This window comes from Lithobates pipiens, unplaced genomic scaffold (genome assembly GCF_037356315.1).
Source record: "Lithobates pipiens isolate NorthernLeopardFrog02 unplaced genomic scaffold, aLitPip1_a1.2 Scaffold_19, whole genome shotgun sequence".
Taxonomy (NCBI): domain Eukaryota; kingdom Metazoa; phylum Chordata; class Amphibia; order Anura; family Ranidae; genus Lithobates; species Lithobates pipiens.
Window position 1 is genome coordinate 482,562,037 of NW_027507764.1, and position 72,089 is coordinate 482,634,125.

At 45.3% G+C, this 72,089-nt stretch overlaps 1 protein-coding gene across 1 annotated transcript; it reads left to right on the forward strand.

Annotated features, from left to right (window-relative positions):
• The first annotated feature begins 33,973 nt into the window (after positions 1-33,973).
• Positions 33,974-46,837, forward strand: MRPL53 (mitochondrial ribosomal protein L53). Its single transcript, XM_077492931.1, has 3 exons — positions 33,974-34,136; positions 36,979-37,091; positions 46,436-46,837. The coding sequence occupies exons 1-3, from the start codon at positions 34,042-34,044 to the stop codon at positions 46,552-46,554; spliced, it is 327 nt and encodes a 108-aa protein (XP_077349057.1). The 5' UTR covers positions 33,974-34,041; the 3' UTR covers positions 46,555-46,837.
• The last annotated feature ends 25,252 nt before the right edge of the window (positions 46,838-72,089 follow it).

The following is a 72,089-nucleotide window of genomic DNA, read 5'->3' on the forward strand; positions in this document are numbered from 1 at the left end:
GTACCACCAAGTACCCGGCCACCTAGTGGTAGAAAAGAACAGTGCAACAAGGCCAAGCTTGGGGAGAAATAAATAGATCCCTATCAATTGACCAAGATAACTACTCTTGGCAAGTACATTTGTGAGGAGCTCCCTGACTAAACTCCAGGGTGCTACACTTGGGTCACTTTTGGTAGGTCCTGACCACCGCAGACCAGGAACATCCCACAAGAGCTGCAGTTTTGGAGTTGCTCTGACTCAGTTGTCTAGCCATTACAATTTAACCATTATCAAAATTGTGTAAATAATTACACTTGTCCATTTTTCCATATTTAAGCCAGGGACAACATGTCCACTTGCCTAATATGTCTCACCCACTTTCAAATGCCATTGTAAAGAGATAGTTCATGTTATGCACTTTACTTGTCAGTGGTCATAATGTTATGGGCACCTCCTGCTGTGCCAAACAATTCCTTGCTTGCCAGCCAAAAATGCACATGTACTGGCAATTGTCCTCCCCTGCAAAAACAGTCCATCATAAAGCACAAACAACATCCATTCACAATCTTCTGTTGGTTGCGAAGAGCAATGACAGCATGAACCAGGCTAGGAAATCACCTATTTTTGAGCTCCCATGTGTAGCCCTCCCCCCTGATGGGGTTACTTGTTCAGATGCTGTCAGTCCTGTTTCCAGTCCCAGAAGTACACTGACAAACAGATTTTAAACAAATGAGTGTCATACAATACGCAAGACACAACATTTTGGAGGACAGCTTCCCTGAAAAAATCTTTGTTCCAGCAGTTTTAGGCCCTATAATAGCAGTCTAAAAAATAATGCTGTAGAAAGAGGGGTCAGCCTGTAAATCTGTAACCCTATGCAAGCAGTCAGAGTCCTTAACCACTTCAGCCCCGGACCAATTGTCAGCCTAAGGACCAGAGGTCTTTTTACAATTTCGCACTGCACTTCTTTAACTGGTAATTGCGCGGTCATGCAATGTTGTACCCAAACGAAATTTGCGTCCTTTTCTTCCCACAAATAGAGATTTCTTTTGATGGTATTTGATTGCCTCTGCGATTTTTATTTTTTGCGATATAAATGGAAAAAGACCGAAAATTTTGAGAAAAAAATATATTTTCTACTTTTTGTTATAAGAAAAATCGAATAAACTCAATTTTAGTCATACATTTAGGGCAAAATTTATTCAGCCACATGTCTTTAGTAAAAAAAATGTCAATAAGCGTATATTTATTGGTTTGCACAAAAGTTATAGCGTCTACAAACTAGAGTACATTTTCTGGAATTTACACAGCTTTTAATTTATGACTGCCTATCTCATTTCTTGAGGTGCTAAAATGGCAGGGCAGTACAACCCCCCCCCCCAAATGACCCCATTTTGGAAAGTAGACACCCCAAGGAAACTGCTGAGGGGCATATTGAGCCCATTGAATAATTTTTTGTCCCAAGTGATTGAATAATGACAAAAAAAAAAAAAAGTTTACAAAAAGTTGTCACTAAATGATATATTGCTCACACATGCTAAGGGCATAAGTGAAATTACACCCCAAAATATATTCTGCTGCTTCTCCCGAGTACGGTGATACCACATGTGGGGGACTTTTTGGGAGCCTAACCACGTACGGGACCCCGAAATCCAAGCACTACTTTTCGGATTTAAATATAAAACGCTACCAAAAAAAACTGTTAGCGATCGCAGGGATCAGGCCTGACTCTGCGATCGCTGCAGTTATGTGTTTAGTGTTTTGTAAGTGATAGTGATCGATCGATACTGCACTTGGGTGAGCTGGGCAAAGGGGCAAAACGCAGGTGCCAGCAGGTATCTGGGCTGATCCCGCTAACAATGCGTTTTTTTGGAACCCTAAACTGCTGGGGACGCTAGTATAGATCTGATCAGTCAGATATTGATCTGTTCAGATTCTATACCACTACGGGAGGTGTATGCTTTGCGCGTGGGTGTTAGCGGTACTGGCACTAACCTAGTGCTGCCTGGGGCGACGCAGACCCTGACCCTAAAACCTAATTGATTTTACCTGCCGGGTGATCAGGGGGTTAAACCTTTATTGAGTAATAAATGGTGGGTGCCCTGATGCTATAAAAAGCAAACTAACTAACCAGAGTCACCCGTAACACTTATACGGTGATCACTGGTGAAAGGGTTAACTAGGGGCAATCAGGGGGTTAAAATCTTTATTAGGTAGTATATGGGGGTCCCTGGCGCTATATAAAAACCTGACGGGGAACCTAAATAACTAACTGGCTAACCAGCGTCACCAGTGACACTTATACAGTGATCGCTGGTGAAAGGGTTAACTAGGGGCAATCAGGGGGTTAAAACCATTATTGGGTAGTATATGGGGGTACCTAGCGCTATAAAAACCTGGCGGTGAACCTAAAAAAAATAACTAGCTACCTAGCGACACTAGTGACACTAATGCTGTGATCAGAAAAATGATCGCTTAGTGACACTGGCAAAGGGGGGTGAAAGGGTTAACTAGGGGCAATCAGGGGGTTAAAACCATTATTGGGTAGTATATCGGGGTACCTAGCGCTATAAAAACCTGGCGGTGAACCTAAAAAAATAACTAGCTACCTAACGGCACCAGTGACACTAATGCAGCAATCAGAAAAACGATCGCTTAGTGACACTGGCAAAAGGGGGTGAAAGGGTTAACTAGGGGCAATCAGGGGGTTAAAACCATTATTGGGCAGTATATCGGGGTACCTAGCGCTATAAAAACCTGGAGGTGAACCTAAAAAAATAACTAGCTACCTAGCGACACCAGTGACACTAATGCAGCGATCAGAAAAATGATCGCTTAGTACCACTGGCAAAAGGGGGTGAAAGGGTTAACTAGGGGCAATCAGGGGGTTAAAACCATTATTGGGTAGTATATTGGGGTACCTAGCGCTATAAAAACCTGGTGGTGAACCTAAAAAAAAACTAGCTACTTAGCGGCACCAGTGACACTAATGCAGCGATCAGAAAAATGATTGCTTAGTGATACTGGCAAAAGGGGGTGAAAGGGTTAACTAGGGGCAATCAGGGGGTTAAAACCATTATTGGGTAGTATATCGGGGTACCTAGCGCTATAAAAACCTGGTGGTGAACCTAAAAAAATAACTAGCTACTTAGCGGCACCAGTGACACTAATGCAGCGATCAGAAAAACGATCGCTTAGTGACACTGGCAAAAGGGGGTGAAAGGGTTAACTCTAGGGGCAATCAGGGGGTTAAACCTTTATGGGGGGGTAGGGGGCTACCCTGGTCCTAACATTACTGCCCTGACAGTTTTTACTGTCACAACTGACACTAAATGTAGTGATCAGTAAATAAATGATCACTGCAATCAGTGACACTGTGACTGGGAGGGGGAGGGGGGGAGGGGTTTGTGTGCCTATGTGTGCCTACATGTTAGTGTAGTGTTGGTGCTCACTTACTTTCACTGTTCTCCTCGTAGTCCGGTCAAAAAGACCGCCCCGAGGAGAATGACATCACTTCCTCCCTGCCTGTGTTTACTATACACATCGGAGGAAGCTTCTCATTCGCCAGGAGCGATTGAGAGGGGATGGCCAGGTCCGATCGGACCCCCCCCCCACCCGCTGGAAGGCGAGCACGTACATGTACGTGCTTGTGCCTGTCGGTGCCATTGCGCCGACGTACATTGCCATGTGGCGGTCCTTAAGTGGTTAATCAATGCAATACTAGGCACCTTCAATCCCTTCCTGCCCAGGCCAATTTTCAGCTTTCAATGCTGTTGCACTTTGAATGACAATTGCTTGGTCATGCAACATTGTACTCATATTTTTTTCACACAAACAGAGATTTCTTTTGGTGGTATTTAATCACCACAGTTTTTTTTGAAAAAAAAAATTATTTTCTTTGTTTGTGTTATAAAATAAATATTTACAATTTAATATTTATCATAATAAATTATAACACATAATCTTTCTTTATAAATTTAGGCCAAACTGTATTATGTTACATTTCTTTGGTGAAAATAATCCAAATCAGTATATATTGTTTACTCTGTAGGAAAGTTATTGAGTCCACAAACTATGGTGTATATATATACAGGCATACCCCACTTTTAAGTACACAATGGGGTTTATTTACTAAAGTTGGAAAGTGCAAAATCAGACTCACTTCTGCATAGAAACCAATGAGCTTCCAGGTTTTATTACCAAAGCTTAATTGAACAAGCCGAGGTTAGAAGCTCATTGGTTTCTTTGCAGAAGTCAGCCTGATTTTGCACTTTCCAGCTTTAGTAAATAAACACCATTGTGTACTTAAAAGTGGGGTATGCCTGTATATGAAAATTGATCAATCTTATTTCTTGAGATGCAAAAATTCCAGGACAGTACAAATGACCCCTTTTTGGAAAGTAGACATCTCAAGAGATTTAGTAAGAGGCATTTCAAGTTTTTTGAAGTTGTAATTTTTTGAAACATTAACCACTTGCCGACCGGGCCATGGCTGAAAGACGGCTACAGCGTGGTCAGGTTATTCTGGGAGGGCATCCAAGGACGTCCTCCCAGAATCTTGCTCTTCTGCAAACATCCCGGCGCAGCTCGTAGCGGACATTTACCACGTGATCGCTCTGTCAAATGACGGAGCGATCACTTGATTCATTGTGTGTATTGTTGTGATTCATTCAGTATGTATTGTTGTGATTAGCTATGATTAGCCATAGTGAATCACATGGTAAGGATGGGCTGTGATTGGCATTCAATTATTCAATGGGCTCAATATGCCCCTCAGCAGTTTCCTTGGGGTGTCTACTTTCCAAAATGGGGTCATTTGGGGGGGGGGGGGTTGTACTGCCCTGCCATTTTAGCACCTCAAGAAATGAGATAGGCAGTCATAAATTAAAAGCTGTGTAAATTCCAGAAAATGTACTCTAGTTTGTAGACGCTATAACTTTTGTGCAAACCAATAAATATACGCTTATTGACATTTTTTTTACTAAAGACATGTGGCTGAATAAATTTTGCCCTAAATGTATGACTAAAATTGAGTTTATTCGATTTTTCTTATAACAAAAAGTAGAAAATATATTTTTTTCTCAAAATTTTCGGTCTTTTTCCATTTATATCGCAAAAAATAAAAATCGCAGAGGCAATCAAATACCATCAAAAGAAATCTCTATTTGTGGGAAGAAAAGGACGCAAATTGGCCCTGCCTTTACTATGTGATCATTGTGACCAATTACAGCTAGCCACACAGTTTTACACAATTAATTGCATGAATCAAAGCCATTCATTTTTTTACAATTATCATGTGATCTGCTTTGATTGGTTACAGTGATCACATGGTACCGGCAGCTGGCCAGTACACTAATCGGTCATCGGCTGTGGACACAGGTGGTGACAGATCGCAGCGCATATGACGTCCACCTGGAACAACAAAGGTCCCACCCATATGTCATTTGACAGGTGGAAAGTGGTTAAGCAGCAACTTTATCAGTGAGCAGTTCTGTACCTGGAGCTTCGGAGCTTCAGGTGAAAGGCACCCACCTCTCCGGGTGAGCTTCCACAGACAAATTTAAGTCCAGTTTTCTTCAAGCGCTCAGCCATAACACCTGCTGAGGCCCAGCAGCAGTAACATCTCTGGAACACACACAGACTCCCCCTCCCACGGTGAAGGGCCCCAGGGGAAGACAGCTCTGATCAGGTCCTCCCAAATATTTATTGTACCCTCAGCCTCCTAGGGATTGGCTAGGGTCATATACTGTAACTATTCATAACCTGGTGATTGATCCCCCTACGCTATTTCTGAATCAGTCTTACAAAGTCATGCAGAAGAAAATAGTCCCTAGGTATATGGATAAACCTTATCAGACCAAAACAATAAGTTGCAGCTCAGCTGGCTACAGCAGAGCTATATACTAAATGAAGCCAGCCTGGGGTGGGGGACTGCATAGTGACATTTCAAAAACTAGATGGTTGGAAAGATTTTCTTTTGCTGCAAATGGACTGTAGTGTTTATATTGTATATGTACTGAGTATGGTATGTGTTCCCTTTTAAAGCGGGAGTCCGCCGGGACTCCGCGTTTTTTTTTTTTTTTTAAAAAGCCAGCAGCTACAAATACTGCAGCTGCTGACTTTTAAAATAGTGACACTTACCTGTCCAGCGTGCCCGCGATGTCGGGACCCGAAGCCGATCTCTCGATCGTCTCTCGGGTGCTGCCGCCGCCATCTTGGGTATGGGAATCAGCAAGTGGAGCCTTTCGGCTTCATTTCCTGGTTCCCTACTGCGCATGCGCGAGTCGCGCTGCGCAATAAGGATGGACCCGCTGTCTCTGGGATCTGTGTGTTTCCCAGCAGGCAGCGGGGGACTTTCGGAAAGGGGCGTAATCTACGCCCCTTTCCGCAGAGAGCTATCCCGGAAGTGGGTGCAGATACCTGTACTGTACTGTACCCCTCCCCCCTGAAAGGTGCCAATTGTGGCGCCGGAGGGGGGGAGGGTTCCGATGAGCGGAAGGTCCACTTTAGGGTGGACCTCCGCTTTAAAGTCTCAAGCCTGGTGTGTTTTTCTGGTCAGAGCTGTTTTGTCAGTCTGGTCTGGTCTGAACTGTGTCTAGTCTAGTGTGTTTGTAGCTATGTGTCTGTCTGCTGAAGGTGTCAAGCTATGCAATCCTGAGGGTCTATATGGGAGGTGTATTGTTACTCAACTTCATGTGTACCTTTAACATATCTGGTGCAGACCAGGCGCTTCAGGTCCCTGTGCCCTGCTGGGAGCCATCTACCAACCGCTGGCAACATACTATACTGTAGTATATTCATGATAATCAGTTCCAACCCTGTATCTGCTCACCGTTCACAATGTGCTCAGATTTTCATTCTCCCTCTGACCTGGATTTCTGTTATGTTCTTGTCATCAAGTTCCTTTGCCTTAAGAGCTGAACTGGATTAAGACCAATCGGTGCCCTAGGCAAACAGTTAGCTTTGCCACCCACCCCACCAGGTCATTCTCCATATGTTGCTTATATAATAATGTAAGAAAAAAGAACATTACAGACTTGCAAATTTACTAAAAATGTACTAAAGCTTTTTTTTTTTTAATATTCTGAAAGCAGAGAACCTATAGAATTAAAAGATGGCTGTCCAAGTTGTATATTGCTTGTTACTTACACTAATAATAATGAAATCTATATTTTCAGGACAAACTACTATTTTTTTTTTTTTTATGCAAAAACCACAACATAAGCTCTAAAGTTACCATTCACCATTAAACCTAAAAGACGATACTGCGCCATGTTACAAGTGTCTTACAAAATAATATAAAACTACAAGACCAAAATTGTAAAAAGGTGACACATTTAAAGCCTTCACAGCTTATTCGTTTGGACCAGATATCTCCAAACATCTGGGGAAATTTAATGGGGGCACACTGATGAGGACCCTGATGTAAGGGGCACTATGATGGTTTTGCTGATGTAAGGGGTACTATGGTGGTGTTGCTGATGTAAGGGGCACTATGGTGGGGATGCTGATGTAAGGGGCACTATGGTGGGGATGCTGATGTAAGGGGCACTATGGTGGGGATGCTGATGTAAGGGGCACTATAATGAGGATGCTGCTGTAAGGGGCACTATGACAAGGATGCTGATGTAAGGGGGAATCTGATGGGGACTTAGATGTGAGGCGAGTCTCTGATGGAGACCCAGACATAGGGGAGTACTCCAATGGAGACTTTGACTCTAATGGTGACGGTGGAGGTATTTGCAGCACCAGGGGTGGAAACATATTAAAAATATAGCACTGGTGGATCACATTCCCAGATGGGAATGTGCACTGACAATTTTAATATCTGTATGGACTTATCAATTATGTCATTTATTTTAATGTTATTATGAAAATACAATAATGCAACACACTAGAGAGAAGTTTTTTAACCACTTGCCTACCAGGTACACCTCCTTTCTGCCCAGGCCATTTTTCATCTTTCAGCGCTGTCGCACTTTGAATGACAATTGCGCATTCGTGCTATACTGTACCCAAACTATTTTTTTTATCATTTTCTTCACACAAGAAGAGCTTTCTTTTGGTAGTATTTATTTAATCATTGCTTTTTTTTATTTTAAAAGACATTTTGAAAAAAAAAATTTTTTTTTACTTTTTTTATGTCAGTAAATTTTGTAACTAAGCAATTTTTCGCCTTCACAGATGTATGCTGATGAGGCGGCACTGATAGGATGAGGTGGCACTTATGGGCACTGAAGAGGCGGCACTTATGGGCACTGATTAGGTGGCACTGACGAGGAGGCACTAAAATGCCACACTTATGGGAACTGATAGGTGGCACTGATATGTGGCACTGATAGGCAGCACTGATGAGCACTGTTGGGTGGACTGGTGGGCACTAATAGGCGGCACTGGTGGGCTCTGATAGGCAGCACTGGTAGGCACTGATAGGCGTACGGATAGGTGGTACTGATGGGCACTAATGGGCATTGATGGGTGACACTGATGGGCATTACTGATGGGCATTGATTGACAGCAGTGATGGGCATCGCTAATGGCCACTGATTGGTGGCACTTGTGGGCAGTGGTGGGTACTGATTGGAGACACTGTGTTGCACTAATGTAATCAGGGCACTGATGATCAGTGCCCTGATTACATTTCTACATGTCCCGCTGTAAGGAGATGCCGCTGATCAGCTCTTCTCTCCTCACACTCTGTCCTTGTTTACATGTGACCGGCTGTGATTGAACACAGCCGATCACATGGTTAAAGAGCCGCGGATGCGGCTCTTTACAGAGATTGGGGTCGCGCCGTGTCCTAGCAACACAGCACAGCCACGATCGTCATTGCTGCGTATCCCCGCGGGTACGTGATAGCAGCCGTTCTGGGACGCTGTCATATGATAGCATCCCAGAACGAGAGCCGCACCGCCTGCTGTCATTTGGGGCAGGCGGTAAGCAGTAAAAAAATATATACCGATGTATTGGGGTATTTGTGAGTGCAGATGTTTTCTTTTTGTTTGTTTTTTTTGCGCAACAGGTAACACATAATTTTAGCACCTAGCGCAATTTTTATATATAATTTACTGATATAAGGGTGACCCTGATAGGGACTCTGATGAGGACTGTGATGTAAGGCTGGTTTCATATCTCTGTGCGGAGCGGCTCACAGCAGGGGTCCGGTGTGTCCCTGTTCACCATTTCTGTCTGAATTTTTGGCTTAATTTGGACCTGAAATGGACCACCAGACGCACAGGACTACTGTGCAATTCGCTCCACAGCAGTCCTGGAGCTGCGTGAATCAGCTCCACTGAGAGCCAGTCACAGACTCCTGACATGCGAAATGCCAATTCCTAATAGTGTGAACCCAGCCTAAAAGGAATCTAATGGGAATTCTGATGTAAGTAAGACGCTGACAGGGACTTGAATGTAAGCGGGACTCTGATGGGGACTCTGATGTAAGAGAGGTCTTTATTGGGAACCATGACGTAAGGGGGGACTCTAAAGTGGACCTTGATGTAAAGGCAACTCTGATGGTGAGTTTGATGTAAAGGGGATATTGATATAAAGGGGACTCTAATGGAGATGCTGTAAGGGGGTGAGGGTGCCACACCCCTCAATTATTTTTAAAATATACAATTGGACCCTCATACTTAAATGTTTGAAGAACTCTGGTTTAGACTAAAAAAAATCAGCTGCCGTAAAATTATTATTTTAATTCTGGACTCCGTAGAGATTGGGCAACTAGTCATAGTTGTCCATACTCACTTTTACCAGATTTAGGAAAGCAGTCTCAGTCACAATTTCTTTGATTTCTGGCTAAGACACCTATACCTACCCTAGACACTAATGCCATGTACACACGGGCGGACTTTCCGGCAGAAAAGGTCTGACAGAATCATTCCGTTGGATATTATGATTGTGTGGGGGCTTCATTGGACTTCTTTCTTCAAAAATTCAGATGGACCTAGAAATAGAACATGTTTCAAATCTGTCCAACAGAATCAATTTCTAACGGGAAAACCATTCGTCTGTATGCTGGTCCAAATAACCAAATACGATGCAAGGGCAGCTACTGGCTACTGGCTATTGAACTTCCTTTTTCTAGTCCCGTCGTAAGTCATCACATTCAAAACTAACGGACTTTGGTCCGTTCGTGTGTAGGCAAGTCCGTTCGTTCGGAAGTCTGTCGCACCTTTTCTGCTGGAAAGTCCGGTCATGTGTATGCAGCATTAATGTACCTTAGGCACCTGCCAAGGTCACCTTATGGATGATCTGGCCCTGCTCAGGAGTTCCCAAATCCCTGGATACAACCAGCAGTGCCCTGCTACCCATGACACTTTCATTTTCCTGGATGCTCTAGGCCACCCTGCGAGTTTGTGGAGGAGAATATATGGTTTGTATAGACTGATGTAAGGAGCCTGGGGCTCCAAAGGACATAATGGCTCAACAGATAACTTACTGGTTGAGTTTTGCAAAAAGGTATAATGGTGTACTGCTCTGTAAAAAAAAAAAAAAAAAAAACAATAATGCCAAAGGAAAACAATTGGCATGCAAAGTTTGTTCATAACCTTCAATACTTTTGCATAGTTTGCTTTTGTTATAACGGAAAACTGATTTTTCAATTCCCTGGAGGTATTAGTGCACAGATCAGATGCCTTTTGTGCAGTGTAATAAGAGCACGCTTGCTTTCACTGTCTCTTGCGGTAGACAGTCCTAAATACATATATTTTTTTATTTACTAGTAGCAAGAGTGCTCACAGCAGTTCAGCTTTATTGTGTTTCCAGCTGGAGGAAAACATGATCAAAAGTTCTAGCTAAATAACTTTGACGATTTGTCCTCAGAAATGACACATAGTACATAAAAATAGATCCTGCATTGTCCGGCTCTCACAATTAAATCTTTTTCCAGCAGTGAATGTAGCAAAATGTACCTTGTATCCTGAGCCAGCAGTGGCCTAATTGTCCTTGATCTTAATTTCTCTGGTCCGAAAGACACCCTTTTCTAACCAAACTGTCCTTCTCAGTGCTTTTGCCACAGCATGAGCATTATATTCATTGCATTCACACATCTTTTTTTATTTATTTTTTATTAACAATAAGATTTTTAAATGGATCACTGTTGATTGTCAGAAACCATGAATCAGACTGGGACAGAAATACAGTTATATCTCACTTGTTTAACAATAATACAAAAAGGTAAACAGAGTAAATATAGTCAAAACATAGCCAGAGTTCAGGAACCGGAATGGATAGTCAGACAAGCCAAAATGTCAGGGAACCAGAGATGAGAGTAGTAGAACAGCAAGCAGGACCCGGAGTCAGAAGGAATGTCAGCCAAGCAAGTCTTTAACAGGAACACAGGTGAGCGTCTCGAGAGATGTGACCAAGGTGAAGGCAGAGATCATCTGGGCTGGACGGCCTAAGCATGCAGCACTGACAAGCAGGATATCATCAACAGGTGAGTCATTGTGGAGAGATAAGAGCTGGCAATTGGTCGACAGCTGAGTGGCCAGCTCAGAGAAGGAAGGGCTGAGCCCAGCCCTGAGTACCCCCTCCTCAATGACCCCTCCCCCTCAGAGGACCACCAGGCTTGAGGGGAAAACATCTATGGAAATCATGGAGGAGGACAGGGGCATGTACGTCCGAGGATGAGACCCAAGAGCGTTCCTACAGGCCAAACCCTTTCCAATGCACCAGGTACCGTATGCGCCCACGCAACCTACGAGAGTCAACAATGGACTTTACTTTATACTCTTCATGGTTCTACACCTGTACAGGGTGAGAACGAGGCACCGAGGTGGTAAAGCGGTTGCAGACCAAAGGTTTTAATAAGTAGACATGAAATACATTTGGGATACGCATATTAGAAGGAAAGTCTAATGCGTAAGCCACTGGGTTAATCCTGTGAAGAATACGTAAAGGACCAATAAACTGAGGTGCGAACCTCAGAGATGGAACACGAAGTCGAAGGTTGCGAGATGATAGCCAGACCCTGTCCCCAACCTGGTAGGAAGACGCAGGCAGGCATCTGCAGTCAGCATGGAGTCTGTACCTATCATTAGCATGTCGCAAAGCCTCCTGGACTTGTGCCCAAGTGGAATGAAGACCACAGAGATGCTCCGCTAACGCAGGAATACTCTGCGGAACAAATGAGTCAGGCAACATGGAAGGTTGGAAACCATAGTTCGTCATAAGCGGGGACAATCGGGAATCAGAATTAAAGGCACCATTGTGAGCAAACTCCACCCACAGTAAGCGGTCTGACGAGTTGTTATGATGGTCAGAAATATAGCAACGTAGGAATTTCTCCAAGGACTGATTGGCCGTTCTGTGGCCCCATTAGACTGACAAAAGTAAGAAGGTCCTGCGCAAATATGCCAAAAAATAGTCCTTGGAACAGCTAAGTGCAAAATTAATAAACAAATAAATATATATAGATAAAACAAAAAACTATATTAAAAGTCCTTATAATATAGATCACGAGCACCAATGGTGAAAATAAGTGGATGAAAACAGTGGTGTTAAATCCCAGGATTCAGGGCTCTCAGAACTCTCACCTCAAAAAGAAGAAAAACGAGCACATCAGAAAAAAGCTATCCCACTCCACTCCTCGTCTCCAACCACCAGGGGGGTCCTTTACTGTGGCAGACTACACGGCGATGATCTCCATACCGGGCCACTAGGGGGCCATATAATGCATGTACACACTACTGTGGTAACCAGGAAGATATTCTCCGTAATATGCGGCAACGTTCCACTCTGATGCAGAGTGGAACGTTGCCGCATATTACGGAGAATATCTTCCTGGTTACCACAGTAGTGTGTACATGCATTATATGGCCCCCTAGTGGTCCGGTATGGAGATCATCGCCGTGTAGTCTGCCACAGTAAAGGACCCCCCTGGTGGTTGGAGACGAGGAGTGGAGTGGGATAGCTTTTTTCTGATGTGCTCGTTTTTCTTCTTTTTGAGGTGAGAGTTCTGAGAGCCCTGAATCCTGGGATTTAACACCACTGTTTTCATCCACTTATTTTCATCATTGGTGCTCGTGATCTATATTATATGGACTTTTAATATAGTTTTTTGTTTTATCTATATATATTTATTCGTTTATTAATTTTGCACTTAGCTGTTCCAAGGACTATTTTTTGGCATATTTGCGCAGGACCTTCTAAAGCCTCATACACAGGATAGGACTTTGTACAAACTTTCCCTTGGATTTTTGTACAAAGGGCGTCGGCCCTGAACTTGTATTGCATACACACAGCAGGACTTTTTCAGCCAACTTTCACCAAATCATGTGGTTTTTCTGCTCTTTACCGCCACCTTTGGTCAACTTCTGTATTGTTGTCTGATCTTTTGCATTGGTTCTGAGCATGCCTGTTTGTACTTTGTACAAAAGTCCTATGGTTTTCTGTACACACGATCAGACTTTGCTCCATCAGACTTTTGTTCCCAGAAAGTTTGTCCATTCGCACAGCAACAAAAGTCCGATGAAAACCAAAAAAGTTTGTCCGATGGAGCGTACACACGGTCGGATGTTGCTCCAAAACAGCTAATTTGCATGTTTGTTGTCAAAAAGTCTGATCGTGTGTATGGGCCTTTACTTTTGTCACTTTATTGGGTAGTTTGTGTATACTATCAAGTTTTGCTGCAATTTTTGCACCTTATATTTGCACGTGCACTTTTTGATTATTTATTCATATTTTCTACATTTACTCACACTGATTAGCTGGAGAGGTATTTTTACTCAGTTTTTATCTATATTTTTTATATAGTAGCGCAAAGGCCCTTTTTCATTATTTCACTGCCCATTAGACTGAGGGTGATAAGCAGAGGAGAAAGCAAGCTGAATTCCCAACTGTGCACAAACGGTTTGCCAGAACCGAGACACAAACTGACTACCTCTGTCCGAGACAATCACCTTGGGTAGCCTATGTAAGCAAAAGATCTCCCAGCAAAAATGGAAGCCAGTTCCTTTGAAGTGGGCAACTTCTTAAGTGGAATACAATGAGACATTTTTGAGAACCGGTAGACCACCATAAGGATAACTGTGTTGCCCTGGGAGTTGGGTAACTCCACAATGAAATCCATAGACAGGTGGGTCCAGGCCCTCTCTCCATTCAAGCTTCATGAAAACCGTTGCTCCCGTGAGGCGGTTAAATAACTCCATAATCAACGGAATCGGATGGGCATTCTTATAACAAATGAGACCCCTATAATCAATACAAGGTCTCAGTTCACCACTCTTCTAATCCACAAAGAAGAAACCAGCACCAGCAGGAGACGAGGATTTGCGGATGAAACCTCGAGAAAGTGCGTCTGCAACATACTCCTGCATGGCCTTATCCTCCAAGACCGACAAAGGGTAAACCCAGCCACAAAGGGGCATGGCACCAGGTCGAAGGTCAATTGTGCAATCATACAACTGGTGCAGAGGCAAACTACCGGCTTGACCTTTGTCGCAAAAAACATGGTACTCCTTCGGCAGGGAGGAGAGAGAAGTGCACAGGACCTTTGGCTACCTTCAATCAAAAGAGGGGTTGTGCCTCTGTAACCAAGGATAACCAATAACCAGCGGAAACATATATGAGGAAATAATTTGGAATTGGATTATCTCATGGTGAAAAGTGTATCGATTACTTTCTCTCCCTACTGGTTGGGGCTAACCCTGAGTGCATTACATGTCCCATGAAGCCAACTGCTGCTTTGCTTTGCCCTATGATGACAGTGAGTCTTCATGGAGTATCCACTGCAAATTACTAGGTGTTCCTACTTGTGATGTGCCCTGGTCCCATACTTTATGGGACAGAGAATAAGAGCATGCTCACTCTGCTACTGTCAACCTTTCCAAGATGGTATTCCTGCCAGTGATATGAGCAGCTTGTAAGGCACAGAGTACACCATACTCTTTGGGAAAGAATGGGAACATTGCCACTGGTAATAAGGAAATTAAACCAACTGGCTGGATCACTAGGTATTTTCTTTGGACTGGAATACTTTTACAAAAACACAAACAGCACACATAAAAAGACTTATTCTTATGAAGCCTTTAAAGAAGAAATAACTTTTAGGTTTAGTAATGGTTTGACGGTTCAGCATTTGGATGAACAGCTGAACAAGATAAGTTTGGTCCAAACCTGTTTTCGGACCCAACCGGGAGCTCTTCCCTAGTTAGGACTAGTCCAGGCTGGAGACTTCATTTTAGATTTACCCTATGCCTGTGAAAAGGGTTGGGAAAATAAGGATTATACAAGATTTTGGTTCTAGCAGAATCAGCGCTTAAAAAAGTTGGATGTGTTTCTCAATAAGAAAACATACTGGGATACTAACATGAAATGCATTCTGGAGTGTTGACCCTGTTTAGAGTCAGGAAGGAGAAGGTATTGGACCTGGCCTTTTTAAGTTTTTCTTCTCTTCCTCTGGAAATTGCAGCAGTGAGATATGTTAAGGGTGCCAGGGTGTTTTTGGTCTTTATTGTAAAAAAGATAAAATGTCAAGATCATGTCTTATTATTAGCATAACTACAAACCAAGTGACTATTTATGGTGGTTCTACTTGATGTGGAAGGAGCAGTGAATTGTTTCCCCCCCCCCCCTGCTATTATAAATGTATAGCAAAGCTTGCTTTTCTATCCTCTTTAAGGCCGGTGATGTTTTTTTGTATCTGTGCATTGACTACACACTGCTTGATGTAGTTTATTCAGCGCCAAGTCATTCCTTCCATGTGGTATGTGACCTACAAATATAATTGATCATAAGCCCTGGCTAATTGAAATCATGAGAAGATGAAAATTACATGTGACATCCGAGATGTCTCGTCCATTACCGCTGTTTACATAAGGAATCTGCAACTCTCCCATCTGCAGTCCCCACTGTGGGATATTTTCTTTGTACTCCGATAATGACTCACGTTGCACGCTTTCTGGCAGCATAGGCCACTTCTGTGCACATTAAAGCCACTCATTCAAGAAGGGGAGCCCATTGCTTCTTGTGGTCTACTGCCCATTACTGCTAGGCCATTACAGCTGTATATTAGCTTGATGAGTACAGTTTATGTATTTTTAATAGGATGTTTGCTCATTCTAGTGAATCCGAAAAATTTGTGTTCAATGTATTTTGTGGAGATAAAGCAGTAACAATAGTAGAATGTGATCCAACACCTTCTACAACATTACACATAAGTGATTCTCAACCACCTGTCTCTGGACTGTTGTTCTTGGACCTACTGTTGTTGGCAGAACCATATTAAAACCAACATAGACAGGATAATAGTTTTGGCTCCCTCTCACCCCAAGCCCCTTCCATATGCATACCCTCTTCACATACTCCAATAATTTAAAAAAGCAGGCTTTTGTAACCGGGGTGCCTTGAGGTTTCTTCAGGGGTGCCTTGGAAAAATGCCTAAATATTGATCAAATATTGTAAACAAGCCAGCAGGTTGCTCAAGCCTGCCTTTTAGTTACACAAAGCCACGGGTTTTCATTATGCACCATGACGACTTTTTAGACACTGGCATCCTAACAACCAATGACATCATCAGTTCATAATGAGGATGTCTGTCGCCTCCACAGCATCCTTGTTTGACCCTCCTCTGCCCCTCTCCCTCAACACTGGGGTCACATTAGCTGACTGATGGAGAGAAATTGAGGGAGAAGAGAAACATTGGAATACTAGTCAGTACCAGCGCGCAAAAGTGTATTTGCTTTTGAAGAATAAATCATCTCTAACGTTGGGTGTCCTACGTGTGGATGTTGCTGCATTATGTAAAACTAGTAGAATGATTTTTTACATTTTAGAATGGGGTGCATAAGACTGTCTATAATTGTAAGGGGTGCCTTGATATTGTCTATAATTTTAAATGGTGCCATGACTTAAAAAAGGTTGAGAAACACTGGTCTAGTAGACTGTAAGCTCTTCCACTTTCTAGATCCCTTCCCTATACTTTAAGCCCTTGTACACACGGTCGGAGATTCCGATCTTGTCCGAAACCGTTGCATACACACGGTCGGACAAAGTTGTCGGAAAATCCGATCTTTCAGAACGTGATGAAGTAATTTCGTTACGATGGGACTACGTTCAGGCTAGTAGCCAATAGCTTTGATGTAGGAATTTGATCCGAGCATGCGTGGCACTTTGTCCGATCGGAATTCTTTACACATGATTGGAGTATGTCCGATCGGAGCAGTTTGTCAGAAAATATTTCCAGCAAGTTGGAAAATTTGGTCCGACGGATATTCAGACGGAAACAGTCCGATGCATACCACACACAGTCGGAATATCCGACAAAACGGTCCGATAGGACACATTCCGACGGAATCTCCGACCGTGTGTACAAGGGCTAATAGATTGTGAGCTCTTCCACCCACTTTATCCCTCACCTATACGTTATTAGATTGTGAGCTCTTCCACCCCCTTTATCCCTCACCTATACATTATGAGATTGTGAGCTCTTCCACCTTCTTTATCCCTCAATGATATGCTAATACATAGTGCTCTTCTGTAACCCTCTCTTACACCCAAATAGACTGTACCACCTACTGCTTTCTGTATCCTCCCTTATACCCTAACAGATGCCAAATCTACCAGCTTCTGTATCCTCCTGAATACCCTAATATATTGTGAGCATTTCCACTTTTTGCATCTCTCTCATAAACTAATAAACCACTTTCTGCATTCTTTCTTATATGCTAGTTTGTAATAACTTCTGTATTCTTCCCTTATACCCTGATAAGCTGTAACCTCCTCCACTCTTTTTTTCCTTTTTTTACTTTTATACCCTAATAAGTTGTAAGACCTTCAACCATCTGTATCCTCCCTTCCTTTCTTATACTCTAATAGGCTATAAGCCAGGGGTGCTCAACCTTTTAAAGAGTGCGGGCAACTTAAGTGATCTGGTACCCGTTCTCCAGCCACAATAAAATTAAATGGTACAGAATTTCAAATGTTTTATTTTGAGTAGCATATTAAAGATTTAAAACAATCAGGATCATCATTTTCTGTGGGACCAACCCCTGTTAGATGTTTACCCTCTGTTTAATCACAATTAACCTGATCATAGTTACATTATTTACATAGTAGGTGAGACAAAAGCCCATCAAGGCCAACCTATGTGTGTGATTATATGTCAGTATTACATTGTATATCCCTGTATGTTGTGGTCGTTCAGGTGCTTATCTAATAGTTTTTTGAAACTATCAATGCCTCCTGCTGAGACCACCGCCTGTGGAAGGGAATTCCACATCCTTGCCCCATACACACGGTCGGACATTCCGACCACAAAATCCATCTGATTTTCTCTGACGGATTTTGGCCGAAACTTGTCTTGCATACACACAGTCGTACAAAGTTGTCAGAAAATCAGATCGTTTGGAACGAGGTGACGTACAAAACTTACGACTGGACTACATAGAGGCCAGTAGCCAATAGCTTTAGTCTCCAAATTTTTTCAAAAGTCAGATCGGATCTTGTTGTCAGAAAATGTTAGATCCAGCTCCCAAACTTTTTCCGTCAGTAATTCTGACAGAAAAAGTCAGATAGAGCCCACACACTATCAGATTTTCTGACAACATAATCTGATCGGTCTTTTTCCGTCGGAATTTCCAACCGTGTGTATGGGGCATTACAGTAAGGAACCCTCTATGCAGTTTAAAGTTAAACCTCTTTTCTTCTAATTTTAATGCGTGGCCATGCGTCTTATTAAACTCCCTTCCACAAAAAAAGTTTTTTCCCTATTGTGGGGTCACCAGTATGGTATCATCATAATCCAACTCTTGTGCTCAGGTGTAACCAGCCAAAAAAGCTCCAAACCAATGTTGCAGCCTTTAATATATCAGGATCTTTGCAGCCATCCCTTGAATTGCCAAATCAAGGACTGTGGACAATTTAAACAAAAAAAATAAAAAAAAAATAGACCAGGGAAGCACATGCCCTAGTAGTGCAATAAACTTCTTTATTATGAAAAAGATGAAATAACACCTAATGTACTCACATGCTGCAAGGATGACACCAAGATTATCACACAACTGTGAGAATCCACCTTCAGAATCCCTGTATGGATGCCACTAAATGTAATCTACTCGGCTAAAGGCTCCTCTCCCTTTGTCTGTGTGTTAGGAAAGAAAGAGAAGAGTGGGGACCCGGCCTCAATAGTAAGTCATACTTGTGTATGACAGCTACCAGGATTATAGAGGACTAGCAATCATTTAGTAGAGTAGCATGCACCCGAAGGAGGCTCTGCAGGTCACCATCGGACAGAATGTGGGCCGCAAGCCATGGGTTGAGCATGCCTGTTGTAAGCTCTTCCACCTTCTGTGTCATTTCTTATGCCTTAATAGACAGTAAACTCTTCCACCTTCTGTATCCCTCCCTTAAACTATAATAGGCTGTAAGACCTTCCACCTTTTGTATCCTCCCTTATAATCTAACTAGCTGTTAATTATTCCACCATTTATAACCCCCCTTATACTCTAACAGGCATGGGCGTCCGCAGGTAGGGGCAAGGGGGGTCAAGTGCCCCCCCCCCCTGGAATCAGGGATGAGATATTAAATTCAACACAGTTCCATCGCTATCGGGGTGCGGGCAGCCCACATCCGTGTGCAACCGACCAGTGGGGTGACACCATCAAGGTTCTGCCAAGCCCCCCTATCAGTGTAGTGTGACTGAGGGCTCTTTTCCGTGCTCAGTCCAGCAGAGAACTCGGCGGAGGTGCTATCAGGTTTCCCCCGGTCACCCCCCCTTTCTCCTGCCAGGGAGAAGAGACGATGGCTCTCACCAGGTTCCTGGCCCAGCTTCCTGCAGGCTCCGTTCCTTCCCTATTGGCCATACCTGAGGGCCAATCAAAGGAGACTAGGAGAGGAGAGAATCATGGGACATGTAGTCCCAAAGATTGGCGGCCCCATTTTCCACAGGGAGGAGGCTACAGCTCGATCAAGAGATTGAGAGATTGAGAGATTGAGAGACTGCAGCCTGGGAAAAAAACTGAGGGAGAGAGTGCTACAGGAAAAAGAACGAGGAGTGTGCTGGGCAGAAGCCAGATAGAGAGAGAGAGCCACACTGCCCAGTGCCACCAGAGAGAGAACTACGCTGCCCCACACCACCAGGGAGAGCCATGCTGTCCAGCACCACCAGAGAGAACTACACTGCCCCACACCACCAGAGAGAGCCATGCTGCCCAGCACCACCAGAGAGAGAAAGACTGAGTCACTGCCAGGGTACAGACATGCTGCACTACTGACCAGAGTCACCCCCGGGGCAAGTGAGTGATCGTCTAGCCGGAGGGATCACTGGCCATTATCCATTACTTATCCTAGGGATCGTACTAAGTCTGCAGTCTCTGACCATGATAATGTGATAATGACATTGTCGAAAAGGGGTGGCGCATGGGTGACCCTAAAATTATGCCCCCCCTTGAAAAAAGTTCTGCGGACGCCCATCCCATGCTAACAGGTTGCTCTTCCTTATAATAGATTGGAGGTTGTAGTATGCAAGTTCAGCTGCAACAAGTCTAAAGCATACTGAAAATGTATGTTGTCATTAACCACTTGCCGACTGCTGCAAGCTGATATACATCAGCACAATGGCAGCGGTGGGCAAATGGGCGTACCTGTACATCCCCTTTAAGAGGCCTACTACAACCTCCACGTACAGTATGACCGGTGGACTCAATGTTTGCTGGTCTCCCAGTGATCATGTCATGGAGCCACAGAACAGGGAAGTGCCTATGTAAACAAGGCATTTCCCCATTCTGCCTTGTGTCTTGACAGAGATCACTGCTCCCTGTCATCGGGAGCAGTGATCGCTGTCATGTGAGTTGAAGCCCACCCCCCCCCCCCCACAGTTAGAATCACTCCCTAGGACACACTTAACCCCTTCATCGCCCCCTAGTGGTTAACCCCTTCACTGCCAGTGTCGTTTACATAGTAATCAGTGCATTTGTATAGCACTGATCGCTGTATAAATGACAATGGTCCCACAATAGTGTCAAAAGTGTCCAATGTGTCCACCATAATGTCGCAGTCCTGATAAAAATTGCAGATTGCCGCCATTACTAATAAAAAAAAGTTTGTCATCGGGAGCAGTGATCGCTGTCATGTGAGTTGAAGCCCACCCCCCCCCCCCCACAGTTAGAATCACTCCCTAGGACACACTTAACCCCTTCATCGCCCCCTAGTGGTTAACCCCTTCACTGCCAGTGTCATTTACATAGTAATCAGTGCATTTGTATAGCACTGATCGCTGTATAAATGACAATGGTCCCACAATAGTGTCAAAAGTGTCCAATGTGTCCACCATAATGTCGCAGTCCTGATAAAAATTGCAGATTGCCGCCATTACTAATAAAAAAAAGAATAATAAAAATTCTATAAAACTATCCCCTATTTTGTAGATGCTATAACTTTCGCGCAAACCAATCAATATATGCTTATTGCGATTTTTTTTTTTTTTTTTTTATCAAAAATATGTAGAATACATATCGGCCTAAACTGAGGAAAAAAATTTTTTGGGGGGATATTTATTACAGCAAAAAGTTAAAAATATTGCATTTTTTTCAAAATTGTCACTCTTTTTTTTGTTTATATCGCAAAAAATAAAAACTGCAGAAGTGATCAAATACCACCAAAAGAAAGCTCTATTTGTGGGAAAAAAAGGACATCAATTTTGTTTGGGTGCAACATCACAAGACCGTGCAATTGTCAGTTAAAGCGATGCAATGCCAAATTGCAAAAAGTGTAAAAAGTGCTCTGGTCAGGAAGGGGGTAAAATCTTCTGGGGCTGAGGCAGTTAAAGGGCTGATTAAAGGGCTCAGTCCACCTTTTCCAAAAAAGAACGCAGAACCATTGATCTTATGATTATTGGCACAGAAAAAAAAAACACAATTGAGTTTTGTTGTAGCTAGGCGACCTGGGGTCACAGAATTGGAGGGGTGCCCCACCACTGGTCAATATTTGGGGCTCCTGCCACCTATAGTTCAGAGATATGGAGCTTCTTGTGCAGCCTGTCAGAAGCTACATACAGAGAAGCCAGTTTAAATACAAGCTAGCACACTCTGTTTGCAGCAGAGAGGATGAGCTCACAGTGTCTCTCACTTCTTGTCAGAAGCACTGAGCTCAATGGACAGCTTGGAGTCTTGGACCAATGGTAAAGCACCTTTGGAACAAGCTGTCCAATAAAAATACTGCATGCACCCAAAGATCATAATAGAGAGATAGTCAGAGACTACGGACATGATACAAGAGATGGTTAGAGACTGCAGATGTGATACAAGACATACCTCCCAACATTTTGAGATGGGAATGAGGGACACCTACTACACCTACTAGCAAATGAGTGTAGGCATAGGACACACACCCTGCCACACCCCCCTTTAAGGGAGAATTAACCACAAAAAAGGTTAATGAAATCCATACAGGCTTTTTTTTATCACTATTATTCCTTTAAATGAGCTATGTACAAGAGAATGATCAGAGTCTATGGACATAATACAAGAGATGATCAGAGTCTATGGCTATAATACAAGGGATGATCAGAGTCTATGGCTATATTACAAGAGATGGACAGAGACTATAGTCATAATACAAGAGATGATCAGAGTCTATGGCTATAATACAAGAGATGGACAGAGACTATAGTCATAATACAAGAGATGGTCAGGGACTGCGGACTTGATACAAGAGATGCTCAAAGACTGTGGACATTCAGTATTACAGGAGATGATCAGAGACTGCAGTCATGAAAAAGAGATAGTCAGAGACTGCAGAAATGCTGCTAGAGACTGTCAGAGACTGTGAACATGCTATAAAAGTTGTTGGAGACTGGGGACATTCTTCATTAGACAGTCACAGACATAGATATATTACATGAGACTGCTGGAAATCACTGCTAAAACAAGGCAAAAGGAAAACACAGATCAGTGTCTACAGGAATCCCTGAGGGCTGCACAAAAAATGCCAAAGGCATTCTGTTGGGCACTAGGAATACAGAAACAACAAAAAGAATGTTTCCCAAAGAATGTGATAGTTTTAATAAAAATATTCTGAAGTTAAATTACGTGAGTGTTTTACATGCAGATTTCATCATACCACAATAGGGAATACTGTCCAGTTATGTTATACATAAAGATATAAAGGTGGATTAGTGAGATTAAATGTAATTTTATCCAAACTTTTTTTTTTTACCAACCATACTAGTCAATATTCGTAGACATGCATCATGGCACAGTACAGTTCAGCACTTGATCTCATGAAGAAAGTTTCTCTTCTCGCCCTGGGTGAAGTGAGCCCCTGGAGTACAGGAGCAGAGCAGGGATTTTCCGAGCTGCCTAGTTGAAAGGAAGAAAGAAAATGAGAGATCTCAGGCTTAAAAAGACAAAGAGAGAAGGGTCAGTGAGGGTCATAATAAATTAATCTGTTTCTAGCACAGGGCTGTGAAATCAGAGCTGTGAGAAAGTTTTCATTCTCAATCCCAGAAATGTAAATATCTTATTAATTTCCAGGTAAATAAGTAATCTTTTTTATTAAATATTTTAAAATATTTACATTAACAAAAACTTGCCGCAAAAAAATAAAATAGAATAAAAAAAAGTGTTCTCTATTGCCGCGTACACACGATCAAACAATCCGGTGGAAAAGTCCGGCAAACTCAAGTCCGCCAAACAATCCCCCTGTGTGTAGCCTCCGGCATACTTTTTTGACCCGACAGTACGGCGGACTTAGAATTTCGGTTTGCACAACAATCTGCCCGCCGTACTCGCATTTCGGCGGACAATCCGGCCGTGTGTATGCCAGTCCGCCGTACTTTTGAAATGAGCGGACTTTTCCCGCCCGGAGAAAAGTCCGCTCATTTCAAGCGGGTCTCCAGGTAGGCGGGGCCCGCGAAGGAGACGTTGCTGGCCCCGCCGCCTGGTATGGACTTAAAGGGACGAAAAAAATCAGTGTGGGGGTCCCCCCAAGTCCACAACAGACCCTTGTCCGAGCACGCTACCCGGCCGGCCAGGAAAGGGGGGCGAGCGAGCGCCCCCCCCTTCCTGAGCCGTACCAGGCCGCGTGCCCTCAACATGGGGGGTGCCTTGGGGAAGGGGGGGGCCGCGCGGCCTGGTATGGCTCAGGAGGGGGGGGCGCTGGAGAAGAAGAAGAAGAACGGAAGGCGGCAGCGGTGACAGAAGACCGCCTGTAAAAGAGCTATAAGAAGGCGCGGTGGCCCGGCAGAAGAACCAAAGAGGGGGACAAGACCCCCGAAGTCGGGAGAAGAGGCCGGCGGCGAGGAAGAAAGCCGGACTCCTCCGCTAGCAAAAGAGCTACAAGAAGATAGCGGAAGAGTCCGGCGAGAAGACCCTCGAAGACGGAAGACACCCAGAGCTGTGCAATAAAGTATTTTATCTCGTGTGTTGTGTTTTTTTTTGTACTTTTATTTTACAGGTGAATGGGTAGGGGTACATTGTACTCCATACTCATTCACATAGGGTGGGGGGCCGGTATCTGGGGGCCCCCTTATTAAAGGGGGCTCCCGGATTCCGATAAGCCCCCCGCCCGCAGACCCCGACAACCAACGGCCAGGGTTGTCGGGAAGAGGCTCTTGTCCTCATCAACATGGGGACAAGGTGCTTTGGGGTGGGGGGGCCGCGCGGCCCCCCCTTCCCCAAGGCACCCCCCATGTTGAGGGCACGCGGCCTGGTACGGCTCAGGAGGGGGGGGGTGCGCTCGCTCGCCCCCTTTTCCTGGCCGGCCGGGTAGCGTGCTCGGACAAGGGTCTGTTGTGGACTTGGGGGGACCCCCACGCCGATTTTTTGGGGGGTTCCCCTTTAAGTCCATACTAGGCGGCGGGGCCAGCGACGTCTCCTTCGCGGGCCCCGCCTACCTGGAGACGCGCTCAAAATGAGCGGACTTTCCTCCACGTGTGTGGGCGAGTCCGTTCATTTCTAAAGTACGGCGGACTTAGTACGGCGGCCTTAGTACGCCGTATTAGTCCGCTGAAAAAGTGCCGTGTGTGGGCAAGTAGCCCGTTCGAAAATTCCAACGGACAGTTTGGCGGACGTCCGCCAGACTAAGTACGTCGGACAGACGGCTACGTGTGTACGCGGCTTAAGGCAGTATAAATGGTGATAAGACTGTTTGACATGCATGTGACTTTATGATACTAGGGGTGATTTTAAGGCATGTAGGGGTCTGTACCTCTGGGACGGGGCTCTTGGGGTGGAATCTGTATGAGGAATATGAATGCATGTCTGGAGGTGACCTGCGTGCTGAAGGGTTCCTTGTTTCTGGCATCAACCAACAATATTAGGTAAGGTTTGATAAGAGACTTTAGGTACATACCCTGTTTCCCCGAAAATAAGACCTAGCGCAATTGTCGGTGATGGCTGCAATATAAGCCCTACCCCCCAAATAAGCCCTACCCTGTTTCCCTGAAAATAAGCCCTACCCTGAAAATAAGACCTACAAGGACTTTAACTAGGGATTATTTGGGAAGTAGGGCTTATATTGCAGCCATCACCGACACTCACGCTAGGTCTTATTTTGGGGGAAACAGGGTAGATATTCATGAATACCAAATGGATACTCACAAACATGTAAAAACAGCAGGCATTTAACATACATGTTTCAGCCATGGACAAAACGTCACATCATTGGACCATCAGGTTGGAAAGCTGATGCATTTTGGGAAACTTGCTCCCTTCCTCAGAGCTGAGCCAGCTCTGGGGAAGGGAGCGAGTCTCCCGAAACGCATCAGCTTTCCAACTGATGGTCCAATGATGTGATGTTTTGTCCATGGCTGAAACATCTATGTTAAATGCCTGCTGTTTTTACATGTTTGTGAGTATCTATTTTTGGTTGTGGTGTTATGTTAAACTGTTTGGCGTTAATGCACAAGGAGCTTACACCCTCGTGGGTGTGCTGTTTGCAGTTTACTGAAGAGACCAAAGCTATTGGCTACTAGCCTGAACGTAGTCCCGTTGTAACGAACTAACGTCATCACGTTCCAAATGATCGGATTTTCCAACAACCTTGTCCAACCGTGTGTATGCAACACCAGTTTCGGAAAAAATCTGACGGATTTTGTTGTCGGAATGTCCGACCGTGTGTACAAGGGCTTACATGTAAATCTGACTTCCTAATAAATTCAATTTTGGTTTTAATTGTGATGATATAAAATAATGAATGGGGGCCTTTTGGTGGGCATGGTTTATTTTATTTTTTGGGGGGGGAGGGGGGGCAGCATTTCGATCCTGAGCCCAAGCAGCACAATAAGGACACAGGTCTCAGAACTCTGGAAGATGGACTTATGACTCTGGACATAGGATTTAGGATATAGGACATAGGTTTTAGGATTCTGGATATAGGACATGGGTCTCAGGACTCTGGACAATGGACTTAGGACTCTAAAAAGAGGATTTAGGATTCTAGATACAGGACACAGGTCTCAGGACTCTGAACATAGAATTTAGGATTCTGGATACAGGACTGTTGACACAGGACAAAAAACTCTGGGCGCAGGACTCTAGACACAGAACTGAACACTCTGGATACAAGACATGGGACACAGGACTTGTAACTACATTAACATTTAAAGAGGGATTCCACCAAAAAAAAAAATATAAAAAGCCAGCAGCTATAAATACTACAGCTGCTGACTTTTAATAAATGGACACTCACCTGTCCCGGGTTCCAGCGATGCCGGCAGCCGAGGCCGATCGATCGCTCGGCTCTCGGCTGCTGCCGCCACCATTCTAGGTGAGGGAATCAGGAAGTGAAGCGAATCGGCTTCACTTCCCGGTTCCCTACTGCGCATGCGCGAGTCGCGCAGCGCAATAGGAAATCTCCGCGCTGTCTCTAGGACCCGTGTGTGTCCCAGCAGACAGCGCGGCAAGACAGGAAATGGCGTAGACTCCCACAGGAGTCTATGCCCGGAAGTGAGTGTAAATACCTGTCTTTGACAGGTATCTCCACCCCCCTCCCCCCTGAAAGGTGCCAATTGTGACACCGGAGGGGGGAGGGTTCCGATCAGCGGAGGTTCCACTTTAGGGTGGAACCCTGCTTTAAATTACACAGTCAGGCCAGCCATCAAGCCCAACCATCAAGAGTATAGTTAGCAAGACCCCTGTCCCATGATGTTTCCTCTTTGCTTCCATTGCAGAAGGCAGCTTCTCAGGGCCCTATTTAATATTGATTGGACCCTGGGCAAAAATTTTCTTGGGGCCTCCCCCCCCATGCAGTTTTACTCCCCACCTGCTCTGAGACATACAATAAATAGCAGCTAGACTCAAAATCAGTTTTCTGATTCAGATCAGGCAGCTATTGCGATTGGTTGCCAGAGGTTACAGTGTATGATTACCGCTCACTGACTGGTTGCTAGAGGTTACAGCACACATTACTGCTCACTGATTAGTTACTAGGGGTTACAGCACATGATTTCTGCTTTTTGATTGGTTGCTAGAGATTGCTGTGGATATGACCTCAGGGGGACATGATAGACATAGAATTTAGGATTCTGGATACAGGACTGTTGACACAGGACAAAAGACTCTGGGCGCAGGACTCTAGACACAGGACTAAACACTCTGGATACAAGACATGGGACACAGGACTTGTAACTACATTAACATTTAAATTACACAGTCAGGCCAGCCATCAAGCCCAACCATATACATATAAATGCCGCCAGCCGCCGCTGTTTACATATGAATGCCGCCGCTATTTACATATGAATGCCGCCGCTATTTACATATAAATACAGGGTCTGCAGGTGAGTCATCTGTCCACAACAATAGGGCAGGGCTGGGCAGCATTAGTAGCAGCACTTCACACTGAGATATTGGGACACAGCACAGGACTAAAACCTCAAGGGACAAGGGTATTTAAACCAGGATAGTTGGCAAGTATGAGGCAGCTGTTTTTGGCCCTACAACAATGACAGGGCCCAGGGCAGCTGCCCCTTTTGCCCTGCCTTAAAAACGGCCCTGAAGCTTCTGCTCAGAAGGTGAAGGGCTTATCACTCTGCTGAAGGACGCTTGACTTTTTACCACTAACACAAAGAATAAATAAGGTACCACTAAATTGTATCTCCCCTACTCCCCGGTGCCCGACTTACCCCCAAAAGTACCGCCCCATACCTCTGATGTTACATGTTGGTAACTGCTACCCTATTACAGCAATTCTTGACTTTTTGGATTCAAGTTCACTTTAAAGCAGTAATAAAACCAAAATGAAACAATTATTATATTGGATCTTATTAATTCTTATATATGATGGCTGTATTCATTTTCTTTTTTAGGCTTTCTTTCTTCTTTTTTCATCTGGTGATCCAGCCAGTAAGTCTGTTTTGCAAAAGCACAAACTTTCCAAAATAATGTAGCAATTATATGGATGAGATAAATCATTCAGCACAGGCAGGGGTGCTTACAGTGATTTTTTTTTTTTTTATTGATGTATGTAAAACCTTTATCCAAAAGGAAATAACTGTTTGCTGTAACTGATTATAAAGCGCGAGCTTGAGTTTGGCCAAAGCAGTATTAAAGAGGGAAAAAAATAAAACACCTTGCAAGACAAAGGCATAATGAGCTAGTATGCATAGCATACTAGCCCATTATGAATTACTTACCTGAGATCAAGCCCCCGCAGCGGTCCTCGGTCATCTAGGCTTACCTGTAGGTCAAAGTGGTCTGTAAGGGTTTACAGCCACTTTAAACCCAAAAGCAAACATTTATTTTATCGCAGCTTACCAGTTTTTAGGTGTGATGCTGCATTCGTTTTCCTTTTCGTTTTTCTTTCCACTATTTTAATCTGGTGATCTGGCCAGTAAGTCTGTTGTTTTTCAAAAGAACAAGCTCTCTTGCAGATGTAGCAGTTAGGGGGATGGAACAAACCATTTACCTCTGAGAGGGGTGCTTATCATGATCAGCTTTTGTGAACTTTTTTTGTAAAACTTGTATCCGGGAAAGAGAAAAATTGTTGCCATAATTGCTTCTGTATCTGCAACGTGAGCTGGAATTTGACTTCAATTTGTTAGTGTATGTAAATCTGCTAGTCCATCTAACACTACTCACCCCCCAGACTGACAAGGCTGCTGTCCAAATTCACCTCCTGTACTCATTCCTCCAGAGTGGGGGCAGCCTAATACAGGATGTGTGTTACTGACCAGATCACCAGGTGAAAACTGAAAGGAACTGAAAGGCCACCATGTCTAAGGGTCGGTTCACACTATTGCGATGGCAGACATCACATGTAATTCACTGCTGTTCACATTACATGCAATGTCTGTGCGGTGCGATGTCAGCCATACAAATAGTATGGCTGATATTACACCGCATTCGGTGCAAACACGCACAGGACCCTTTTTTCTGAATCGCACGTGTGTTCACACATATGTGATCCGATTAATGTCCGAACTGTCAGTTCGCAGTGCGATATGCAAGCTGAAATGGGGGTGTCGTTAACATGTAATGACACTCCCCAGCAGTTCGCATATGGCAGTGTGAACTGCCGTGCTGGTCGGGTGCGATGCAGGAATCCGCAGTTGAGTCGCAGGGTTCTCGCATCACAATAGTGTAGTGTGAACCGGCCCTAATGATCAGTAAGCTGCAATATACAGTGGTGTGAAAAAGTGTTTGCCCCCTTCCTCATTTCCTGTTCCTTTGCATGTTTGTCACACTTAAGTGTTTCGGAACATCAAACCAATTTAAACAATAGTCAAGGACAACACAAGTAAACACAAAATGCAATTTGTAAATGAAGGTGTTTATTATTAAAGGTGAAAAAAAATCCAAACCATCATGGCCCTGTGTGAAAAGGTGATTGCCCCCCTTGTTAAAACATACTATAACTGTGGTTGTCCACACCTGAGTTCAATTTCTCTAGCCACACCCAGGCCTGATTATTGCCACACCTGTTCACAATCAAGGCATCACTTAAATAGGAGCTGCTTGACACAGTAAGGTCCACCAGAAGATCCTTAAAAGCTACACATCATGCCGAGACCCAAAGAAATTCAGGAACAATTGAGAAAGAAAGTAATTGAGATCTATCAGTCTGGAAAGGGTTATAAAGCCATTTCCAAAGCTTTGGGAATCCAGCGAACCACAGTGAGAGCCATTATCCACAAATGGCGAAGACATGGAACAGTGGTGAACCTTCCCAGGAGTGGCCGGCCGCCCAAAATTACCCCAAGAGCGCAGCGACGACTCATCCAAGAGGTCACAAAAGACCCCACAACAACGTCCAAGGAACTGCAGGCCTCACTTGCCTCAGTTAAGGTCAGCGTTCATGCCTCCACCATCAGGAAAAGACTGGGCAAAAATGGCCTGCATGGCAGAGTTCCAAGGAGAAAACCACTGCTGAGCAAAAAGAACATCAAAGCTCGTCTCAATTTCTCCACAACACATCTTGATGATCCCCAAGACTTTTGGGACAACATTCTGTGGACCGATGAGACAAAAGTGGAACTCTTTGGAAGGTGTGTGTCCAAGTATATCTGGCGTAGAAGGAACACTGCATTTCATAAAAAGAACATTATACCAACAGTAAAATATGGTGGTGGTAGTGTGATGGTCGGGGGCTGTTTTGCTGCTTCAGGACCTGGAAGACTTGCCGTGATAAAAGAAACTATGAATTCTGCTGTCTATCAAGAGATCCTGAAGGAGAATGTCCGACCATCTGTTCGTGTACTCAAGCTGAAACGAACTTGGGTTCTGCAGCAGGACAATGATCCTAAACACACCAGCAAGTCCACCACCGAATGGCTGAAGAAAAACAAAATGAAGACTTTGGAGTGGCCTAGCCAAAGTCCTGACCTGAATCCTATTGAGATGTTGTGGTATGACCTTAAAAAGGCAGTTCATGCTCGAAAACCCTCTAATGTAACTGAATTAGGACAATTCTGCAAAGATGAGTGGGCCAAAATTCCTCCAGGACGCTGTAAAAGCCTCATTGCACGTTATCGCAAACGCTTGGTTGCAGTTGTTGCTGCTAAGAGTGGCCCAACCAGTTATTAGGTTTAGGGGGCAATCACTTTTTCACACAGGGCCATGATGGTTTGGATTTTTTTCACCTTTAATAATAAACACCTTCATTTACAAATTGCATTTTGTGTTTACTTGTGTTGTCCTTGACTATTGTTTAAATTGGTTTGATGTTCCGAAACACTTAAGTGTGACAAACATGCAAAGGAACAGGAAATGAGGAAGGGGGCAAACACTTTTTCACACCACTGTATTACATTTTTTGTTTCCGGATTAATACAGCTTTAAGTCATAGCAGCAATTTAAACATTTAAGCCATGGATAGAAGAGTGCAGATTGAAATAAAGATTTGCTTGTAATATTAATTTATAGCAAGCCACTGTGACCAAACATTAACCAAACGTTTACCAAATCTGGGCTTTTCCTTTCTAAAGATGTCATGTTGACCAAATGTTAATCACCAGCGCCATCTCCTGGTTTCCTTTCTATATTACATCATAACTATTATAGCCTCACGTTTCTCTTAGTTTCCGCAGTGTGTGAGAGATAAGAAGCAAAATGGAAAGGAGGCACATCGACACAAAAGCATACTTTCCAAAGTTTTGAGACAGGACACATTAGTGACAAAATGCTCCACTGGGAGATCGGATAGGCAGAACTGCTTTTTGTGGTCCCTTGGATATAATCAAGCATTGAGCCCTTGCAGTGCAGGAGCCATTTACCCCATTGTAAAGAAGCCTTTTTCCTTTCCCCAGAGATGGGCTTTAATCTCTGTGCATGCAGTACATTTTGGAGGCCAGAGGAGACATCTGGGGTCTGAAAGACCCCAGATCTCTCCATAAAGAGGACCTGTCATGGCCCATGCTATCACAGGGGATGCTCAATTTTCAGCTTTCAGCTCTGTCTCACTTTGAATGACAATTGAGCGTGCATGCAACACTGTACCCATATGAATTTTTTTATCATTATTTTGAGATACAGCTTTCTTTTGATCCAATAATTTTGAAAAAAAAAAACCTTTCTTATGTTTTATTCTAAAGTTTTGCAAATAAGTAATTTTTCTTCTTCACTGATCTGCGCTGATGAGGCTACACTGATGAGCACTGATAGACTGCACTAAGGAAGCTGCACTGATGAGGCTGTACTGATATGGCTGTAGTGATGGGCACTGATAAGGCTGTAGTGATGGGCACTGATAAGGCTGAACTGATGGGCACTGATGAGGCTGTAGTGATGGGCACTGATGAGGCTGTACTGATAAGACTGTACTAATGAGGCTGCACTGATAAGGCTGTACTGATGGGCACTGATGAGGCTGTACTGATGGGCACTGATGAGGCTGTACTGGTGGGCACTGATGAGGCTGTATTGGTGGGCACTGATAGGCTGCACTAATGGGCACTGATGAAGCTGTACTGATGGGCACTGATAGACTGCACTAATGAGACTGTACTGATGGGGACTGATAGACAGCACTAACAGGCACTGATGAAGCTGTAGTGATGGCCACTGATAGACAGCACTAATGGGCACTGATGAGGCTGCACTGAGGAGGCTGTACGGATGGGCACTGAGGAGGCTGCATTGATGGTCACTGAGGAGGCTGCTCTACTGGGCACTGATAAGGCTGCACTGCTGGACACTGATTAGGCTGTACTCATGAGTACTGATAGACTGCACTGATGAGGCTGCACTGATGGGCACTGATGAAACTGTACTAATGGGCACTGGTGAGGCTGTATTTATGGGCACTGATGAGATTGTACTAAAGGGCACTGGTGAGGCTGTATTGATGGGCACTGGTGAGGCTATATTGATGGGCACTGATGAGGCTGCACTGGTGAGACAGCACTGATGGGCACTAAAGAGGCTGTATTGGTGGACAATCAGTGCAAATGTCCCATTTCACAGGATTGCTGGTTATTGACATTCCTTTACTGAGAGAGTGACAGCGCTGAGGAAAGAAGATGTGGATAACCAGCATTTGTTTACATGTGATGAGCTGTGATTGGACACAACTGATCACATGGTAAAGGGCCGCTGTGATTGGCCCTTTACCCTGGTCTGTGATCAGTTGTGTCTGAAAGACATAGAGTGTGCTCATACACACCCTAAGCCCCTGTACACACGGTTGGAGATTTCCACAACCAAATCCGTCGGATTTTGCCCTTTGGATCTTGTCTGAAACTGTTGCATACACACGGTCGGACAAAGTTGGCGAAAAATCCGATCTTTCAGAACGTGATGACGTAATTTTGTTACGATGGGACTACATTCAGGCTAGTAGCCAATAGCTTTGATGTAGGAATTTGATTTGAGCATGCGTGGCACTTGGTCCGATCAAAATGCTCTACACATGATCGGAGTATGTCCGATCGGCCCAGTTGGTCGGGAAATATTTCCAACATGGTGGAAAATTGGGTCCGCCGGATATTCGGACGGAATCAGTCCGATGCATACCACACACAGTCGGATTATCTGATAGGACACATTCCGACGGATTCTCCGACCCTGTGTACAAGGGCTTAGGGGGAGAGGGGTTCAGGGACAATGTCAATAAATGCCCTCCCAGAACTGAATGACCGCGTTGTAACCATTATTCCGGTATTCACGCGGTTGGCATGGGGTTAAAGGAGAATTATACAAAAAAGAAAATGACTGGTTAAACCCACAAGTGCTTTTTTTCTAACCACCATTATTCCTTTATATTGTTTTTTTAGAAGGTTACAAACGCAGCAATTTAGAAATCGGATGAAAGGTTTAGCACTGTGTAAACACTATTTGAAAGATAAAAAGTGCATTTTAACTATATAAATCAGACCAAAATGAGGGAAAAATGAGGGAAGAGGCTCAGTCCTTAGAAATCAGGGAGCCGTGCATTGCTGAGCACAGAGGGGAAGCTCACATTCTGTACTATTACAGAGCGGTGGGATTTCATCGCTCCTGTGAGAGAAGTGTAGAGCGGTTTTCCCAAAAACATATCAATCCGCTGCACTCCACTGACCACACCCACTGCTGTCTAACAGCTTCGGAACTACATTTCCCGGAATTCTCTACGGCAGCGTAGCGGGGAGGAGTCTGCAGTCTCCTCTCTGATTGGTCGCCTTGCCGACAGCGTGTGGGAAACATGGCGGCGGCCAGTGGAGTGGGGTTGGTGCTGAAATCGGTGAAGTCCATCGCAGTGCGCTTCTGTCCCTTCGAGCCTAATGTTAGGGCCACCAGGTGAGGAGAATGGCGTGTGTCCATTCAAGATACCGTGTGCACAGTGTGAGGTCCTCCTCGTTATAGGGACAGCACCTGATGTCCTATCAATGCCCTTTAGTTGCATCTACCACATCCATAGAATAAAGTGTGTGTGTAGGGGGAATTTATTGATGACACTTCCCTGTGTACAGACATGAGTGTGATTAGAGGAGGACTACACTGACTGCACCCAGTACAGGACAAGGTCAGAGTCCTCCCAAGTATCAGGGTCCTCCTCAGGGTCGGGGCCCTCCCAAGGGTCACGGTCCATCCAAGGGTCAGGGGTCCATCCCAAGGGTCAGGGGTCCATCCCAAGGGTCGGGGCCCTCCCAAGGGTCACGGTCCATCCAAGGGTCAGGGGTCCATCCCAAGGGTCAGGGGTCCATCCCAAGGGTCAGGGGTCCTCCCAAGGGTCAGGGTCCATCCCAAGGGTCAGGGTCCATCCCAAGGGTCAGGGGTCCATCCCAAGGGTCAGGGTCCTCCCAAGGATCAGGGTCCATCCCAAGGGTCAGGGTCCTCCCAAGGGTTAGGGTCCATCCCAAGGGTCAGGGGTCCATCCCAAGGGTCAGGGTCCTCCCAAGGGTCAGGGTCCATCCCAAGGGTCAGGGGTCCTCCCAAGGGTCAGGGTCCATCCCAAGGGTCAGGGTCCATCCCAAGGGTCAGGGTCCATCCCAAGGGTCAGGGTCCTCCCAAGGGTCAGGGGTCCATCCCAAGGGTCAGGGTGCTGCAGTGCAGGAATATGCAGAATCCTGATTTTTCTATCACAGCCGTGCACAACTACCAATCATTATGTATGCCACCCCCATGCTTCTGCGTTCCTGCATGCTGAAATTTATAGTACTGCAGCACCATGTGTTTTAGTGCGACTTTGAAAACTGTCCTAGCACCTTTTTTTTTTTTTGCCTGTACATAGGGCAGGCTATTGGAATCTAAAACACAACAGGCAGGAAAATGCAAAATAAAAAATAAAAGCTTGCTCACTTGTTTGGTGAATGAACTCCAAGTATCGGGTGTCGGTCCTGTCTGGCCTCTCCCTGGCCCTGATTGCATGATTATACCAATATATTCTAGGAATATTGGAGCCACTGGGGGAGATTTACTAAAACTGGAGCACACAGAATCTGTGCATGGTAGCCAGTCGGCTTCCAGGTTTTAGCCCTGGATCAAACCAGTGCAGCTTTAAAATCGCCCTAATTAAAGCTGCAGATCGGCACAATTTGGATCTCCGATTTCCTTGTGACTTCATTTAAAGGAAGTTGATGCAAGTCGCAGTGAAATTGACTAGTGCGCAATGAAAAGTAGTGCAGGGACCTTTTTTCAAAATTGCTGCGACTTGAGTTGCTGGCAATGGGGTGCGACTTTGAATTGTCAAATCTTATGGATGTGAACAAAGTTTTAGGCCTGGTTCACACCTATGCATTTTTTAGTGTTTTTTCAGTTTTGCAGAAACACACTACAGTCCATTTTACATGGTTTCCTATGGATGTAGTTCACATCTGTGCATTTTATGGAAAGGGCCAGGGACTTTTTTTCTGTATTTTTTTGTTCCATAGACTTCAACAGATCAAAAATGTGTATTGAAAAATGCACCTGGAATACACAAACTGAAACCTGCATAGGTGTGAGCCAGGCCTTATTGACCAAGCTGAAGTTAGAAATTGTTTACTTTTGAAAAAAAAAACGCATTATTTTTTTACTTTTTGTATAATAAAAGTCCCCAGAAAATATATAAAAAAAAAAAACATTTTTTTTTCCTCAGTTTAGGCTGATACATATTCTTCTTCATATTTTTGCTAAAAAAATCGCAATAAGCGGTTATTTGGTTTGTGCCAAAGTTATAGCGTTTACAAAATAGGGATAGTGTTATGGCATTTTTATTAATAATTTATTTTTTTGATTAGTAATAGCGGTGATCAGCGCTTTTTTTTTTTTTTTTTTTCTTTTTCTCCCGTGACATTATGGTGGACAGATCGGACACTTTTGGCACGATTTTAGGACCATTCACATTTATACAGTGATCAGTGCAATTTAAAATGCACAATTACTGTGTAAATGTTACTGGCAGTGAAGGGTTTAACCACTAGGTGGTTCTGCAGGGGTTAAGTGTGTCCTAGGGAGTGATTCTATCTAACTGTGGGGAGGGGCTGTGTGTGACACAACACTGATCACCGCTCCTGATTACAGGGAGCGGTGATCAGTGACAGTGTCATTAGGCAGAACGGGGAAATGCTTGTTTACATTAGCATTTCCCTGTTCTTCCTCTCTGTGAGACGATTGCGGGTATCCCTATGAACATCGAGTCCACGGGACCCACCCGGGGAATCGCGCTCACAAAGCTCCCAGCAGGCGCGTGTGCCTGCAACCCACTTCTTAATGGGAACGTACAGGTACGTGATTCTGCCTGTACGTGCCCTTCTGCCGCAGTATATCTGTGTGAGGTGGTTGGGAAGAGTTTAAAAATTGGCACCCCGGTTTAGAGCGTCAATCATGCTGCCAATCATTCTGAAAATTTGGTATTCGTTACAAAAGAAACAAACAAATGTTTCCATTTTGCACATGTCTAGTGACTTTGTGGGGCAGAAACAAAACGATCACATTGGTCAAAGCCAAGGTCATAACAAAGTCAGACCCATCCAAAGTCGCATCGAAGTCCTATCAAGTCGCACAGTAAAGTCGCAATGGAAATCACGTTTTAAGTCGCACAAGTGTGAATGGACTCTCTTAATGTTGAACTCTAGTTATAATAAACAGAATTATATTTATCTTTCAGTGACTTACGTTTACTGCCAGTGTAATATATTTTCTCTTATTTTATTTACAGGGAATTTTTAGAAGCTATTAACAGCAAGAAAATCCGTGGCACCAATAGTAATTGTGAAATAACTGTAGATGCGAGGCATGACAAGTCTGAGCCATTGGTAGATGTACACTTTGGTAAGTTGAATTCTACTCTGATGATATGAATATGTGCATAGCAGTGTACATAGAGTACTATTCTGAGAAAAAAAAAGTGGATTTTGCTCTGTTAATTCTCACTAAGACCACAGACACTTGGTTGTGTTAGGCTTCATGCACACGAGACGCAGATGCAAACGCTGCTGGACACATGTTGAAACCGGCGTTTAGAAACGCGCGGTTTGCCGCGATTTTTACCGCGATTTAGCGGCGTTTTACCGCGTTTGCGTCTAGAAGCGTTTAGTTAAGCTAACATCATAGACCCTCCCCAGCTCAAAAAAACTGTATTATTAACTATTTCAGCAATTTTGTGAGACCAGAGTGAGTAGCAGCAGCTGTGAGAGCTGCAGTGTATTTGTATTTAGCGTGTCACTTGCCACGGCACCTGCCACAAGTTGTGGATTGTCCACTTGCCACGTCACTTGCCACGTCATCTGCCACAAGTTGTGGATTGTCCAACTGCCACGTCACCTGCCACAAGTTGTGGATTGTCCACTTGCCACATCACCTGCCACGTCACTTGCCACGTCACCTGCCACAAGTTTTGGATTGTCCACTTGCCACGTCACTTGCCACAAGTTGGGGATTGTCCACTTGCCACATCACCTGCCACGTCACCTGCCACAAGTTGTGGATTGTCCACTTGCCACGTCACTTGCCACGTCACTTGCCACGTCACTTGCCACATCACCTGCCACGTCACTTGCCACGAGATGTGGATTGTCCACTTGCCACGTCACTTGCCACGTCACTTGCCACGTCACTTGCCACGTCACTTGCCACGTCACTTGCCACGTCACTTGCCACAAGTTTTGGATTGTCCACTTGCCATGTCAGCTGCCACGTCACTTGCCACAAGATGTGGATTGTCCACTTGTCACATCACCTGCCACATCACTTGCCACATCACCTGCCACGTCACCTGCCACAAGTTGTGGATTGTCCACTTGCCACGTCACTTGCCACATCACCTGCCACGTCACTTGCCACAAGATGTGGATTGTCCACTTTCCATGTCACCTGCCATGCCACCTGCCACAAGTTGTGGATTGTCCACTTGCCACATCACCAGCCACAAGTTGTGGATTGTCCACTTGCCACATCACCAGCCACATCACCTGCCACAAGTTGTGGATTGTCCACTTGCCACATCACCAGCCACATCACCTGCCACGTCACCTGCCACAAGATGTGGATTGTCCACTTGCAACGTCACCAGCCACATCACCTGCCACAAGTTGTGGATTGTCCACTTGCCACATCACTTTCCACGTCACCTGCCACGTCACCTGCCACAAGTTGTGGATTGTCCACTTGCCACGTCCCTTGCCACGTCACCTGCCACAAGTGGATTGTCCACTTGCCACATCACCTGCCACAAGTTGTGGATTGTCCACTTGCCACGTCACCTGACACAAGTTGTGGATTGTCCACTCGCCACGTCACTTGCCACATCCCCTGCCACAAGTGGATTGTCCACTTGCCACGTCACTTGCCACATCCCCTGCCACAAGTGGATTGTCCACTTGCCACGTCACCTGCCACAAGTTATGGATTGTCCACTTGCCACGTCACATGCCAGTCACCTGCCACAAGTTGTTGATTTTCCACTTGCCGCGTCACCTGCCAGGTCACTTGCCGCGTCACCTGCCACAAGTTGTGGATTGTCCACTTTCCACGTCACTTGCCACTTCACCTGCCATGTCACTTGCCACAAGTTGTGGATTGTCCACTTGCCACGTCACTTGCCACCTGCCATGTCACTTGCCACAAGTTGTGGATTGTCCACTTGCAATTGCAATTGTTTAAAATATTTTTCTAATGGTTTTTCATCATTTGCAATCATTTTTGAGATTTTTAATGTAAAAAAAAAGGTCACCTTTAACCAGTTGCCGACCGCCGCACGCCGATGTACGTCGGCAGAATGGCACGGGCAGGCATAAGGGCTTACATGTACGTCCCTTGCCTCCCGCGGGTTGGGGGCCCGATCGGGCCCCCGCCCGGTGCCTGCGGCGGTCGGTTTTCGTCCGGGAGCGATCCGGGACGAGGGGGCGGCCATTCATTCATGGCCACCCCCTCGCGATCGCTCCCGACGAATAGAAATCCCCCGTGACATCACTTCCTCTCCTGTAATGTAAACACAGGAGAGGAAGTGATGTATTCTCTCCTCCGTGTCGGTATTTTTCGTTCCGACACGGAGGAGAGCGGATCGGTGAGTTGCACCAACACTCTACACACACAGTAGAACATGCCAGGCACACTCACACCCCCCCTTTACCCCCCGATCACCCCCCCAATTACCCCTGCCCCCCAGTCACAGTGACACCAATGTCATATTTTTTTTTTTTTTTTGCATTGGTGTCATTTGTGACTGTAATAACTGTTAGGGCAGTTAGGGTTAGCCCCCTTTAGTTCTAATGTACCCCCCTAACCCCCCCAATAAAGGTTTAACCCCGTGATCACCCCCCGTCGCCAGTGTCACTAAGGCTGGGTTCACATTGCAGCGGTTTATGAGAACGAATGTGATTCGCACCGCACTGCAGTGCAAATCACATCCGATCTCTGTGCGATTCGAGTTCAGCCATTCGCCGCACCTGCCACACCCACCGCACCCGCCGCAAATTCGCACGGGACCCTTTTTTTGGCCCGCAGCAGAATCGGATCGCATGGGTGTTCACACCATGCGATCCGAGTTTGCAGATCGCACTGCGATATGCGAACTGATCTGGGGGTGTCAGTAACATTTCACTGACACTCCCAGCAGTTCGCATAGGGCAGTGTGAACTGCCGCCGGGAGGCATGCGATGCGGGAACCCGCCGCGGATTTGCGGCGTTTCCGCATCGCTCCAGTGTGAACCCAGCCTAATAAGCGATCATTTTTCTGATCGCCGTATTAGTGTCACAGGTGACGCTAGTTAGGCAGGTAGGTATTTAGGTTCGCCGCAGCTTTTTATAGCGCCAGGGACCCCCATATACTACCGCATAAAGCCCCCTGATTGCCCCCTAGTTAACCCTTTCACCAGTGATCACCATATAACTGTTACAGGTGACGCTGGTTGGTTAGTTATTTTTTTATAGTTTCAGGGCACCCGCCATTTATTACCTAGTCTCACTAGTGTACCCCTAAATTTAGGGGTGTCTACTTTCCAAAATGGGGTCATTTGGGGGGGGTTTGTGCCATCTTGGCATTTTATGGCCTTCAAAACTGTAACGCCCTTAGAAAGCCTGAAGGCGGTGCTTGGTGTTCGGGGCCCCGTACGCGGCTAGGCTCCCAAAAAGTCCCACATATGTGGTATCCCCGTACTCAGGAGAAGCAGCAGAATTTATTTTGGGGTGTCATTTCACATATGCCAATGGCATGCGTGAGCAATATATCATTTAGTGACAACTTTGTGAAAAAAAAAAAAAAAAAAAAAAAAGTTTGTAATTTTCCCGCAACTTGTGGCAAAATATAAAATATTCCATGGACTCAACATGCCTCTCAGCAAATAGCTTGGGGTGTCTACTTTCTAAAATGGGGTCATTTGTGGGGGTTTTGTGCCATCTTGGCATTTTATGGCCTTCAAAACTGTAATAGGTAGTGAGGAGTGAAATTACAAATGTATGCCCTTAGAAATCCTGAAGGCGGTGCTTGGCTTTCGGGGCCCCGTACGCGGCTAGGCTCCCAAAAAGTCCCACATATGTGGTATCCCCGTACTCAGGAGAAGCAGCAGAATTTATTTTGGGGTGTCATTTCACATATGCCCATGGCATGCGTGAGCAATATATCATTTAGTGACAACTTTGTGTAAAAAAAAAAAAAATATATTTTTTTTTTTGTCATTATTCAATCGCTTGAGGCAAAAAAATAAAATATTCAATGGGCTCAACATGCCTCTTATCAATTTCCTTAGGGGGTCTACTTTCCAAAATGGGGTCATTTGGGGGGGTTTTGTACTGCCCTGCCATTTTAGCACCTCAAGAAATGAGATAGGCAGTCGTAAACTAAAAGCTGCGTAAATTCCAGAAAACGTACCTTAGTTTGTAGATGTGACAACTTTTGCGCAAACCAATAAATATACAATTATTGACTTTTTTTTTACCAAAGACATGTGGCTGAATACATTTTGGCCTAAATGTATGACTAAAATTGAGTTTATTGGATTTTTCTAATAACAAAAAGTAGAAAATATCATTTTTTTTCAAAATTTGCGGTCTTTTTACGTTTATATCGCAAAAAATAAAAATCGCAGAGGCAATCAAATACCATCAAAAGAAAGCTCTATTTGTGGGAAGAAAAGGACGCAAATTTTGTTTGGGTACAACATTGCATGACCGCGCAATTACCAGTTAAAGCAGCGCAGTGCCAAAGTGTAAAAAGACCTCTGGTCATTTACCAGCAAAATGGTCCGGTCTGAAAGTGGTTAAAAACGCATATAAACGCAAACGCGGCTAAACGCGGTAGCGGCGTTTTGCCGCGTTTTGCGTCTGAAACGTGGAAATTTTTGCTTCTGAACGCATTTTTTTGCTTCTGGAAAAACGAGATTAAACGCAACTGCATAAAAACGGAAAAAAACGAGACTGTGTGCATGGACACATAGGATAACATTGAATGAGTTCAGGGGCAGTTGAAAAAACTGTCCAACTGCATCTGAACGCGCGTTTAACTGTGTCTCGTGTGCATGAGGCCTAAGTCCTTGTGTGTAGTCAGGGCTGTACACCCGCACGACTGTCAGATCTGGAGCAGTTAGTGTGTCCATGCAGAAAAAGGGGAAAACACTGCGCTATATCAAACTAACAAAAAAACAGCTGCCAACACTTCAAACAAAGTTAAACAATTTGAAACAAAAAATAGTGTAGCGCTTCTATTAAGTGAGTGTGTAATCACTTGAGGGAAATCCGAATGCGATCACAGAAAAACAGAAAAATCAGTGGTCACATGGGAAAGTCCGTAATCACATGGAAAGAGTCCATATACAATCACAAATAAATACAATCCTCCGTGATGTGACTGGTGCATAAAGAATGTGATAGAACTTCTTCAAAAAGGGATAGGAGTTTTACTGGTCAAGTGCAACCCGATATGTCAGCTTGTCTGCAGATATCAAAGAAGTAGGTGAAATACTCTTACCGAATATGATGGACTCACGCGGTCTTACGACGGTTGAGTCGGAAAAGCTTGGGGTCCTGACCTAGGACCGGGTGGTAAGTTGGGGAAGGTCCGTCCGGATGTTAAGAAGACTCCAAACAACTGCAGACCGTAGGGGGTGTCTCACAGGGGAATCTCCGGAGTAGTTCTTTGTCCAATTCAGAAGTAACTCGATTGGCAATTACAACCCCAAGCAGGGGGTGGGGGGTTTTGTAGAATTTAGACCAAAAAAGAAAGCTCCACATGGTGCGGGTCAGAAAATCTTAACCAACAGGTTTAATTAAATAAAAATTATGACTTGGTGATCACAAATGAACAAAATAAAAGCAATGTGGGGTGCCAAAAGCAAGCCCGACGCGTTTCGACATAGAGTGTCTTCAACAGGGGCATGATTTTTCTGTTTTTCTGTGATCGCATTCGAATTTCCCTCAAGTGATTACACACTCACTTAATAGAAGCGCTACACTATTTTTTGTTTTAAAGTGTGTCCATGCAGCCAATGCATCTCAACTGACACAAATGGGACTGCCTGCACACAACACATGTGGATCCCTATGTTAACAAGCACAGCCCTTGCATGGGTTTACACTGTAGTACTCCCATGTGAATGAGGCCTATAAATGTCTGACACAGATCAGCCCCTGCCTTATTTGGCACAGATCAGCTTCTCACCTTGTGACTTGTTAGAAAGTTACAATGCTGCAGTCCAAACACTGAGGGGAGAGAGGAGATTGAGGAAATGCTGCCTCTTGCCTGCAACAAACTGATGATATAATCTTAGACTGGATGTTGTCACCCGACTAGAGCTCAATGACTATGCACTAATAAGCAGTGCCCGCTTTTTTTTTTTTAATTCTGCTCTGTGCCATACTAGTGTAGTGGAGGATGAAGTGGACCTGTGACATCTCAGGATTTTCTTTGGGTGCTTTATTGGTGGGGGGTGAGCCCGGTTTTAAACTTTAAGACCTTTTCCCTTCCAAAGCCTCTTCCTTTTTTTTTATTTGAAATATTTTTTGTTGCTGTTTATTGGAGCCGGTTCACAAAGGAACCGCACAGGAACACGTGCAATTTTGCAACACACTCATTTTCATGCACTACAAAAAAAAAAAAGGCACCATATCAAATTTCATGTTACTGCCATGTGATTTGTTGCCCGCAGACACACTGCTTTTGCGATTTGTGTTTGTAATGCTGTTAACATTAAATTGGTATACAAAAGGCAGTGCAGTATATTTATGGGATTTGATTTATTTGACCCTTTAGTGTTCAGCTACTGTGTATTAGGTTTTAATTCCATCGATTGAATGTCTTCTTATAAACACATTACATTGGTACCCGCCTGCAAGGGGGTGCAGGAAACACTCCCAGAATTCCCCTTTCCCACATCACATTCTGGTGTGAACTGGCCCTTTCACATCTGTGTGGTTTTCCATGGCTGTGTTTGCTCAGGAACAGCAGCCATTTTAATTGAATGAGCTGCTGTACCACCTGAAAACGCAAAGAAAAGGTCCAAAAATGTGGCCGCAGGGAAACTGCATAGTGCGCTGCGTTTTCCATTGGGCGGGTGTGCCATTAGGATTAATAGTCTCCCCCCTACACATTTTCCTAAGCAGCAGCGTGTTTTTCTCTGCAGGTGCAGGAAGGCGCATCCACTTGGATGTAAAATTAGCATTAAAGGATAAATTTGACTTTTGAAAAAAAAAAAATACAAATAATACATTTTTTTAAAAAAAAATTTGCAGGTAAAAAAAAGTGCAATTTATTTCATTTTTATTTATTTTTTATAGGACCTGTAAAGCATTTCACCCATGACCAGCTGATTGTGGGTGCAATCTCAGGCTCTTGCAGACTGTCGGTACACTGTCTGCCTGTACCTCCAGTATGGGCAGGCAGCTACTGAAGTCTAGGAAGCTCAATGGACTAAAAGAGCACTCGCCAGCGCCCTCACTGTTTTATTGAGAGATGCAAGATGCCAGCTGCAATGGCTGATGTTACTTGTAGGCATTCATTAACGGGAAGCTGTAAATGAATGACATGGCCGCGCGTCATTTAAAATTGTGACAGTGGGTGCGGGGAGAAGATCACAGAGAGGGGGAGAGACTACAGCTGCTGGAACATGTCACATGTTCCACCTTTAAAAACAAGTGGAACGTTTTCCAAAAGATGAACTTATCCTTTAAAACAGATGTAAATGTATATTAGGAAGTTGCTGATGGTCAGAAGTTATCCTTATTGTACACAACAATTCTTTCCATTCCCCCTAAAGAGATGGGGTGGTGCCGGGTGGTGCGCAGCTTCTGCTTGCCAGCTGAGCCATACACAGGCTGGTGAGGGTCCTGGTGTCTTACCACCTGTTCTCAGAAGGACATCTCCACGACTGTGGTTAAAAAAAAAATCTATCATTGCAGCATACACTTCATTTTATAACATCAGCTTTGGGATAACAATACAAACAATAAGTAATTTTGACAGTCCAATATAACCTTTCTTGCAAAATCTCTTTTCACGTTGGGAGTTCTGAGTTTACAAACATCAGGATCATTCAAATTAAAGTGGTTGTAAACACTTACAAACCTACACAGTTTAGGAGATATTTGCCAAAAGACAGGCGCTGTTAACGGCGATATGCCGCGAGTGACTGCTCCTGTGCGTGTGAGTGACGTCATCGCAGCTCCGTCGAATGGCAGCGCCGGAGCAGCGAGACCCACCAAGATGATGGAGGCTCTGTACACAAGGGGACAGCGGTGACTTCGCTCGCTCCTGTGTCAGGTAAGTGACACATAATGGAATACATTTTTTAATGAATTTTAACAAATTCGTTAATTCCGAAATTTCCGAATTTCTCAATATCCGAATTTCCGAAATTACTAATTTTTGCTTTCCCGAATTTTCAAATTTCCGAATTACGGAAGTTTGAATATTCGAAATTTCAGAAATTTAAAAATTTGGAAATGTAAAAATCCAAGAATAAGAATGAAAACCTGAAAATTCAAAAGAATGAAAAATGTGAAAATTCGAAAAATCTGAAATAATAACGAATAATATAAAATTATAGGTATTGTAATTTCCTTTCAAATTTGGCTGTTAGTGAACGCAACGAGTACGAATTTATCTGAAGTCACGAATGATCCAAAATAACGAATGCCGCATCTAAGCAAATGGAACGGAACAATCTAATAACAATAATAATAATAAAACCGTTTTATTTGTTCCGTTCCATTTTTATTATTTATTATTATACAGGTTTTATATAGCGCCAATAGTTTGCTCAGCGCTTTACAACATGAGAGCAGACATTACTGTTGCGTACAAGAGGAATCAGAGGGCCCTGCTCGTTGGAGCTTACAATCTAAAAAGGAAGGGGCAATTGATACAAAAGGTAATAGCTGTGGGGTGATGAGCTGATGGAGGAAGTAAAACAGTATTAGTTAGAAGCAGGATAGGCTTCTTTGAAGAGAAGGGTTTTCAGGGATCGTCTAAAGATGGATAGATTAGGGGACAGTCGGACAGATTGGGGTAGGGAGTTCCAAAGGATGGGACAAGCTCTGGAGAAATCCTGGAGGCGAGCATGGGAGGAGGTGAAAAGAGAGCTAGAGAGCAGGAGGTCTTGGGATGACCGAAGAGGGCGGCTTGGTTGGTGTGTTGGGACTAGGTTAGTGATGTAACTAGGGGCAGCGTTATGGATGGCTTTGTAAATTATTGTTCCATTTGTTTAGATGTGGCATTCGTAACTTCAGATAAGTTCGTACTCCTTACGTTCACTAACCCAAATTTCCAAAAGGAAATTCCAATACCTACAATTTAATAGTTAGTTATTTCGAATTTTACTGACATTCTTCTTTTTTTTTTTTTTTTTTTTCAAATTTTTGAGTTTCCGAATTCCGAAAATTCCCGAATTTTTGAATTTGCGAAAAAAGCAAAAAACAAAACAAAAACAAATGAAACGTAAATGAACACTTTTTTTGTTGGGAACATGACAGGACTACCCATGGTGTACGAATGTATAGATGTGTGCACTGTTTGAGCAGTAGATGGCGCCCCGTGTGTGTGTATATAATACAAACACAATGAGAGTTACGCTTTGTTTAAAGTATAAATGCTGACAAGATTCCACCTCAAGCAGTTTTATATTGTGACTAGAAAGTTGCACTATAAGGATGAAGTTCTGTTCACTGCTGTTTATTTTTCCTTCCAGTTGATGGTGAAAGACTGCTGATTAAATCTGGCAATGTGACCGCCAAGGAAATGCTCCTGAAATTGGGAGAGCTCTGTTCTGCCAAAGACATGCAGACGAAGGTCTCTGCTAAGAAATAGATTGCCACCATTCTTCTGTCCAGACCTCAGGAACCAAGTGTGACTTTTTTTGTTTTACTGGGGGGACCATAGTTCTACTTCAGTAATTTCTTACATGTTTATATGGATTCTTAGTGTCCATTGTGCCCAATGAAAAGTACATCTTATGGTATTATTGACAGCTGCAGATTCTTGAAGATGGTGATGGAGAAGCTCTTGTGTCGGTGCCACAATGTGTACATTGAACTCATATGTCAATGACCTGTACAGGTGTAATAAATGATTTTGTAAATAATAATTAAAAGTTTATTATTTCACTCGTTTAACCCATCAGAAAAGTGCAATTAGGTTTTAGAACCTTTGACTGGGAAAATGTTGTGGCTGATTTACGAAAGAATTTGAGCAAGTTCACTTAGGGCCGGTTCACACTGCGGGCGATGCAAGGCAACACGACTTGCCTCATCGCAATCTGACAAGTCGCCCCCGTTCTGTACAATGGAACCGTTCTGAGAGGAGCGACTCGAGTCGCTCCGACTCAGAAAAAAGGTTCCCGTACTACTTCTGGGCGACCTCGGGGCGACTTGCATTGACTTCTATACAGAAGTCATTTGCAAATCGCCGCTGAGGTCGCGGCGAGGCAAGTCGGTGTCGCCTCGCATCGCCCGCAGTGTGAACCGGCCCTTAAGAATACACAATCATGTGCAAGGAAAATAAAACAAACAAAAAAAAGGTTGTTTTTGCTTTTACATGATTGGATTATAGAAGTCGGCACAGCTTCCCCTTAGCTAAGTTAAGTAAAAATGACCCTGCAAAATGAACACAATATAAGTCTTTGCGCGCTACCAAAAAATACAAAATACACCCTAAAATAAAAATATTCACCTAGTAACGAGCTGCAGCAAACACACAATGGGGGTTATTTACTAAAGGAAAATCCACTTTGCACTGAAAGTGCACTTGGAATTAAAGTCGCTGTAGATCTGAGGGGGACATGCAAAGAAAAAGAAAAAAACAGCATTTTAGCTTGCACATGTTTGGATGATAAAATCAGCAGAGCTTCCCCTCATTTCAGATCTACCCCTTGTGCTACGTACACATGACCAGACTTTTTGACAGAAATGGTCCAACGGAACGAATCCGTCGGACATTTTGATCGTTTGTGGGCTCCATTGGACCTTTGCTTGCCACCTGACGGACTTTCGAAATAGAACATGCTTTAAATTTTCCCGCCGGAACTCCGCCGTACCCAGTTCCTAGCGGAAAACCCGCTCGTCTGTATGCTGGTCCGACGGACCAAATACGGTGAAAGGGCCAAGTACCTGCCCTTTCACCGTATTTGGTCCGTACAGTACCTGCCCGCGAGAAAAAATACACATTTTCCTATTGCAGCGAGAGGGAATGGCCCTCCAAGGGCATACCTGGCACATAGTTTCATAGTTGGTAAGGTTGAATAAAGACACTAGTCCATCCAGCTCAACCTGAGTGTCTACAATTACCCCTATCCCTGTACATTGCACACTCACATCACACATCCCTATCCTCAAGGAGTCCACAATCCAAGGTCCCCATTCACATACTAGCTTCAATTTTGGACAGAAGCCAATTAACCTACCTACCTGCATGTGTTTGGATTGTGGGAGGAAACCAGAGTACCCAGAGGAAACCCGCACAGTGAGAACAAGCAAACTCTAGGCAGGTAGTGTCGTGGATGGGATTTGAACCAGCGACCCTTCTTACTGCTAGGCAAGGGTGCTAACCACTACACCACTGTGCCGCCCTACTTAGGTCTGGTATATTTTAAGCGGAACCCCCTACTCTGAAAAAACAGCGTAGGAGTCCCCACCAAAAACAATACCATACCCTTTTCCGAACACGCAGCTCAGCCGGTCAGAAAAGGGGGTGGGGACGAGCGAGCGCTCCCCTCCTGAACCGTACCAGGCCGCATGCCCTCAACATGGAGGGGTGGGTGCTTTGCGGAAGGGGGGTCCCTGCGCCCCCCCACCCCAAAGCACCTTGTCCCCATGTTTATGAGGACAAGGACCTCTTCCCGACAACCCTGGCCGTTGGTTGTCGGGGTCTGCGGCCAAGGGGGCTTATCGGGAATCCGGGAGCCCCCTTTAATAAGGGGGCCCCCAGATCCCGGCCCCCCACACTATGTGAATATCTATGGGGTACCCCTACACATTCACCTAGGGGAAAAAGTGTCAATAAAAAAACACACTACACAAGTTTTTAAAGTAGTTTATTAGGAAGCTCCAGTGGTCTTCTTCTAATTTCAGGGGTCTCTTCCAACTTCTCGCACTCTCCGTGTTCTTCTGCCGGGCTCCTCCGCTATCTTTTGCTAGAGGTGGCCTGGCTTTCTCTGTCGTTGTCGTCTTCTTACTTCTGTTCTTCCAATTGTTGACACAATGCTCTCTCCCGCTGTAATGCTGTGGACACGGTGCGCAACGACTTATATAGGCATATAGACGTCATGGTCCCAGCATGCCCCGGGAATGTGACGTCATAAGGGGCGGGGTCACCGGGTGACATCACCCGGTGACCCTGCCCTTTATGCCTATATAAGTCGTTGCGAACCGTGTCCACAGCATTACAGTGGGAGAGAGCGCCGTGTCAACATCGGAAGAAGAATAAGAAAACGCAGATGAAGGAGAAAGCCAGGCCACCGCTAGCAAAAGAGCAGAATATAGCAGAGGAGCCCAATAGGAGAGGCCAGAGAGCAGGAGAAGAACCGGAAAGTGCAGAGATTTCGGAAGAGACTCCCAAAGCTGCCTAATAAGCTACTTTAAAAACCTGTCTAGTGTGTTTTTTTTTTATTGACACTTTTCCCCTCGGGGAAATGGGTAGGGGTACTTATTCACATAGGGTGGGGGGGCCGGGATCTGGGGCCCCTTTATTAAAGGGGGCTCCCAGATTCCGATATTCCCCCCCGCCCGTCCACAGACCCCGACAACCAATGGCCAGGGTTGTCGGGAAGAGGCCCTTGTCCTCATCAACATGGGGACAAGGTGCTTTGGGGTGGGGGGGCCGCAGGGTGTCCCCCTTCCTCCAAGCACCCACCCCCCATGTTGAGGGCATGCGGCCTGGTACGGTTCAGGAGGGGGAGGGGCCGCTCGCTCGTCCCCACCCCCTTTCCTGACCGGCTGGGCTGTGTGCTCGCATAAGGGTCTGGTTTGGACCTTGGGGGGACCCCCGCGCTGTTTTTTCGGCGTAGGGGTTTCCCCTTAAAATCCATACCAGGCGCCGGGGCTCTCGAGGTGTCAATCTCGCTGATAAAAGCTGGGAGATTGACCTTCTTTTCTAGTCCCGTCGTAACTCATCACATTCATTTGGAAGTCCAGCGGAACTCTGTCAGGAAGAACGGTGGACCTAGTCTGCCGGAAAGTCCGGTCATGTGTGGGCAAGTCCGTCGGAACTCCGCTGGAATTCCGGCGGGAAGTCCATCAGAATTAGTCGGTTGGAAAGTCCGGTTGTGTGTACAGGGCATTCGATTTAAAGCAACTGCACTTGCAGTGCAAAGTGGATTTGCCTTTCGTAAATAACCCCCAATGTGTTTCCATACCAATATCAATATGACGAATATGTGTTGCACCACTCAATGTGCATACAGCAACTTATTTAATATATAGAAAGCAAAAAAATTAAAATAAAATGAATATGAGATATAAGCAGAAAACAACCTCTTATTAAATCAATAACTAGTACCATTCAGTGTAAACCCAACCTTTTGTAAATATCAACCAAAACTGTCCCAATATGTATACTTTATAACAAACGGTCCCATGTGGTTAAAGGTTCTGTGTTTCATATGAAAATCAATATTTTGATTTGTGCTCCAATAAGTGTGCCCGCTGTCCTAACTCTCGGACCTATATAAGTGAATATAAAGGTCATCATAGGGTGTGGTAATTGATCATCTGTTGGTACACCTATTCATCCAGAAGTTCCCCAGTGCAATACTGCAACAAATACTCATAAATAGCAGGTCCCCTTTAAATAAACAGCATTATTATGCCCACTCTGCAGATATCATTGAAGCGGTTCTGCACTCATAATAATACATTTGCCCATTCTGTTGCCTCTAGACCGTACATTTGATAATGCCACATGTTTTTTTTTTTTTTTATTAATCTACCTTTCGTAATTCGTAGTTTTTTATTTTCCTCCCCTGCGGCGATGGGCGGTCTCTTGCGGGGATCAGCATTTCGGCTAATACACCCGAAATCTCGCGTGATTTCGGCTATTACAGCCGAAATCTCGCGAGATTTTGGGTGTATTAGCCGAAATCTCGCGAGATTCCGGGTGCATTAGCCGCAATGTCTCCTGGGATTACTTGGACGAGATCCCAGGAGACAGTGCGGGCTTCAGCAGGAAATGATGCTGATCCCCGCAAAAGACCGCCCATCGCTGCAGGGGAGGAAAATAAAAAACGACGAATTACAAAAGGTAGATTAATAAAAAATAAAAAAAACATGTGGCATTATCAAATGTACGGTCTAGAGGCAACAGAATGGGCAAATGTATTATTATGAGTGCAGAACCGCTTTAAGGAAGAAGAGGAGGCCTCCAATAGCATAGTAATCTTTAATATTAAAAGTGCACTCACAATATGTACAGTATCGTACAAAAGTGAGTACACACCTCACATTTTTGTAAATATTTTATTCTATCTTTTCATGTGACAACACTGAAGAAATGACACTTTGCTACAATGTAAAAGTAGTGAGTGTACAGCTTGTATAACAGTGTACATTTGCTGTTCCCTCAAAATAACTCAACACACAGCCATTAATTTCGCAAAACCGCTGGCAACAAACGTGAGTACACCCCTAAGTGAAAATATCCAAATTGGGCCAAAAGTGTCAATATTGTGTGTGGCCACCATTATTTTCCAGCACTGCTTTAACCCTCTTGGGCATGGAGTTCACCAGAGCTTCACAGGTTGTCACTGGAGCAGGAGCGGATTGCCCTCTTGCCCCCCCGAAATAGTAGCACTGTCTGCCAATGACTGACATGACATGTCTCACATTCTCTGCGGCTGCTGCTGCCTCTGCCGAGTCTCTCTCATATCAGCCGATCAGTGGCACAGAGAGAGAGACTCGACTAATACCAGGAGGAACAGGTGGCTGGAGCCTCCTCTTCCCTGCACTCTTTGCTAACGCCTGGGCCGCCTGGCGTCTAGCAACGAGTGACGTCAGTGAGTCACGTCGGACTCGAGTCTCACTCTCAGAGCCGACGTGACTCCCTTTAACAGGCCAGGCCAGGGAGAGAACAGTTGCAGTTGCACTCGCAGTTTCACTGAGACTTGAGTCTCAGACGAGTGATGTAGGTGAGTCACGTCGGACTCAAATCTCAGAGCCGATGTGACATGAGCTGGAGCCTCAAATAGGGGAACAGTTGTTGCTGCAGTATAGACAGACTGTTAAAATGTTCAGCATCCACTGTAAGTGGCAGAGCGCCAGTATTCTTCTTTCTCCGCTCCCAACTTGTGGCAAGTGACAATCTGCAACGTGTGGCAAGTGACATGGCAAGTGGGCAATCCACAACATGTGGCAGGTGACGTGGCAAATGACAATTCGCAACATGTGGCAGGTGGACAATCCGCAACATGTGGCAGTTGACATGGCAGGTGGACAATCAGCAACGTATGGCAAGTGACAATTCGCAACATGTGGCAGGTGGACAATCTGCAATGTGTGGAAGGTGACATGGCAAGTGGACAATCCGCAACGTGTGGCAGATGACATGGCAAGTGACACACTCAGGGCTCCCACTGATTCTGCATTATGGTGAGTTGAACCATTTCATTTTATATTGCACTGTAATAATATAAATAATGCTCTTCAATCATCCTGACACCATAACAACTATGGTGCCGTGATGATTGAAGCGCCAACACCAGCCATTTCCCTGATAAATTGCCCGCAAAAAAAAACAACATATTTTCTGGCAGTGCCCCTCCCGAGACTAGACTCTGGATCCGCCCCTGCACTGGAGTCCTCTTCCACCCCTCTATGATAACATCACAGAGCTGGTGGATGTTGGAGTCCTTGCCCTCCTCCACCTTCCATTTGAGGATGCCCCACAAATGCTCAATAGGGTTTAGGTCTGGAGACATGCTTGCCAAGTCCATCACCTTTACCCTCAGCTTCTTTAGCAAGGCAGTGGTCGTCTCAGAGTTGTTTGGGGTCGTTATGTTGGAATACTGCCCTGTGACCCAGTCTCCAAAGGGGGGGGATCATGCTCTGCTACAGTATGTCACAGTACATGTTGGCATTCATGATTTCCTCAATGAACTGTAGCTGCCCAGTGCCGGCAGCACTCATGCAGCCCCAGACCATGACACTCCCACTGCCATGCTTAACTGCAGGCAAGACACACTTGTCTTTGTACTCCTCACCTGGTTGCTGCCACACACACTTGACACCATCTAAACCAAATAAGTTTATCTTGTTCTCAGGTCATTGTTCAAGTAATCTATGTCCTTATGCCACGTACACGCCATCGGACTATCTGGCAGACCAGAGTCCGCCGGACAATTCACCCGTGTGTGGGCTCTGGCGGACTTTTTCTTCCCAAAAGTCTGGCGGACTTTGAAAGAAATCTAAAGCCCCGTACACACGAGAGGACTTATGTCCGACAGACTTCCGAAGGAGTTCTGCCGGAGTTCCGACAGAGTTCTGACGGACTTTTCGGCTGAGCGGACTTGGCCACACACAATCACACTAAACTCCGACGGATTCGAACGTGAGGACGTACAACTGGACTCGAATAAGGAAGTTCATAGCCAGTAGCCAATAGCTGCCCTAGCGTCGGTTTTAGTCCGTCGGAATAGCATACACACGAGCGAATTTTTCGAAGGGACCGGGTCCGGCGGAGTTCCTTCGGAAAAATTTGAAGCATGTTCCATATTCTAAAGTCCTTCAGACTTTGGCGAGTCAAAAGTCCGTTGCAGCCCACACACGATCGAATAGTCTGACGGAAACAGTCCGTCGGACTTTGGATGTTGAAAAGTCCGCTCGTGTGTACGGGGCTTTACTCAAAATTGTCCGCCGGACTCCCCTTTCCGGCAGACAATCCGCTCATCTGTGTGCTAGTCCGCCAGACTTTTCAAATGAACAGACTTGCCCACGCACGGAGTAAAGTCCGTTCAATTTGAATGTGACTACAGGTAGACGGGACTAGCAAAGGAAGTCAATGTCGCCGCCTTCATGGCACCATTGCAGCCTGTGCCCCCCACCTCAAAGCACCTTGTCCCTATGTTGTTGAGCACAAGGGCCCCTTCCCGACAACCCTGGCTGTTGGTTGTTGGGGTCTGCGGGCGGGGGGCTCATTGGAATCTGGGACCCCCTTTAATAAGGGGGACCCCAGATCCCGGCCCCCCACCCTATGTGAATGAGTATGTGGTACATCGTACCCCTACCCATTCACCTGAGGGAAAAAGTGTCAATAAAAAACACAAAACAGGTTTTTAAAGTAGTTTATTGGACAGCTCCGGGGGTTTTCTTCCAACTTCGGGGGGGGGGGGGGGAGGGGGCTCCGCTATCTTCTGCTCTTTTGCTAGCGGAGGAGCCCGGCTTTCTCTTCTTTCAATGTTGACACAACGCTCTCTCTCGCTGTAATTCCAGGTACGCGTTGCACGGCGACTTATATAGGCATACGGGGCGGGTCACCGAGTGATGTCACATGGTGACTCCGCCCCTTATGCCTAGATAAGTCGCCGTGCAACACGTCCATGGCATTACAGCGAGAGAGCGTCGTGTCAACATCGGAAGAAGAAGAAGGCAGCGACAGCGACGAATGAGAAGACCGGGCCAACAGAGCTGGAAGAAGATAGCGGAAGAGCCCGTCAGAAAAACCGGAGAGCAGGAAAAGTCGGAAGAAGACCCCCGGAGCTGTCTAATAAACTACTTTAAACTACTTTTTTATTGACACTTTTTCCCTCAGGTGGATGGGTAGGGGTATGATGTACCCCATACTCATTCACATTACTCCCAGATTCCGATAAGCTCCCCGCCCGCAGACCCTGACAACCAACGGCCAGGGTTGTCGGGAAGTGGCCCATGCTGCAGGCCCCCCCCTTTCCCCAAAGCACCGGGCACGCAGCCTGGTACGGTTCGGGGGGGGTGCTCGCTGGGTCTGGTATGGACTTTGGGGGGATCCCCCACGCCGGCGGCGACATTGACTTCCTTGGCTAGTCCCGTCTGGAGTCACGTTCAAAATGAACGGACTTTACTCCGTGTGTGGGCAAGTCCCTTCCTTTAAAAAAGTCCGGCGGACCTCGGCCAAAAGTCCAGCGGATTGTCCGCCGGAAAAGTCTGGTCGTAAGTGGGCAAGTTCAGAAAATCCGGCAGATTGTCCGCCTAGTCTGATCGTGTGTATTCAGCATTAGTCTGCTTGTCTTCAGCAAACTGTTTGCAGGCTTTCTTGTGCATCATCTTTAGAAGAGGCTTCCTTCTGGGATGACAGCCATGCAGACCAATTTGATGCAGTGTGCAGCGTATCTTCTTATAGCCTAGTCCAGTTATGGCGAACCTTGACACCCCAGATGTTTTGGAACTACATTTCCCATGATGCTCATGCACTCTGCAGTATAGTTGAGCATCATGGGAAATGTACTTTCAAAACATCTGGAGTGCCAAGGTTCGGCATCTTTATGTAGAGCAACAATTATATCTTTTTCCTTTATAAGTTCTCTTCAGCGTGGGTAAAATTATGCCATTTATTTAAAGGGGACCTGCTTCTTCTATTCAAGAATACCTGTAGCAGTATTGCTCTGAGGAGCTAGTGGATTGATATACCAACAAATGGTTAGTGAGAGCGCTCTATGAGCTGTATATTAATATATATAGGTCAAATAAATCGTTCTAGATTTCCTGAATCAGTATTGTCTTCTATCTCTGACTTTATATTCCTGTAGACTTTACGTAGTGTCAAACAAAAAGCTACCATCTCAACAGATAGAAAAATATACCATTTGTTCTAGTATGAGTTCATTGTTCCAGATTTGAGTCTGTTCTTCCTTATTTTTTTAAAATAAGCTTTTTGTTTTATTTCTTACACCAGCATCATTTCACAAATGTCATCAAAGGCTTTCTATTTTCTATGAAAGCTGTAGGAAAATTGTTGCTTATTCAGTTTACTTCCATTTGCTGACCACAGGGAAATCTCATATGAGTAGACTGAATGAGAATACGGGAATGTCCAACTTGAAGCCTTTCAATAAAGATCCATACCTCCGATCTCAGCAGGAGTCCAGAAACCATACCTGTCTCATGTAGAAGTCTCCTTGAAGAGTCACACATGTATACTTCTCGGGGAAAACAACAGTCTCACCTGGAATTCTCTCTGGGAACACAAGTTTCTCATCTGAAAGTCTCTCTAGGACAGTAGTTCTCAACTCAGGGGTCAAATGATGATTTGCCAGGGGTCACCGAATCCTGGGCTGTTCCTGAAGACCGAACCACTCTCCCAACCTTTTCGTGGCCGCCCAGCAGGGCTGTCCCTGAACCCCATTGCCGCCTAGCTGGGCTGTTCCTGGAGCCCATTGCTGCCTAGCTTGGCTGTTCCTGGAGCCAGCAGCCACCCATTCAGTTCATGGCATGGGTGGTGGGGCAGAGACTAGATGGGCTGTAGGAGACCATATCTCCTGATTTAAGCATAGGTGTCACTGTTGCGAGACTCCACAGAGCGGGAGACACAGTGAGTAACACTACCTGTGATTAGAGTTGCCATTAAAAGTCCCCACTACAGTTCTCAGATCAGTAGATGGCCTCGATCAAGAGCACCTAAGTTGGCTGATCCCAACTCCCCACCAGCACTGCCACTCATCCCATCCCATCCCCCTATCAAGGAGTAAGGCTGGCCATACATTATACAACTTTCTTGTACAACTTTCCTTTAGACTTATCTTACTTATAATATGAGGTCAAACATAAACACTTTCAATTTATATACAATCAGGCAGGCCCTTGCACTACATAGTTGAAGGTAAATCTAAAGAAAATTGCACAAGAAAATTGTATGGTGTATGGCCAGCTTAAGAGAAGAAATAACAATAAAGAATACAAGGAAGGGAGAGAATAAGAGGGGGAGGAACAAAGAAAAAAGGGAGAGAAAGAAGAAAGCCCCATACACACTATCAGATCTTCTCCTGAGTTTTTCCTTCAGATTTACCAAAACCATCTAATATGAGGTCAAACCTTAGGAATTTCAATGTGTATGCAATCAGGCAGGCCCTTGCACTACATGGTTTTGGTAAATCTGAAGGAAAAACTCAGCAGAAAATCTGATAGTGTGTATGGGGCTTAAGAGAAACACAGCTAGAGAGAGGGATGGGGAAAAAACAAACAAACAAAAAATTAGGATAGAAAAAGAGAAAGAAAAGAGAACAAAGAGAAAGAGTGGTACGTCCTAAAATGTACCATAAGGGTTTTAATACTGTACGAGTGGAAGGGAGCACTAAGTGTCCGTAGGTTAGGCGTGCAAATTACTCGTCTTGCCTTGGGTGCTGACAACCCAAGCTAAGAAAATAATTTTACTGTTAGGGGTCCCCACTAGTGATGGCCGAACGGTTCGCCCGGCGGTCGTTTCGCGGCGAATTTCCGACATTCGCGGTCCGCACGTTCGAACGCCTTTTTCCGTCGTTCGCCGCGGCGGACTTACGTGTTTAATGTATACAAGAACTTTAACCTTTGGTGACACGTTTATCATGTGATACAGGACAGCCAATTGAGACATGACAGCACATGGACACTTGTACATTCCCCCTAACCTATAAATACACCCGATCCGGTGGCCATTTTACATTCTTTCTTCTGTTACGATAGGGACAGGTTCCTGTGTGGAGTAGGGAGAGATAAACCACTAGCTATTTGGTACACAAAAGTTCTTTTCAGGACTGGTATAGGTGTTAGGTGTTGATAGGTTTGCTGTGCTGCTGATTCTTGCAGCAGCCTGAGTGTCTTTTGTTAGTTTAGAGAAAGGGAAAGGACGGTGTATGCTACAGGGACAGCCAGATTAGTCTTTCATCATCATCATCATCATCATCATCATTAGCTGTTACTATCAAGGTCCACAAAAGAGCTGTTCCAGTAACCACTAATCGTTCTCTTTTTTTGCCAATTTGTATAGGGACAGGAAGGAAGCAGTGTTGTCAGGCAGTGAGGGTAATTTTAAAGACTTGCTGTTATTATTAGTTCCACAAAGGTTCTTTTCAGGACTGGTATCAGTGGTACAGTAATAGGCTTGTACATGTATAATATTCTTTCTTCCAAATATAGAAAGGATATTATACTTGACTGCTGCCCTTCTGCTGCAGTCTGCTAAACATTCACAACTCACTTGTTCCACAAAAGTTCTTATAAGGACTGGTAACTTGGTATAGGGTGCTACGGTACATAGGCTTGAGTGCGGTACAGTCTGCTGTTCTGTAAGGACCGCTATCGGTCCACAATAGATAGGGTTGACGTGCACCACTGCTGACCGCTGCCCTATACTGCAGCAGTCCTTCAGCGGTATAGGGACTGACGTACAGTCTGCTAATCACTAACACACAACCTGCTTGTTCCACAAAAGTTCTTATAAGGACTGGTAACTTGGTATAGGGTGCTACGGTACATAGGCTTGAGTGCGGTACAGTCTGCTGTTCTGTAAGGACCGCTATCGGTCCACAATAGATAGGGTTGACGTGCACCACTGCTGACCGCTGCCCTATACTGCAGCAGTCCTTCAGCGGTATAGGGACTGACGTACAGTCTGCTAAACACTAATACACAACCTGCTTGGTCCACAAAAGTTCTTATAAGGACTGGTAACTTGGTATAGGGTGCTACGGTACATAGGCTTGAGTGCGGTACAGTCTGCTGTTCTGTAAGGACCGCTATCGGTCCACAATAGATAGGGTTGACGTGCACCACTGCTGACCGCTCACCTATACTGCAGCAGTCCTTCAGCGGTATAGGGACTGACGTACAGTCTGCTAATCACTAACACACAACCTGCTTGTTCCACAAAAGTTCTTATAAGGACTGGTAACTTGGTATAGGGTGCTACGGTACATAGGCTTGAGTGCGGTACAGTCTGCTGTTCTGTAAGGACCGCTATCGGTCCACAATAGATAGGGTTGACGTGCACCACTGCTGACCGCTGCCCTATACTGCAGCAGTCCTTCAGCGGTATAGGGACTGACGTACAGTCTGCTAATCACTAACACACAACCTGCTTGTTCCACAAAAGTTCTTATAAGGACTGGTAACTTGGTATAGGGTGCTACGGTACATAGGCTTGAGTGCGGTACAGTCTGCTGTTCTGTAAGGACCGCTATCGGTCCACAATAGATAGGGTTGACGTGCACCACTGCTGACCGCTGCCCTATACTGCAGCAGTCCTTCAGCGGTATAGGGACTGACGTACAGTCTGCTAAACACTAATACACAACCTGCTTGGTCCACAAAAGTTCTTATAAGGACTGGTAACTTGGTATAGGGTGCTACGGTACATAGGCTTGAGTGCGGTACAGTCTGCTGTTCTGTAAGGACCGCTATAGGTCCACAATAGATAGGGTTGACGTGCACCACTGCTGACCGCTCACCTATACTGCAGCAGTCCTTCAGCGGTATAGGGACTGACGTACAGTCTGCTAATCACTAACACACAACCTGCTTGTTCCACAAAAGTTCTTATAAGGACTGGTAACTTGGTATAGGGTGCTACGGTACATAGGCTTGAGTGCGGTACAGTCTGCTGTTCTGTAAGGACCGCTATCGGTCCACAATAGATAGGGTTGACGTGCACCACTGCTGACCGCTGCCCTATACTGCAGCAGTCCTTCAGCGGTATAGGGACTGACGTACAGTCTGCTAAACACTAATACACAACCTGCTTGGTCCACAAAAGTTCTTATAAGGACTGGTAACTTGGTATAGGGTGCTACGGTACATAGGCTTGAGTGCGGTACAGTCTGCTGTTCTGTAAGGACCGCTATCGGTCCACAATAGATAGGGTTGACGTGCACCACTGCTGACCGCTGCCCTATACTGCAGCAGTCCTTCATCGGTATAGGGACTAAGAGTTTTGTCACAGGGTCATTTAAAAAATGACAGGCAGAGGAAGAGGCAGGCCCTTCCGCAGGGGTGGTAGGGGTAGGGCAGGAGCAACAGGCTTGAGCCAAAGTGGGAAGTTGCAGAAGGTGCGTTCAATTACTTTAAAGGATGCACCAGACTTGGTTGAGTGGCTCGCTCAGCCTTACTCTTCTGCACCCTCCTCATCCTCTCGATCTGCACCCTCTTCTTCACTCTCTGCTATGTGCACCCCCAAAGACACTACCACCAACAACACGACCACCACCACCACCACCACATACCTTCCGCTTGAGTCACTGGAATTATTTTCCGATCCATATCAAGAGGACATTTCTGATGCGCAGCCACTCTTGGTATTGGATCAGGAAGAGGAGGTAGCAACAAGCGCTACTCAGCAGTCTGACGCCAGTACCCAGATCAGCCCAAGGAGGAGGTTGGTCCCCGGTGTTGCTGCCTACTCCGAGATCTCTACTTATAGCGGTGGGGAAGGTGACGTTGATGATGACGTGTCTAGTGATGTCACGTGGGTGCCCACAAGAGAGGAAGAGGAGGGGAGTTCAGAGGGAGATATGGACCAGCAGATAGGGAGGAGAAGCAGCAATGACTTACATTGCACAGCAGGGACAAAGCAGACTGCAAATGTATCAGGAGCGAGTCATCGACCATGTACGGTCACATCTGGCGCTCCCAGGACACCGGCACATGGCTCCGCAGTGTGGGCTTTTTTTAACGTGTCCGCTGCTGACAATAGCGTTGCCATCTGCAATCTTTGCAGTCAACGCGTTAGTCGCGGTAAGCCCAATACTCACCTAGGGACGACCGCCTTAAGAAGGCACATGAGCAGCCATCACCGAGCCCAGTGGGAGCAACGGAACACACAAAGCCACACTGCAGGCTCTCACCGTCCAGCCTCGTCTTCTACTTCTCCTTCTCCTCTCTCCTCACAATTGTCCTCCACTCCACCTTCCATCACGCCAAGCTCACATTTTTCTGCAAAAAGGCAGGCTTCCGTGGGCCTAATGTTTGAGCGTAAAAAAATGATGACGCCGGATAACCCTCTTGCCCAACGGTTGGCGGCTGGCTTGTCAGAACTCATAGCCCGCCAACTACTGCCATATAAACTGGTGGACTCGGAGGCCTTTCGCAAATTTGTGGCCATTGGAACACCACAATGGAAGGTCCCAGGAAGGAAGTATTTCTCAGAGAAGGGCATCCCAGAGCTATATGGCCATGTTCAGCGGCAAGTGAATGTATCTCTGGCACACAGTGTCGGTGCCAAGATACATCTGACCACAGACACGTGGTCTAGCAAACACGGGCAGGGAAGGTATATCAGTTTTACTGCCCACTGGGTGAACCTTCTGACGGCCGTCAAGCATGTAACCCGTGGCACCCGTGTAGATTTGGTTTTACCGCCACGGATTGCATGCAGGCCTGACTCTTCTTCTCCTCCTCCTACTCCATCCTCCTCCCTCTCCTCCTCAGCTGCCTCCTCCTTTTCCGCTGCTAGCGTCTCTTCCACTGCACCGCCCAAGCTCCCCAGAACCTATTCCACATGCCAGGTGAGACGTTGCCATGCCGTGCTGCGTCTGTTGTGCCTGGAAGCAAAGAGCCACACTGGCCCGGCACTCCTTTCAGCTTTGCGTTCACAGGCAGATGAGTGGCTAACACCGCTCAATTTGACAGTTGGTAAAGTGGTGTGTGACAACGGTGCCAATCTGCTTAGCGCATTGAAACAGGGCAAAATCACGCACGTGCCGTGCATGGCACACGTCTTAAACTTGGTCGTGCAGCGATTCCTTGTCAAATACCCTGGGGTCCAGGACATCTTGCGGCAGGCAAGGAAAATCTCGGCCCATTTCAGAAGATCTTACACGGCCATGGCTCGCCTTGCTGACATTCAGCGGCGACACCATCTGCCGGTCAGACGTCTTATTTGCGATTGCCCGACGCGATGGAACTCAACCTTCTATATGCTTGATAGGCTGCTCCAGCAGAAACGTGCAGTTAACGTCTACCTGTATGAACTCTGCGAAAGAAACGGTTCTGGGGAGCTGGGTTTTTTTTCACCGCGCCAGTGGCTGCTCATGCGCGACACATGCAGACTTCTGCGGCCATTTGAGGAGATCACCAAACTGGTCAGTCGCAGCCATGGCGCCATCAGTGACATGGTACCTTATGCCTTCTTTCTGGAGCGTGCATTGCGTCGTGTCATTGATCAGGCTGTGGAGGAGCAGGAGCGGGAAGATGAGGAAGTCGCAATGCTGGATGAATTCCCAGGGGGGGCTACTCTATCTGAGACAAGTCAACAACAGGAGTCTGATGAGGAGTCAGAGGAGGATGGTGCCGGGGCGGATGAGCAGGAGCAAGAAGAGCATGCTTTAAACCTTTCTGGGATCCCTGTTGTGCGAGGATGGGGAGAGGAGAATGAAGAGGACGACATTATCCTGGATGATGAGCAGGAGCCAGGCCACCACACCGCTTCCACTTTAGTGCAAATGGGGGCCTTCATGCTCCAGTGTTTTAATAGGGACCCCCGTATAAAAAGCATGAGGGTCAAGGACCAGTACTGGGTGGCAACGTACTTAGACCCCCGGTACAAACACAAAATGGCGGAAATGTTACCGCCGTCGCAGAGGGCTGTCAGAATGCAGCACTTCCAGGCCTTGCTTCGAGAAATGCTGCATTCTGCTTTTGCGTGCGCTGGCAGAGGAGCAATTCCCACTCCCAGAGAAGGATTTGCGGGTACCAATCCAACAGCGCCTGCAAGAAGAGGCCGGTTTGAAGATGTGTTGGTGACTTCGGATATGAGGTCATTCTTTCAGCCGACCCATCGACAGGTGTCATCCGGATCCAGCATCAGGGAACGCCTAGACCGTCAGGTGTCCGACTACATTGGGTTAACGGCCGATGTGGACGCTCTGAGGAGTGATGAACCCCTAGACTACTGGGTGGGCAGGCTTGACCTCTGGCCAGAGCTTGCCCAATTTGCAATCGAACTGTTGGCTTGCCCCTCATCCAGTGTCCTGTCCGAAAGGACGTTCAGCGCAGCAGGGGGGATTGTGACCGATAAGCGTACTCGCCTAGCTCACCACAGTGTTAACTACCTCACATTTCTAAAAATGAATGAGGCATGGATCTCGGAGGAATTCAACACATGTGACCAGTAGACCATGTATATGTCTATAAACTATTTTTTTAATCAAGCACACAGACCTTCTTAATTCATTTGGCTCACTTCCTTGACCCAAAAAAGCACACCGTACTATATGCCCCTACCCTCCTCTTTGAAGAGGTTGAGCGGTGTCATATTTCTACTGGGGCTGCTTATGATATCCCTGTGCTGTGCTGACTTCCTCCTGGGGGTTCTTATTATGAAGGGATCACACTATCCCTGTGCTGTGCTGACTTCCTCCTGGGGGTTCTTATTATGAGGGGATCACACCATCCCTGTGCTGTGCTGACTTCCTCCTGGGGCTGCTTACGGTGCTGCTGTCAGTGCTGTATGTCACGGTGCTGCTGTCAGTGCTGTATGTCACGGTGCTGCTGTCAGCGCTGTATGTCACGGTGCTGCTGTCAGCGCTGTATGTCACGGTGCTGCTGTCAGCGCTGTATGTCACGGTGCTGCTGTCAGTGCTGTATGTCACGGTGCTGCTGTCAGCGCTGTATGTCACGGTGCTGCTGTCAGCGCTGTATGTCACGGTGCTGCTGTCAGCGCTGTATGTCACGGTGCTGCTGTCAGCGCTGTATGTCACGGTGCTGCTGTCAGCGCTGTATGTCACGGTGCTGCTGTCAGCGCTGTATGTCACGGTGCTGCTGTCAGCGCTGTATGTCACGGTGCTGCTGTCAGCGCTGTATGTCACGGTGCTGCTGTCAGCGCTGTATGTCACGGTGCTGCTGTCAGCGCTGTATGTCACGGTGCTGCTGTCAGCGCTGTATGTCACGGTGCTGCTGTCAGCGCTGTATGTCACGGTGCTGCTGTCAGCGCTGTATGTCACGGTGCTGCTGTCAGCGCTGTATGTCACGGTGCTGCTGTCAGCGCTGTATGTCACGGTGCTGCTGTCAGCGCTGTATGTCACGGTGCTGCTGTCAGTGCTCTGTATTACGGTGCTGCTGTCAGATGCCTCTATCACGGTGCATGTGTCATTCCGGTATGTCACGCTGCTGGTGATCATCTCCTGCACCCTCTTCTTTGCCTACCCTGGTCCCTGACCTTCCCTCTCCTCCATTGCCTTCATTAGCTCCATAGTCCTGAATTGTTAGAACAATTTCCCAAATAAAATAAAAATGCTTGTAGTTATCGATCCCAAATTCACCTCATACATGTATTATGTCATTGTCCAGATGGTGGGACTACGTTTTACCCCCTAATAATTACCACGTGGCCGCAAATTCGACATGAAGGTTTGCAAAGTTCGCCTCCCATTGAAGTCAATGGGGCCCGCGGCGAACGTTCGGTTTCGCGAACGTTTGGGTCCGTTCGCATTTCGCGTTCGCGAAACGTCCCGTCGGAAGTTCGTCCATCACTAGTCCCCACAACTTGGGAAATTTTATCAAGGGGTCATGGCACTTGAAAGGTTGAGAACCACTGTTCTAGAGGGAAATACAGCAATGTCACCTGGAAGTCTCTAGGTGGAAACGCAGCCATTTCACCTGGAAGTTTCTCTGGGGAACACAGGGATCATGTCTACGTCTGAGACTGGAAGCACCAACAGTTATGAATACCTGACAGATATTTTAACCCTTTCCAATGTTATTACAAAAGTGTGTTTCTTGCTGTGTCTTATAATAGATAGCCCATTACTTCCTGTCCCGATGACTCAGTTTGTACAGGCCAGGAAGTAAAGGAAATCTCCCCAACAGGGACACAACAGCTAAAAGACACTAACTTTTTCCAAATGTGTTTAAAAAAGGACGTATTGTATTTTCAGTGACTGTTTGCAGTGTTTATCTCTGTGACGTTAGTACAGCCATCTCCCTGTGTTCTGACAGGCGGACCGCCCTCGACAGAACAGCCATTGGCTGCAAGCAATGATCAAATGGCAATTGGCCGCTGGTTTTTCAGCATGCTTGTTTGACAGAAGCAGGTCATGAGATCGGCTTCTGTCAAACAAGGAGCTGTACACATGGGCAGAATGTCAGCCAGTTTCTACTGTACTGGCTGATTTCGGGCGATATTCAGCCTGTGTGCACAGGGCTATAGACTTGTATTCTGAGGAGAAGTAGTAAAGAACCATTGTGTAAGGCCTCTTTCACACTTACGTCCCGTTCAGGCCCGTCTGTCAGTTTTTCAGGCGGACCTGAACGGGTGCTCCATAGAGGTCTATGGAGCGTCGAATGTCAGCGGTGACATGTCCGCTGACATCCGACCCGCTCCGATCCGAAAAGTGTAACGGAGGAAAAAGCTATTTTTCCATCCGTCTGCGGATCGGATCGGGTGACGACGGGCACTGCGGTCTGTCGTCATCCGATCTCCCATAGGGGAGAGCGGCGCTGTGACAGGTCCGTCCCTGCACAGTGTGCAGAGACGGAGCTGTCATCTCCCTGCTCAGCGGGGATCGACGGAGTGATCCCCGCTGAGCAAACAGACATCCACGGGGCGGATCAGAACTGATCCGCCCCGTGTGAAAGGACCCTAACACTCTAAAGCAGGAAAGAGAGCCTGTACAGTATATGTGTAATAAGCAAATATGTCCACTCACAATACAGTATATACAGCCGTGGCCAAAAGTTTTGAGAATGACACAAAATAATAATTTTCATAAAGTCTGCATATACTCCAGAATGTTTTGTAGAGTGATTAGACGAGTTGCAAAGTCCCTCTCTGCCATGAAAATGAACTTAATCCCATAAAAAAAAACATTTCCACTGCATTTGTGAAGAAGGCTTCAGGGCGCCAAAGAAAGTCCAGCAAGTGCTAGGACCGCCTTCTACAGTTGATTCATCTGGGGGATCGGGGCAATACCAATGCAGAGCTTGCTCAGGAATGGCAGCAGGCAAGTGTGAGTGCATCTGCACACGGTGTGGTGAAGGCTATTGGAGAATGGCCTGGTGTGAAGAAGGCAGCAAAGAAGCCACTTCTCTCCAGGAAAAACATCAAGGGACAGACTGATATTCTGCAAAAGGTTCAGAGATTGGACTGCTGAGGAGTAAAGTAAAGTAATTTCTCGGAAAAATCCCCTTTGCAGTTGTTAGTGGCATGTGGAATAAACCTTGACTGGAAAAGAAAAGCCGAGCGCTACCATCAGTCTTGTGTCATGCCAACAGTAAAGCATCCTGAGGCCATTCATGTGGTGGGTTGCTTCTCAGCCAAGGGAGTGGGCTCACTCACAATTTTGCCCAAGAACACAGCCATAAATAAAGAATGGTACAAAAACATCCAGAGAGCAATTTCTCCCAACCATCCAAGAACAGTTTGGTGAGGAACAATGCCTTTTCCAACATGATGGAGCACCTTGCCATAAGGCAAAAGCAATAACTAAGTGGCTTTGGATAACAAAACATGGAAATTTTGAGTCCATGGCCAGGAAACTCCCCAGACCTTAATCCCATTGAGAACTTGTGGTCAGTCCTCAAGGGGGGGGGGGGGGGGGGAGGGGTTTGGGTGGTGGGGCGAACAAGCATTGATTATGGAAGAATGGGTTGCCATCAGTCAGGATGTGGCCAAGAATTTAATTGACAGCATGCCAGGGAAAATTGCAGAGGTCTTGAAAAAGAAGGGTCAACATGCATATATTGACTACTTAAATATTGATTAAAACTCAATGCAATTGTCAATAAAATCCTTTGACACATGAAATGTTTGTAATTATATACTTCAGTATACCATAGTAACGTGTCATTCTCAAAACTTTTGGCCATAGCTGTAGTTTCAAATTATATAGGGGGTTATTTACTAAAGGCAAATACACTTTGTCTTGCAAAGTGCATTTGAAATTGCACTGAAAGTGCACGTGGAAGTGCAGTCGCTGTAGATCCGAGGGGGAAATGCAAGGAAAATTAAAAAAAACAGCATTTTAGCTTGAACATGATTGGATAATAAAATCAGCAGAGCTTCCCCTCATTTCAGATCTACCCCTACATCGACTGCACTTCCAAGTGCACTTTGGACTTGTAGTTTGCACTTGTAGTGCAAAGTAGATTTGCCTTTCGTAAATAACCTCCTTAGTTTAAATGTATACAAATAAAATGTATTACAGGCCCCTTCACAGTGCTTAGTGTGCATTACCACAACTAGGGATGAGCCGAACACCCCCGGTTCGGTTCATAGCAGAACATGCGAACAGGCAAAAAATTTGTTCGAACGCGTGAACACCATTAGGCCCCATGCACATGAGACGCCGATGCAAACTCTGCTGAACATATGTTTTTAAAAGCTGAAACCGGCATTTAGAAACGCCCGTTTTGCTGCGTTTGCATGCCGCGTTTAGCTGCATTTAGACGCGTTTAACCGCATTTGCATCTAGAAGCGTTTATATAAGATAACCTCATAAGACCCTCCCCAGCTCAAAAACAGTATTATTTAACTATTTCAGCTATTTTGTGAGACCAGAGTGAGTAGCAGCAGCTGTGAGAGCAGCAGTGTACTTGTATTTAGCATGTCACTTGTCACGTCACCTGCCACAAGTTGTGGATTGTCCACTCGCCACGTCACCTACCACAAGTTGTGGATTGCCCACTCGCCACGTCACCTGCCACAAGTTGTGGATTGTCCATTTGCCACTTCACTTGCCACGTCACCTGCCACAAGTTGCTTGTTCAAATCTAACAACATATGGGTCAAATTCCAATTATACTTTGGATAACAGCAATGCTAGTGGTGTATTGGATTGGATCAAGGGCTCATTAGGGTATATAAATAGTCTATGAATCATTACAAGCAATTTAAAATATTTTTTTTTAATAGTTTTTCATCATTTGCCATAATTTTTGAGATTTTTAATGTAAAAAAAATAGGACACCTTTAAAAATGCTTATAAACGCAAACGTGGCTAAACGCGGTACCGGTGTTTTGCCGGGTTTGGCGTCTGAAACGTGGAAAACTTTTGCGTCTCCACCCATTTTTTTTGCTTCTGGAAAAACGAGGTTAAACGCAATTGCCTAAAAACGGCAAAAAACAAGACTGTGTACATGGACACATAGGATAACATTGAATGAGTTCAGGGGCAGTTGAAAAAAGTGTGCAACTGCCTCTGAATGTGCGTTTAACAGCGTCTTGTGTGCATGGGGCCTTAAAGTCTATGGGACACGAACATGAATAATCAAAAGTGCTAATTTTAAAGGCTTATATGCAAGTTATTGTCATAGAAAGTGTTTGGGGACCTGGGTCCTGCCCAGGGGACATGTATCAATGCAAAAAAAAAGTTTTAAAAATGGCCGTTTTTTCGGGACCCAAAATTTTTTAAAAAATAGCGTGGGGGTCCCCCCAAGTTCCATACCAGGCCCTTCAGGTCGGATATGGATATTAAGGGGAACCCCCCGCACCAAAATAAAAAAAAATGGTGTGGGGTCCCCCCAAAAATCCATACCAGACCCTTATCCAAGCATGCAACCTGGCAGGCCGCAGATAAAGAGGGGGGGGACAAGAGAGCCCCCCCCCCCCAGACCTGTAATAGGCCACATGCCCTCGCCAAAAGATTTTTTTAGACATATATGTGTCAAAGCAGCATTATAGATCTAACAAATAATGTGCAAATAATTCCAATTTGAAACAGCAAATAAAGTGCAATATGGAACAGCAAACTATAAGTGCAATATGAGACAGCAAATATTTAAACATGCATGTTCCAATACAAAACAGTAGATAAAGTGCCAGAGAGTGCAATATGGAACAGCATTCAATAAATTGCGGCTATCCATCCAACACTTAACCATGCATAAAAGTAACAGCGTTTGTGCAAACAAACACGGTGCATATATAAATGTCCTTTTGTCATAAATAAAAATAAATTGTGAAGCCCATAGTGAGAACACATGCTAACGGTCTTTGTTCTCACTATGGGCTTCACAATTTATTTTTATTTATGACAAAAGGACATTTATATATGCACCGTGTTTGTTTGCACAAACGCTGTTACTTTTATGCATGGTTAAGTGTTGGATGGATAGCCGCAATTTATTGAATGCTGTTCCATATTGCACTCTCTGGCACTTTATCTACTGTTTTGTATTGGAACATGCATGTTTAAATATTTGCTGTCTCATATTGCACTTATAGTTTGCTGTTCCATATTGCACTTTATTTGCTGTTTCAAATTGGAATTATTTGCACATTATTTGTTAGATCTATAATGCTGCTTTGACACATATATGTCTAAAAAAATCTTTTCACAATTTTGGCTAGATTTTACACATGACAACCTGCAGGGGGCACTGCTGCTACATTTGACTTGCATTAGTTGTGCTAAAAACACCAAAACATAACAATTGGAATCATTTTATTATATTGCAACCTATAGGCACCATTCACATAGGCTGCGGCTCACAGCATTGGGAAACCCACATCCAATTTGTATATGTGTGGACCCAGCCATAATCAGCAGTATTCTATATGTTTTAATCAGTTTTCTGTGTTTTTAATGCAGAATACCTTAGGTCCATGGTGCAAGAATAAATATGGGATCATTTTGGAAAGACTTTGTGCAGGAACAAAGAGGTGAATATTAAACATCTTGAGGGAAACTTAGATAAATGAGAGCTGCCATTTCTGAATTTAAATATAAAAGCTTCAGTACTATTATTATTTATTATTATACAGGTTTTATATAGCGCCAACAGTTTGCGCAGCGCTTAACAAAATAAATTATCTATATCCTTTTTGAAGCACAGACCCAGAGCAATTATGCACATTACATGTGTCTTGATACAGCATTGGCCGCTTGCTCCTTTAGCCCATGTTCACATCGGGATGACTTGGCATGCGATTTGACATGTCAAATCGGCCGCTAATGCTGGCAATAGCACCATCCGAAATGGTGCGGCACCACACTGATTCCCAAAAGTAGTTCCCGTACTACTTTTGGTGACTTCAGGGGCGATTTGAATAGACATCTGTGCAGGAACCCGCACAGATGTCTGTCAAATTGCCCCCCGATGTTGGACTGCATTGCCGGTTTGAAATCGTGCAATCAGCTGAACTTACACAATTTCTAACTCGAATCAGTGTGAACCTAGGCTTAAAGAGGAGGGCCACCCAAAAATAGAAAATTCCATTAATATTCTTTAAAAAATAAAAATGTGAATTGATTTTTTTTTTTTATACTTACCAGAAACCCCTGTTGCTAGGCAGTCTTCCTAATCTGCCTCTTTCTATTCCGCAGCGCTATTTCTTCAGTTCCTCCACTTCGATGAGCGGCCCCATTGCCTTCACAAAACGCTGCGTGACTCGTGCATGTGCAGTAGGAAACGGGCAGTGAAGCTGCAAGGCTCCACTGCCTGCTTCCCTTAGGATGGCGGCGCGGGCACCTGCTCCGATGGATGGATCACCCTCGGGGGGCGATATCGCTGGCTCTATGGACAAGGTAAGTGTCCTTATTAAAAGTCAGCAGCTACAGTGTTTGTAGTTGCTGACTTTTAAAAATGTCATTTGCAGCCCAAAAGAACAGGATGGCAATCCCTCCTCTGGCACTAGGAGGCGCTTGTTCCAACAGCTGCTTCATCCCTACAATAACTCAGGTCAGAGCCATCACTGGTTGCAAAGGATTTTAAGCCTATGTTGGCACTGGTGGTGTTGCCAATTCATATTTTTTTCAGTGCATTTTTATGTTTTATGTGTTTTTTGGGGCATTTTAACCCCAAAACCCTGCCAAAAATACACTAGAAAAACCTGTACATGTGGTTTTCATTTGCTCCTATTGAAGCCTATGGGGCCAAAAACACACTTTACTGCACCAAAAAAAAAAAAAAATCACCTGCACCTTTTCAAAAATCTCACTGTACCATGTTGCATTGATGTGAAAGGGCATCATAGAGAATAATGTGTGTGGCAGTGCAGTGGCAATCCCAACAGAAATCGACTAACAAGCTTCTTCGAAATATAGCGCCACCCCTAAAGGAGCCGCTTGGTGAATTTTGATTCTCTGATCTCCTCCTCAACTCCAAGAATGACCTCAGCCCCTCTGGCACACCTGGTTAAATAAAATGACTGCAAACATATTTAAGGACACATGTGGAAAATACTGTTATCCTGGCTGTGGATTATCACCAAAAACAGACACACATCTGGTAGTGATAAAAAATTGAATATATTATCACGGTTTAAAGCATATTGAAGCTTACAACACTGTTAAACCTTTCTGCAAAGAATTATTACATTAGAAAAGACAACCTTCAATATTTAGCAACTGTAAATGTAAAAAGGGCAGTAATCTATATGCCCATAACACAGACACTGAGAGGGAGGAGAGAAGATTTGTCAACTTCTCAGCTCCTTCTGAGCCACAAGCACTATTGGAAGTAACAACACAAAAAGAAGAAATTGGTTAACAGGTACAGTAAGCACAATTCTGTAAGGGGGGTCCTGGGTTGAAGAGTACTAGTATCTTCTGCTAGCAAACATTGGGGCCCTTTGAAAAGAAAGTAGGTTTAATCAGGCAAAGTGAGACAGTAATCCTCTAGGAAATTCCGTTAGTGGTTGGTAAGAACAGAATGGCTAAAAGTGGTAGTTCCAAACAAGCATCCTCTGACACTAGAAAAGGGAAAAGGTGTCTGCATACAGTGTCTGTACTGTGTTAAGAAGGACGTTTTGGGTTTTTATCCACTCGCCAATCCTCTGTGCGATGGCATGATGGAAATTCCAAATGCTGATTCAGGCTCCTAGCAATGCTGTAAGGCACTGGATCACCTCTTGTTGGCCAATCAGGATGGCTGGTAGCTAAACTGGCAAGGTGACTGGACAGTGGCCAACTGAACACCTGGATCTATATTGGGATCCCTGAAGCGGTGTGGATTATCTCTGCTGGGTGGCACTGGGTTGCTGAGCAGAGTGCCTGGGCTGAACTGTGGCTCCCCTCAGCCTCCTGTCAGCACTCTCACAGTAGTCTCAGGAAAAGCGTGGCTAGCAGGTGCCGCTAGACAGTGTGGCGCACTCTTCTTTCAGATGGAGTTTCACCACACAGTCCCGTCACCTCTCCTTCACTCTCTCTCTTCTTCTGCTGACAGCATTCTCTCTGTAATTCTGTGTGGAAGTCTGTTTCTTTCTCTTTGAATCACCTTAGCCTTCCTCTCTTTAGTCTCCTGTTAACACTTCCTGAAACTCCCCCTTTTTTTAAAGCGGGGTTCGACCCTAAAGTGGAACCTCCGCTGATCGGAACCCTCCCCCCTCCGGTGTCACAATTGGCACCTTTCAGGGGGGAGGGGGGTGGAGATACCTGTCAAAGACAGGTATTTACACCCACTTCCGGGCATAGACTCCTGTGGGAGTCTACGCCATTTCCTGTCCTGCCGTGCTGTCTGCTGGGTCACACACGGGTCTCA

Excerpts from the sequence above, each read along its gene's own strand:
- MRPL53 (XM_077492931.1), top strand. The coding sequence starts at position 34,042 with ATGGCGGCGGCCAGTGGAGTGGGGTTGGTGCTGAAATCGGTGAAGTCC. Across the intron at positions 34,137-36,978 it reads CCTAATGTTAGGGCCACCAG|GGAATTTTTAGAAGCTATTA; the intron begins GTGAGGAGAATG and ends TTTTATTTACAG. Across the intron at positions 37,092-46,435 it reads ATTGGTAGATGTACACTTTG|TTGATGGTGAAAGACTGCTG; the intron begins GTAAGTTGAATT and ends TTTTCCTTCCAG.